Source organism: Ictalurus punctatus, chromosome 2, assembly GCF_001660625.3.
Source record: "Ictalurus punctatus breed USDA103 chromosome 2, Coco_2.0, whole genome shotgun sequence".
Taxonomy (NCBI): domain Eukaryota; kingdom Metazoa; phylum Chordata; class Actinopteri; order Siluriformes; family Ictaluridae; genus Ictalurus; species Ictalurus punctatus.
The window spans coordinates 7353771-7425859 of record NC_030417.2 but is presented as its reverse complement, the minus strand read 5'-3'; the positions used below and the strand labels follow the sequence as shown (position 1 = coordinate 7425859).

Here is a 72089-nt window from a genome sequence, read left to right as displayed (position 1 = left end):
CTGCACAGTGGTAAATAAAACTTCATTTACACCAATCAGCCATAACATGAAAACCACTGACAGGTGAAGTGAACAACATTGATATCTCATTACAGTGGCACCTGTCATGGGGTGGGATACATGAGGCAGCAAGTAAACAGTCAGTTATCAAAGTTGATGTGTTGGAAGCCAGAAAAATGGACAAGCGTAAAAATCTGAGTGACTTTGACAAGAGTCAAATTGTGATGGCTAGATGACCCAGTCAGAGCATCTCTGAAATGGCATGGCCCTGTCACCACTGAATCAGTGAAAGGGCCATGGACACCCAAAGCTCATTGATGTATGTAGGGAATGAAGGCTAGCTCATCTGGTCCAATCCCATAGAAGAGCTACTGTGAATAGCACAAATTGCTGAAAAAGTTCATGCTGGCTATGATAGAAGGTGTCAGAAGACACAGTGCATCACAGCTTGCACTGGTCAGAGTGCCCATGCTGACCCTTAAGCATGTAAGCATCAAAATTGGACCATATACCAATATTGGAAGAAGGTGGCCTGGTCTGATAAATCATGTTTTCTTTTACATCATGTAGGTGGCAGAGGCAATGTGATGCTCTGGACAATGTTCTGCTGGTAAATCTTGGGTCCTGGCATTCATGTGGTTGTTACTGTGAAACGCACCACCTACCTAAACATTGTTGCAGACCAAGTACACCCCTTCATGACCACAGCATTCCCTAATGTCAGTGGCCTCGTTCAGCAAGATAATGCTCCTTGCCACACTGCAAAAATTATTCAGGAATTGTTTGAGGAACATGACAGAGACTTCAAGGTGTTGACTCGGCCTCCAAATTCCCCAGATCTCAATCCGATCGAGCATCTGTGGGATGAACTGGGTAAGCAAGTCCGATCCATGGAGGCCCCACCTCTCAACTTCCAGGTCTTAAAGGATCTGCTGCTAATGTCTTGGTGCCAGATACAACAGCACACCTTCAGAGGTCTTGTGGAGTCCATGCATGAGTCAGAGCTCTCAATGAATCAGCCAAATCATAAGACTCAAGTGAAATTGGGTTAATATTGGTTATTTCCCCAACGTGTCCTAATCATTGTAACCAGCTGTTTCTGTTTCTCCTTTTTGATTAGTTTGTATATTTAAACCCCTGTGTGTCTTTGTTTGGCATAAAGTATTTAGTTTCTGTGTGTTGCCGCCAGTGGTGTACCGAGAATTTGTACATTGTTTCGTGGTCATTGATCTTGTTTTTGTCCTTTGTTTTTGGATTCTGCCTTTTCCTAGTTTCTCTCGTTAGCTGATAGTCTGACCCATGCCTGTTTTTGGACTTTGATATTGCCTTTTAATATTACTTTTATTAAAGGCTTTTAATAAAGCCTTTAACTGCAATTGCATCCGTTTGCATGACAATTATCTGAAAAACATCAACAGAGGGCTAAAGCATTGCTCTCCTATTAGCAGATGTCAATTTACTGCACAATACATAATGTCAACATGTCAATTCAAAATACACCATTACATTTCACTTCTCCAGATGGACTCATCATCTAATTATGATACCCAAGTATTCTTTTTCTTACAGCTATGTTTTTGCCAGAGACATAGACATTCGGTTCATACTGATTTCCGAGAAAGGTCAAGAGTCTATTTGCTCTCCTGTTTTTCTCTGTAATGAGCTCTCTTGAGTTTTTTAGCTGACCATCACTACCAGTATTGTGCATTGAATATTAGCAGCATTACATACATTTCCATCGAGGTGGTTCATCCAAAGCATTTTACCTTGCCTGTGTCTCTAAATAATTAAAGTGTATCTGCTTGATTTGTTCAGATACCAGACTCTTCCACGGTGTCCTTTCAGAGATGGGGATGAAATACAGGGGCTTTGGGTCGTGTCTATAAAAAGCCTGACAGGACACCCATGTAAACACTCTGCATTCCAAACATGTTTTCCCAGCCACATGCTGATGTCTTTGCTTAAACAATTATTTATTTATCAGGTTCTACATATTGTAATTTCCATGATATTTATACCAGTAAGAAAAAAGTTAATTGACAATTGCACCTTTAAAGTGTGATTGTATCTTCGCTTCAAGGGGAAAGAGGGTCTCGTTATAAGAATCTTACCATGGCAAGCAGGAAGCGCATCACCATGAAAATGTAGTAGTTTCCTGTAAATGCCACAGTGATGCCAAATACAAACTGACACACACTGGTGGCCATCAGAATGGGACGTCTGCCAACCCTGGAGAAAGACAAAGAAAACAGAGATTTATGTAATATTATGTTATTATATCCAGCACTTTATTGATTCTGCTAACAAGACATATTTTGAAGCAAATAAATATACTTTTGGTATAGACGATTAGTCATTCATTTTCAGCAACAGCTTTATTCTGGACAGCGTCAAAACTGTATACAGTAGTTGTTTAATAATAATTGCCTGAAACACCCCAGATAAATGTATGCATGGACATATTGGCCCCGGTGGCGCACACAGTGAAATTCTATGGGAAATGTACATGCATCATTGCACAGTTTATATCTAGTGCCAGACCCTTTATTTTGGACCCTTTTTCTTTTTTACCTAGGATGTCATGCATACCTATCAGCGATGTCTCCAAACAGCAGTGCCCCGATCAAGACTCCCAGCATAAAGCTAGGCTGTGCAAGCTTGGAAAGCCATTCCTTCTCACACACCAGGTTCCATTCTGTGACAATACTCTGCTCCACCTGGCTATGATCAAACTCATAGCCATTACATGACTCCACAGATTTATTGCCAGTAAACTCATACTGAAAGCCTTGGGTGTAGTGACGCAGCATTTTGCGACAGGGTCCAAGTTCCCACTGTTCTCCGTTAACTGTCCGTACCACCACTGGCCCATTTCCAGGAGTATAAAGCGGCCAGATCTCCTCCAGCGAGCTTGTTGAGTGGTTTCTGTACAGGACATCAGTGATGTTCAAAGGAGCATCGCAAAGAAACTTTGGGGTCTCCACCAAGAAAACAGAGGCCAGGTAGTGAATCCCACATGATGTGGCCTGGAAAACAGCACCGAAGTAGAGGTAGGCCTGAAACCTAGAGAATGAAGAAGTAATGTCAGTATGTTGTATCTCACTGTGATTAACCTTCAGCAAAAAATGCAGTTAACAGCTGGACATAAGAATGTACTACTTTATAATGTTCAAAGACAAGTCCTTCAGACTTGTCAGAGGAACTTGAAAATTGGTGTGAAAACTCTACTCCTTGATGCACTGGTGCATCAAGGTAAGAAGAAAAGGTTTTAAGGGATAATCTGTGCATTTCGATGACAGCTTCTTCTACAGCTGTATTCAAGACAGCATATAATGATTATCTCACATAACTAGTGCAATAATATAGAACATGTGTTTTATTTTTGCTTCAAGGTTAAATAAAATGTATTTTTTTTAGATAAACTCATTACATGTCAATGAAATTCCGTTATATTGTGAGTCAAGTTTAAGTAACTATAAAATGGTTATTTCAAACAGAAGACAGATAGTCACAGTTCCTCACACAATAAAGGTTCTGAAAATTATTGACTAATACGTGATTAGCGGGGGATGTCACCAGATTTGTTAACTCAAAAACTAGCATGGACAGTCAAATATAGACCATGCAGAGAAGGACAGAGTACTGCCAAGGTTAGATAAAGCTACAGGTGTGTCCTCTGAGATTCCTGATACATCAATAGCAATGACCCCAGAGCAAGGTTCTCCTGCCCTGCTGATTGTGCAACAGCATTTGAAAGACAGCGCTCATGGCTAGATTGGGCAGCTATAAAAAAAAAAACCTCTAAGTGGGCCAAATATTACTGTTTTCCTCATGTGGCACAGATTTGTTTCATTCAAGACAATCAAATATTCCAATTCAAATATTGAATTTGCCATTCTCTATGCTTCCATATGTGGTTCTGATATCACTCACTTACTCACTTTCAGTAAGCGCATTATCGCATTATCTGGCTCAGGGTCATGGTGGATCTTGGGCCTATCCCAGGAAAACTGGGCAGGAGGTTGGGTAAGGCACCATGCTCACACACCTAGGGGCAATTAATCTTATTCAGTCCATCCACTGTCATGGTTTTGGGAGGCTGGAGGAAACCAGAGAACTTGGAGGAAAGCCACATGGACATGGGGAGCTCAGGATTGAACCATGGTCCCTGGAACTCTGAAGCAGCAATGCCACTGGTACTTATACATATTGACATGACCTCAGTCTGAATAATGAAATTGTAATTCAGGTGACTTTTTCTTAAATCCTACACAATGATGTCATAACTGTGCATCATGTGTATGCCCACTTAACACTGCAGCATTGTACTCTTTCCATAGACAACATAGTAACAGATGCACAAATTGGATTTCTGCACACTAACATCATCAAGTACCTTTTGAATGGTCATTTTTATTCCTTTGTGTATATGGGTCAGTTTACAAGTATGAACTGTTTATACAATGTTATAAAGAAAATGTGTACAGAATAACAAAAAAATTTACTTCAGCAGTACATCAAAGTGGAACGATTTGCAGTGTGAATGTAACCTACACGCACCAGCGGCTTTGCTCATGAAATGAATTCATGATATGCCTTTTAGAAATTTTCAAATCCTTATGTGTTCTTTATTTGTCTGTCTGAAGGAACTATTAAGGGTTCTACAGTATTTAGAACCTTACAACAGAGTTTTCCTGTAAATATAATGTTCCACAACAGTATTTCCCTATCAAAAAACCTTAATTATCCAATGAACCAACCAAGACAGATTTTAAATGTCTGATAGGTTATAGGTATTAAGAAGATCATCATTATCAATAAGTTGGATGTTGTATACAAATTAAATTAATTCAAGGGTTCCTTCAGGGTTCATTGGATAATTAAAAGTTCTAAGCTTCCAAATGGGTTTTATTTTTCAGAACCCTGGCTGATAGGAAAACACTTAAAGAACCTTCAGGGTTTAAGATGGTATAGTTGGACATGGCAGCTCTAGGATGATAGCTCTAAGTCTACATGAAGTCTGAGGACACCTGACCATCACACTCATACTAGTTGAACATCTCATTCAAGATTTGTCTCCCCTTTGCTAGTAACAACCTTCACTCTTCTGGAAAGGTTTTCCAGTAGATTTTAGAGCGTGGCTATTGGGATTTGTGTTCATTCAGCTACAAGAGCATAAGTGAAGTCAGGATCTGATGTCGTACGAAGAGTCCTGGGGTGCAGTCAGCGTTCAAGTTCATTACAAAGGTGTTCAGTGGGGTTGTGGTCAGGGCTCTGTGTAGGCCATGTGACTTCTTTCATACTAACCTTGGCAAACCATGTCTTCATGGAGCTCACTTTGTGCACTGTCACGCTGGTAAAAATGGTGCCATGTCGTTTAACTCCAGTGAAAGGAAATCTTAGCCCTAAAACATATAAAGATATCCTATACAATTGTGTGCTTCTAACTTTGTTGCAACTATTTGGGGAAGAGCTATAGAAAATATTTATGAAGCGTAATCAATACGTGTAACCAACATTTGGATATGTTAATGAAGTGTATTCAAAATGTATAACCAGCATTTAGAATTATTATGTAAGCGTAATCGAATAAGAAATATTAGTGAAAAAGCATAATCTATATGTATAATCAATAGTTAGAAGCATAATCTAAATCCATAGAACAATGTTTGATCCACTATATTCTGAGTGTGGATTGAGTTGAATGACCTCTGTGTCTTACTGTATAACAGTTGTACCAGCCTGTATCTTCCTCCACAGAAGCAGTTAACTTTGAGGTCAGATACAAACTACCGAGCTAGGATAAGACTTAAAAAAGGCGAGTGTGGATCAAGGTCAGGACACACAAGCCAGTGTGAAACCTTTTTAAAATAAGAAGAAACCATGACCTGATAAAATCGTTTTGAGAAAAAAACAACTAACTGCGCATGCTCCACAAATTTAAGATAACACATAGACATGAATATTTAATTGTGGCAAAGAAGTTTGGTCTGTTTTAAATAGGAAAGGCAAAACCCCACCTACAATGACTACGCTGTGGAGAAAAGTATAAAAAGGGCTGTGTGTGTTTGCATAATTTGGACTTTCTGCAGACTGTCACACTTTACTGGGTTTCAATAAAGTTTATTAACCTTTTGACATATACTAATCTCTCTGTCTCTGAAGTTTTTGACTTAGGCTAAAAAGGTTGATTTATCCACGACAGAGGGTGTGAGGGTCAGGTGTCCATATACTTTGGGCCATATAGTGCACATCCTGAATATAAACATGTCCAAAATGTTGTCAAAAAAAAAAAAGTATCAGATGGCATTCCTAATAAAAAAAATATCTTCGTATTTGTTTATATGTTTTCAGTCTGATTACTTTTTGGATTTAGCCTATTTGAAGTGACCATCTATCACTCCTTACTTAAATGTATGCATTCCATCTGATATGATTAATCGAATGTGGCTGACAATTAGACACTGTAAAAATATACATAAAACAACAACAACCTACCATTCACTTTGAGCTGATATGTTGATATCTATGTAAAAACATTGCATTTGAAACATAAGAGCTGAATTTGCTAAAAATGCGAAAGGAATACCCCACCTTTTTTTTCATGATGAAAGAAGTACTCCTTTGAGTGTACTTGAAACTGCACGATAACACACACTCAGACTCTACCTGAGTATCTTCACAGACAGGAGTTACAACACAGCTAAAAATATCTATTTACTAGTTACCAAGGCATGATAACTGTGTTTACAGTTGCAGTTACAGTACAGTTTTGCTCAAATCTAATAGTTTATGCGCAAACTGCGTCTCTATCACATAACATAACATAACATAACATAACACAATACAACATAACATAACATAACATAATGAATAACACAACACAACATAACATAACATAATATTACATAACATAATGAATAACAACACAACATAACAAAACACAACATTACATAACATAACATAACACAACACAACATAACATAACATAACATAATATAACATAACAAATAACTACATTACAACTACTGTCACTGTCTGTGCATGTTTATAAGATGTTATTACACTTATCACTGTCTGGAAAAACAATCAAAACACCCAACCTACCTGCTGAAGTGGCCGAGTTGGTCGAACAGGTGCTCCACACCGCTTTTCATGTTGAGGTCCTGTGAGGTTCTTGGAGCTTGTTGCCCATGCAGTCACTAGTTGTAAATGTTGCCTCCGAGAGTCCAGCCCAGCTCAGAGGGGGAGGTTACTGAAGGGAAATTTCCACTCAGATCACCAAGTGAAATTAGAGAGGATAGCATTCAGAGAACACAGTGCCATACTCTGGTGTAATTATTACTATAATGACTCCTATAAAGTCTTTAATATAATCTAATCCAGAGTAATGCGATAAGGGAAGAGTAGGGAAAGTTGTCACTTTTTCTTGAGTGACTAGATGAAGGAAATGGGTGCTGAGTGTTTCAGAGTTCCTTCAGTATTGTGACCCCATCGGTGTTGCTTAATTTACAAAAGGGGTCACGAGAGACACTCCCTATTTCCTGTTTTGTTTCAGTAATTTATTTGACAAATGAATATTAGAAATATCAAAGGCAGCTTTTTTTTTTTCAAATATTTTGAAATGTGACTGGGACACTGGGACACCGTAAACAAAATACTGTACTGACCACATACATTTTTTTTTTGATGATGATTTCATGCTAATGTCATGTTTACATGTACAGCATCTATTATTATATTGTAATATCACATTGCACTTTATTCCACATTAGAACTGTGTACCAGTCAGCATTGGACTGTCCTTCACTGTGCCTATTGTCCTGAATTTAGTAACTGTTGTACTGTTGTTGTCTTGTCTGATTGCATATATTTTCACATGTGTAGGTCTGTGCCGTCTTATTTAGTTCTGTATAGTCTCAAGTAGTTCTGTGTTGTTTTATGTAGCACCATGGTCTTGGAGGAATTTTGTTCCATTATTAGATTTTGAGTTGACCAAACCAAACCAATCTGGCTTTATTGGTGCCATGATGCTGGTTATTAACTTCCTCTGACAACTCAGGCTTTGATCCTTAAGTTATGATTAGTCCACGAGTGTGTGTATGTACAACTGTGATGTTGGCACCGAACAACCAATTGTGTTCAACATGGGGAAAACAGCAGCATACTTCCGGTTTAAGAGCAAGAAATTATTATGCGGAAATAAGAGGAATTTAACCTACACTAAGCACAAAAAGCAACACCGTTGTGGTTGTGGCTGCCAAAATTTGGGAAAATTGCTGACTTTTATAGGCTCACAATGAGAATTAATGGATTGAGAACTTATAACCCCAACATATTTCATGTCATTTTATTTAATATGAAAAATAAATAAATAAATAAATAAATATCAAATTGTGAAAATATATTAGGACGGGAATAATGATGGCACATGCAAATATCTACCACTCACAAAGAACCACAAAGCAATGCATACAGTTTGCGGGACAGTAAGAGCGTGGCTTTGGCATGTCAGATTTTTAATGTGCAGCTCAAAAACTTGACAAAGATATGAGATTCCATCCGCAGAACATCGATATCTTTCATGCAAGTAAGTATCAGGGAAAGCCATAGGATTTTGTCTATCCATAAAAACTCCTTTTCTGCAAAGTTCTCTTCTTTCAGTTTGCACAGTGATGTCCACGGGATTATGAAGAAATGGTGAAGGAAATGCAACAGACACTAAGTTGCATTAGTTGCGCCACTTACATGTCAATTTCCTCACAGCTGATTGGACCAAGTTGGGTTTGAATTTTCTTACCCAGAACATAACCTGCCCTGGAGCAGGTTAACCGTGGAGCGTAATTTACGCTAGATAAATTGAGTATTTTGAGTATTTTAAATGTAATAATGAACGTTGCATCATGCATTTTAACTGCGATATTTAATAGTATGGAACATCCATGAGCCTCAAGTCTCCAGGAGGTTGCACTATCCAGTTTCAAGACAAATGACCAGCTGCATTTTTGTGTTTGTGGACTCCAGATGACTTCAGATGAACTTGAGACCTTGTTCATTATTATTAGGCTTACATCTAAATGCAAACCATCCACCGCACAAGTACACCCTATTTATGAGGTATTATAGGAGCAATAACGTATAAGAATGAGTGCATGAATATAAACCGATAATTAATGTTACTGTTGTACAGTAAATATTCAGATTCATGCTGTTATAGAAAATTAATCAACACCTTCTTATCTGAGAATTTTATGTTTAAAATTCCAGCACCTCCAGTGTAAAACATCTTCCCATGTCCCTGCTTGAGTGTGATCCAGTTTCATTGTTGATACATTACAATGGAATAAATGTCATATCAAATGAATGAATGAAATCTTAAGCACATAATTTGTATTTATTATATCTAAAATCAGTAGAAAGTTCTAGAAAGTTGTGTCAGTGTTCCCTATCACACTGGATTTTTCAACACATAGTATCACATTATTTGAAAATATATAATGATGACCGTTTAAATTTAAAAATCAAAACCAAATACAGCATAATCAAAGAACAAATAGGTTGTGTGTGTGTGTGTGTGTGTGTGTGTGTGTGTGTGTGTGTGTGTGTGTGTGTGTGTGTGTGTGTGTGTGAATCCAATAGTGAGTGTGTGTAATAAAACTGACAGACGAACCAATTAAAAAATCTGGAATAACTGATAATCCCACCTATCCCAAAATCTCAGTAATATTTCGTCAGTAATGTTTAGCCCAATGCTCTCGTGTTCACAGGTTTTTCCTGCTTGAAAGTTGCTAGTGTGGTGAAAGGTTGTGATAACTGTAGGGGCCCAAAAATTACATAGTTAGCTTATATACATAAACAAAAATAATTTAGCCAGGGATGACCAAACTTTTGTGTATGTCTATTGGAAAAAATGAGTAGCTGCTGGAAAGGTATAACATTCCTTTGTAATTTCTTGTCTTTTAGTAATACCAGAACATCGGCTGACAAAACTCATTTATAAATGTAATCAGCATGATTACACATACGCAATCACACCTAGCTTTCCCTGGATCAAATCATTGACTACTGTAGCTGTATTAGCAGTGGGATGTTTAAGGCTGTATTCATGAAATTCATTCGATATGTACAGTAACATTTGCTTTCCATCAAGCACAATGCTACAAGACAGAGAAATGAAAGCTCTATTTATAGACTGAGAAGTTTCATTTCATTAAAAAAAATCTCATGAGAATGAAGACTTACAGTGACTAACCATAAGACAAAATACACTGATTTATTTTCATGTTACTAGAACTGAGTTGTTAGAGCCGAGAGCAACTGGCACTCACTGAATGTGCTGAATTAAGTGTGTCTCTGTGTCAGCGTGAGAGGGTTTGCTGCCCCAAGGTCTCCTATATTTAACCCTTCATGATTGCGTTTGACTGATTACTTTTCTCTATTTTCTCTCTCAATAGTGAAGCTAAAGGGAAAAAATGAGAAAGAAAAATAAAATTTCTGAATGTAGCTTAAATGTACACGACAAATGACTTCCTATTCGTATTTCATGAATTTAACATCGACCTACAATTATTTAACTATTTACTTTTTATTGATCTTACATATTTCACATATTTCACATCTATTTTTTCATATTACACATTATTTTTTCATTGTTTTGTCTTAAAAGTGCAGAAGTGTGTGAGGGAGATTTGTACACATGGTATAGGGCAAGACAACATGGAACCCGTTTTGTGAGGACCTTTAAACAGAGACATTAAAGCCTTTTAACGATCTGTACTGTTAGCATACATGAATTAAAGTAAAAACGTGTGCATTGATATTAAAGCTTAATTAAACGTTAGATTTTGATAAAATGTTTATTGCTGAAATATTAACTATTCATATATTAATTACTGAACACAAAAAGGAGATGTACTTGCAGCAGTTTGGACAAAGAAAGTTGCAGGTTGGAATTAATTTAATTTAAATGTGGAAAAACTTATGAGCATGTGAAATTTTCAGTGGCCCCAAAAAGTATTTTTGGATGCAGTTATATACAACAGCATAACTGGCAGAGGAGGAGGTGTCACACTCATTTATAATGATAATCTAGGCGTCACACACAAATCTAGTCATAAATCCAATGCATTTGTAGTTCTTTATACTAACACATCATATGTAGCTACAAAATAATCAGTCTACCCAGTCCATTCTGCTAATCAATAAATTCATTTACAGACCCTCAGGGCCATATTCTGAATTCCTTTATGACCTTTCAGATTTCATCTCTAACCTGGTTGTTTCTTTAGACAAAACATGAAATGTTGGAGACTTAAATATTCATTTTGATAATCCAGAAGGTCCTCTGAGAACGGTTGTGTCCATTCTACAACAGATTCAGTAGGGGTTCATCACAATGTAATAGTACCCATTCATAATAATGGTCACACTCTTGATCTAATATTAACATTCTAATTAAATATAGAAAACAGTCACATTTCCACAGCCTGTAATGAACTTCCTGGTTACACGATGGCACTTTTTGACCATGTAGTACACAATTATAGAAGGGATTTATTTATTATTGCACTATGCGGTGTCACTCACCCAGATGAGGATGGGTTCTCTTTTGATTCTGGTTATTCTCAAGGTTTCTTCCTCAGGGAGTTTTTCCTCACCATCGTCACCTCTGGCTTTCTCATTAGGGATAAATTCATACATTTAAAATTTATATCCTGAATGTATATATTTCTGTAAAGCTGTTTTTAAAAATGTCCATTGTTAAAAGCACCATACAAATAAAATTTAATCAAATGGAGTTGAATATGTTGAACCAAGTGTCATTTATTTGGCCACTAGTATTCATTCAAAAGGCAGCTGGTTTGCGTTGGATCATTATCCTGCTGAAAATTTCACTTCACTCACTTGAACGGTTTGCATGGGGAAGTGGTGGCTTGGTGGTTAAGACTCTGGGTTACTGATGGGAAGGTCGGGGGTTCAAGCCCCAGCACTGCCAACTGTTGGGCCCTTGAGCACAGCCCTTAACCCTCTCTGCTCCAGGGACTCTGTATCATGACTGACCCTGTGCTCTGACCCCAGCTTCTTGACATACTTGGGTATGTGAAGAAAAGAATTTCACTTTGCTGTAGTGTGAATGTGATCAATAAAGACTCATTATTATTTCTTCGCTTGATTTCTGCAAGCTTGCATCCAAAATGTGTACACTTCTGAGTTCATGATACCATCAGTGCCCACAAGCTCACCAACCTAGCTGCAGGAAAAACAGCCCCAGCCTCCTCCATGCTTTATACTGTAGTGCAGTCTGCACACAAACTCTCTCCCATCAGATCCAAGCTAGTTCAATTTGGATTCATCTGAAAATAAGACACTTCTCTAGAAGCGGCTGTCTTCCTGTGCATGATTCTTATTCTTGAGGCTGATGAATGGTTTCCGCTGCATTACTCTCCTGCTGTACCCATGCTTATTGAAACTGTTTTGAATAGTTTACACAAGTTGTAGCTCGTAACACTGACTAAGTCAGAAACTATCCTTGATGCTGTTTTTCTTGATTTTACTCACAATTATGCCTGTATGTGTTCATTTCCTGTTTAATGATATATTTAACGGTGGAGGAAGGAACTTTTTTTTTTCCCTGAGCTTGCAATAGAGTGGCCATCATTGTGCAAATAGATCATGACCTTTTCTCAAAACTTACTTCCCTTTTCTTAGAATATTTTGCAATTACCTTTAATCAGCTGGTCCCAAGGTTATTTATAGTGGATGTAAGTAGTCAATTACCATCAATATTATGCAAGTTCCCCCTAGCAGAGTAATCACATGTTGTAGTTCATCACATTAACTATGGATTAACTCTGACATCTAAAATAGACTTAATGTGTCCACATAATTTTGGGGCCCACTTTGTGTGTTTTTTTTTCTCCATATGAGTGAGTGTTCATACAACAACATTAATTCAGTCAAAATATTTTCATTGTACTGTAATGTATATGTGACAAATACAGACTTCTTCTAATAATAATGTGGGAAAACCTATGATCACATGATCACGGACGTTAAACTCAGGCATCTACATGATATGATACGATGTGATTTTAACTCATAAGCCAACATTTTGATATTTGATTGTGGCACAGAAATCTGCTATAATACTAAACAATATGATATGATTTAGTAGCCTCTGACTGAACTCCACTGAGCTCTAGCAGGCCTATCTTTAATTGTTGATGACTGTTTTAAGTGTCAGAGTCAAATCAGCTTTTGGAATAAGGGAAATGAAGTCAAATGCAAGCCTGAGGTAAGAAATAGTGAGCTTCATGAAATAGAAGCTTAACCTGGGTCCCCCACCCAACTTAAATGACACTCCCATAAGGTTCCTCTCATATTAAATACTCATGTTCCAGGGCCCCTTTCCAAGTCCTAAATCATGGCATTCCTGCTGAGGCTAATGATTCTAAAAAGAAACTGTGCTGCAACTTGAACCTCTATAGAGGGAAACAAAGCTTTATTATCCAATTTCCCTATTTTCCCCCTTTTTTGCTACAAGCTACAATGTACTCATGCATATGTATCTTTCATCTCTGCTTCCAGCTGCCAAGTTCCCACTCATCAAGGTTTCCTGATAGGGCTGATCAGAGTACACCATGTCTATGTACAAACATGGGAACAGAAAAAAAAAAAAACTGTTGTGAGAAAGTCACAAGTACAGTGACTTTCTCACTGTTCACTACAGTGCAACCAAAACATTAGAACCACAATAATACAGCGTAAGAGACCGGACAGTGTGAACGTAACTTTAGAAACAATGCAAGACAATACACATTGCAGTACTATATGTAAAGCAGTTCACACAGTGTAAAAAGAAAGAAAGACATTACAGAAAGCTGCAATTATTTTAAACTGTAATTGTGCAATATATATCTCTATTATATCATTTATTATACATTTAATACAGTAAATTGTGATTGTGATTGCAAATGAATTTTCTAGTTACCATTAAGACCACCATCTTTACCTCTTGTGAAGCTGTAGTAAAGAGCATTCCTGATGAGGTTAATATGTAATGTGAGCTAAGGATATTTGTTTTCACAGACATCACAAGTATGAGCAAGAATGCAAGTCATGGTTCATACTGTTCACACATTGTTCACACAAATTTATTTCTGGCCAGTGTTTACATTCTGACTGATAATCATGTCTATGTCTGTTCTGGGATAAACTGTAGGGAAAAAGTATTTTATTTTGATTTTATTATAACTGTGCAGTCCAAAATCACATTTTTGTTACATTACAGTATAACGGTATTTATTAAAAAAAATTATGATGTATAATACAAGTGTTCAATAATTTAAATATTTACAATTTTTACCTGGTGAAAAGTTATATATACATTTTTATTATGGCATGCTGTAATGCAGAGACATGTTCGCAGGTCATGTGACATCTGAAAAGCAGCGAGTAATTCTCCTCACTTTCCAGACTGAGGAAAGCTCCATCTGCCCTCATACATGAGCTCACATGATTGGCTAGTGTATGTGTGATTGACTGGGGAGAGAGAGTATGCCATCCCTCCCACTCAGAGAGCACAGCCAATTTAGCTACCAGCCACAGATTCAAACTTGTGATCTACTGATGTTATGGTGAGCCCTTGTCTTTTGTGCCACCTGGGGGCCAGATTCATATAAGATATCCATATAAACAGTGATGCAATACTTGGGACTAAGAAGAGGGTTGAGGCTGCATTTGCAAAGGTTTGTCCACAATCCAAAATACACAATCCAAAAGTGTCAATACACAGTCCACAGAGAAAATCCAATAATTAACAGTAAAGCAGAAACATGGCTACGCAGACACAGGAATAAGGCACATGAGCTGAGGTAAAACTTTGTCTTATGTATGTGTATGTCATAATACTCTCTCTCTCCATCTCTCTCTCTCTGTCGAGCTACAAAAGCTACTCCTGTGATACCAGTGATCATAACCCGTTCTGCTCTGAGGACCTGCCTGGGTCAATCCTGCAGCCCTACTTCAGGTTGGAGTTTTCATCAATTAGAAGTCACTCGCTTCAGTTGTCCAACTATAGGCCAATGTCCAATCTCCCCTTTTTCTCCATGATCTTAGAAAATGTTATAGCTCTGCAGCTATGCTCGTACATACATAGGAATAACGTTCATGATCATCATCGTAACACAGAGACAGTGCTGGTTAAAAGAGTAAATGACCTACTACTAGCCTCTGATCAGGGTTGTGTCTCCTTGCTTGTGTTACTTGACTTTAGTGCAGCTTTTGATACTACTGATCATACTATTCTCCTTGACTGACTAGAAAACGTTGACATTAAGGGAACAGTCCTCTCCTGGCTCAGGTCTTATTTGACTGATCGTTATCAGTTCGTAGATGTAAATGGTGAATTCTCCATGCATAACGATGTTGAATTTAGTCTTCCACAAGGTTCTGTTTTAGGCCCACTGCTTTTTACTGTATACCTCTGCTACCTCTGGTTGAAATTATTTGTAAACATGGAATTCCACTGTTATGCTGATGATACATAGTTGTATGTTTCAGCAAAGCCAGGTGACAGACACAAGTTGAGGAATGTGTAAAGGACATTAGACACTGGGTGCTTATTAACTTACTCTTAAGACAGAAGCATGTCTACTAGGACCACGTGAAGCTAGAAATAAGCTTTCTGATTACTCAGTAACTCTGGATTGCCTTTCTGCTTCATCATGCGCAGCAGTAAAAGACCTTAGTGTGATTATTGACTCCAGTCTTTCATTTGATGCTCATGTAGATAATATTACTAGGATAGCCTTCTTACATCTCAGAAATATTGCTAAGATAAGAAATATATTGTCACTACATGATGCAGAAATATTAGTTCAAGCTTTCGTTACCTCTAGGTTGGATTATTGTAATGCCTTACTGTCTGGATGTTCCAGTAGGAGCATAAACAAACTCCAGTTAGTCCAGAATGCACCTGCGAGAGTACTAACTAGAACCAGAAGATACGACCATATCACCCCAATCTTATCAACACTGCATTGGCTCCCAGTGAAATCTTGCATTGATTATAAAATACTATTACTGACCTATAAAGCACTAAACAGTCTCACGCCACAGTATCTAAGCGAACTTTTGGTTTTCTATGATCCGCCACACCTACTTTGATCAAAAGGTGCAGGCTATGTTTGTTTACTCAAGCTTTTTGTGAATAGTTTTTTTTTCTTATGTAAAGGAGCAGATCTAGAGGGCTCACAGGCATAGAATGTTGTGGTGAATTGGGATGTTTGGCTGCTGTCACCTTCCCAGATTAACATGAACAGACTTTCTTATATGCAAAGTAGACAGTTTTATCCATCACGGGATAGTAAGCATACCTAATAATCTCGCCATCTTTTTACCTTCCTCGCCCTCTTTCCTTCTGTCGAGCCACACATTATTGTATGGAGATGCCAGTGATCCTGACCCTTTCTGCTCTCCGGACCTGCCTGATCCATCCTGATGCCCTACCTCTGGATGGAGCTCTCATCAACTGGAGGCTACAGCCTGGAGAATGCTTAGGATGGTACTGCTTGAAGTACCATGGAAAAGGGTTTGGACCTCAATTCCACATGGACATTCTCGCTGTGGTTGCTGTGACTACGGTTGCTACTATGGCCTTGGGACTGCAATTATCACATGCAGTTTTGCACTCAAGTCTCCTTTGGTGAACAGTGGGTTAGTTCAACAAAGACTTCATGTTAAAACAATAATGAACTTTCCTTTTCTTTCACATTATCCGGTGTTACCCAGATGAGGACGGGTTCCCTTCTGAGTCTGGTTCCTCTCAAGGTTTCTTCCTAATATCATCTTAGGACGTTTTTCCTCACCACTGTCTCCACCGGCTCGCTCAATAGGGAAAAATTCATACACTTAAAATCTGTATCTTGTGTTTATATTTTTCTGTAAAGCTGATTTGAGACAATGTCCATTGTTAAAAGCGCTATACAAAAAAAATTGAATTGAATTGAATTGATTAAACCATTCTGGGAGGTGCTGTTATTATAAAAGAATCACTTATGAGTGACCCCTGGTTCACATCAGGCCACATAGTTACGACCCATCGTTGATTGTTTCTCAGAAGTGTCTATGAGTGTTTTATTCTTCTCATACCGCAGCAATTTTCCAAAATTTACAGTGTTTAACTTATTAATGAATGGTACATAATTTTTATCCATTTATTGTTCAACTGTTCCCTCACCTGCCTTTTTTATATCTCTCTATTAAAATAAATAAGCCAAAAAAAAAAAAAACAAACACATTTTTTTTCCCTGTTACTGAGAAGCTGGAACGTAGTCCATGGTGGAAAACTAACTGACTGTTACAAAGACTCATTTCCATCAATTCTGTAAAATGATGTCAATAGAATAAGACTATTTCAAACTTTAAAACTGGTAAGCAAAAAATGTCTTGAAATATAAGTTTAATATTTGGCTTATCTAATCTTATTATAGGAAATACTAAATATGTTTGACTATATTTGAGATATTATTATTAGCTAAGATGTCATTTTTTGCAATGTGCAATTTTCGCTGGTCTAGTTGGTCTGAAACAAAATATAATAACCCTAGGAAGAGTTAATACAAAAAGTGGAGTATTTGCAGGTCGTAGCTCAGTATATTATGACAACTGAGTAAAAGGGTCGGAAGACTGAACAGTAATAGTGGACATGATGCAACTACTGGAGCCAAAGAGTCAAAGAGTCATTTTCATTGAGTCACTTTCAAAATAGCAGCATTCGGTGTCCGGCAGAGGGCAGTATTGTGCTATGTATGAAACTATTGTCACACAGTATTCCCAAAAGTATTCCCAACATGTTCAATCTGTGAAGCCTGAAACTGTAACTTTTCCCAGAAGGGATAGGAGATAGGCAGGACACAAGGCTTGGTATATCTATTACAGGGAATCCGTAACAAAAGCAAAATGCAGACAATATGACTGCAAAATCCTAGGTGAAGATACACTCCGGAGTAACTAATGACTGAAAAGCAACACATAGAACAATGTAGGAGGTACAGCACACTTACAGGGAAACCTGAGTATACATCAACAGACTAACAATGGGTAACAAGAAGCAGATGTAACTAATTAACTGCCATGGCAACAGGTTACTAGGCACAGGAAACAATAACAATATATGGAAGCTCTGAATCTAGCCTGAGGTGATAAGATTGATCTGGTATCATCTGGATAATTCCACAAATAGAGTGCCACTGTATCTCCTAACCTTTTTTAAAAATATATATATAATTGTTATTTTAATCATTTTTAAACCCTGAACCTAAGAAAATATGCTTGTTTTTGGGTTAGGTTGTAATTCTGAACTATTATCACATCACACAAATTTTTTTTACATATTTTTTTTTTACTTTCTTTAATTATTTTTCCATAAATTGTTTATTTTTATTTATTTATTTATTTTTTGGCAACAAAATCTTACTTTGGTATTGTACTGTAAGTAAAAAGACCCCAAAATTACCCAGATATGGAAAGATGCCTGATTCGGCTCTCAGTTTTAAATCTGCTTATAAATTCTTGATTTATCATTTTGGTTAAAATAAAAACATAAATAAGATAAAATAACTGCATAAGTATAAGCTTCCTTTGGGAACTAGCTGTGTATAAAGCTATTCTTCTTTAAAAAAAAAAAAAAAAGTCTTAGTTTATCTCATCTCTATTCATTTGTTGATTCAAAATCAGCAACTATAGACACTTATGCTTTGAAGTACCTCGAGTTCATTGCTTTCTCTAAACAACTTGGCTTTATTTATTACAGTGCGCCGTTGAAAACGTTCATCTATAAACACACTTCTGAGAATTGTATAATTAAAATAACATGTGAGCTTGTAGTGAGGTACCAGAGCTCAGAATAAACACAGAAACGCTCTAGATACGTCCTGATAAAATATGGAGCAAAGTCCAGAATCAAAAATACACAATCCAAAATGGTCAAAACACAGAGAAGTCAAAACACAGTCCACAAGACAAATCCAACAACTAAACAGTAAAGCAGGAACATGGCTACGCAGACATGGGAATAAGGCACATGAAATGTGGCTAATTCTTTGGGAAAACTGAAACAAACCTGAAATTACTTTAACTGTATTACTCCAGTGTTAGAGAGAGGGATAAGACTACATGAGATCAGCATTGGGAAGCCTTTCTTTCATGTCTGTCTCATTTAAAGACTCATTTATTGTTAGAATTTAATAGTTATAGTCTTGTGTTTGTGTTATATATTGAAGGAAATACTTGATTTTGATACTTGATTGAGTTTTGAGTATGTCCGCTACATACTGTATGTGCTGAGAGATTTTTGATTCATGTCTTATTTATATACATATATATATATTTTTGAATGAAAGCTTTTCCCCTATTTACTTGTTTTCAAAGTTATGTTTTTGTTTTGTTTTTTTTTTAGCACCATTTGGTTTTTGGAAACTGTCTTATTGGAGATGAAGGAAGATGAAGGACATTTCTGCTGCCATCTGGTCTAAAGTGTGATTGTGCCAACATCGCCGAGGAGACTGATACAAAACACAGAACGGATGACTGCTGACTGAGAGAGGGGGAGGTACCAAAAGTTGAGAGAGAGAGAGAAAGAGAGAAGGAGTTCCCAAAATTCTGAATGCAATCCACACACACACACACCCACACACACACACACACACACTCCCGCCCACCAGCATGGACGTAGATGTTTACACATGGTGCACTTTGTAACCAGAGAGCTTTGGTGCTGTGCTTCAGAACATGATGAAGAAGCAGAACAAAGATTAAATAGACAAAAAAAAGAGAAAAACTTCAGCACACTGCGTGTGAGAGTCCATACACCAGGAAATGGAGAAATATGGAGAAATGATATAATGATCAATGGCATGAGAGGGCACTGGAGAAGAAGTGAAAAACACCAAAGTAGAGGATGAACAGATGTGTGCTCACGCGTGTGTGTGTCCTGCTCTCTGTTCTGTGCCTTGCTGCTCATGTCTATGTGGAGTTTAAGGGATATTATGTGAAGCGCTGGAGAACACTTGCCCCACACAAGGGACTTCAAAATCACACCAAGACTCAGGAAAACAGAGGATTGAGTGACTTGGTGCGCACGTGCTCCCCGACAGACAGACAGTACAGAAAGGTGAGCGTGAGTTTTCATTCTGAAATACTTTACTTTTGAGTTAGAAAACTACACACTGAGTGTGCAGTGAACAACGGAGAAGCCCCACAGCTCCAGGTTCAGGTTCAATACTAAACTTGGATTACTGTCTGTGTGGAATTTTGAATGTTCCAGTGTTTGTGTGGGTCTCCTCTGGGTTCTCCAGTTTCCTCCCACCTACCAAAACATGCTGGCTATGCTAAATTGTCCCAAGGTGTGGGTGTGTGTGTGTGTGTGTGTGTGTGTGTGTGTGTGTGTGTGTGTGTGTGTGTGTGTGCATAGTTCCCTATGATGGACACCTTGCACCCAGTTTTCCTGTGGATTTCATATAAATGAAGAGTTAACCACACCTTTTGCCTAAACGTTTTATGTTTTAATGTTGTTGTTTTTTTTAATGAGCTTTCTTGTCACTTCCTCTGGGCTTGTGGAAATTAAAATAGATTTTAATGGTGCTTTTATGAAACATCACTGGAGTGCACCTCACAGAAGTGGCACTTTCCATTTTATTGTACAGTGACACAAAGACTGCGGCCTCGTTCAAAACGCATATGGAATTTTGTGTGGCATATAAAACCCTGCTAATTGCATTGCTGTCACAAAATGGAGGCCAGACATAATATCCAGTGCAGGGGAATACAATGCGGTATTACAGTATAACCGTGTCCTCAGAGAAAGTGTCTGCTATGGATATAAATGACTTCAATTAGTGGGTATAGCATTGGGTAGAACAAAAATGCATCACATATCACGGAATCAGATAATATTAGATTTCATGTCCTATTATTAATGAAAGGGATATGGGGCTTGAATTGAGAATGCTGTCTCAGTGTGTGTATGCATTTCTAAACTTAATCGCTTTTGCGAACAGCCCACAGAGATGAAACATACACAACCAAGTAAAGTTTTCTGCTCTCTTTCTTCTCATGTGTTTTTATTTGCTGGTTAAGTGGACACGTGTGTGTGTGCTGTTGACTGTGAAGAAACCAATAAAGAAGCTTTAACATACTTTTCTGTTCACAGTGTTTGAGTCGCGTATAATGTGACACGTCAAAGCAGGCACTCAGACTCTCCTATCATCCTCTGCTCACACACACACACACACACACACACACACACACACACACACACACACACACACACACACACACACACAAACATCATGTCCCTCAGTTCCTCTCTCCTATCTTTCACATACTCTCTCTTAAACACACACAACTGAATGACACAGATACATACTCTCATTCCCTCGCTCTTCACAGAGCACAATGGCTAGTTTGTCTTATCACTGAATATTCTATTGTCGCTATTTTCTTTTTCCAGCTAGATTTTCACCAGACATGCAGCAGTGTCCTGAACTGAACAAAAGTCCTTATTTTGTTCCAACCTTTCATGTAAGCAACAACAAAAGGCCCATATAGAACATTATACATTCCATACGTCTATTCTCCCTACTTTACATCATACATTTTCACTGAACTCCAGACAGGCTTGAAGGCACAATAGTTGATTTTAAAATGTTTCTTTCTTTTAAAATTAACCTGAAAACATATAATGAACATGATATATAATAACTGTTTAAGCCATGGCCTCTGCACAAGTGTATTATTTAACAGAGAATCAGAGTGCAGAGTGATTGATTTGTGTTTACATGGCCCTCCTTTCAGTCATTTTATAGACACTACCCAATACCCAAAAAGAAAAAGGACAGCGTAGGCATTCTCATAATTCAGTACGGATTTTTAAATGTGTTATAACTCGGCTTTCAAGCAGTTGAACCACCTGGACCACACACATTGAGAGGGACCACACAATAAAACAGAGTGTAATGAGCGTCTCCTACACACAGTTGACATCCAGCATAATATATGCATACTGTAAACATAAAAAAGATAAACAAAACTTGCATAATGCACCATGAGAAAGATAAAAATGTTACATATGGGTTAGGCAAGTACTTAGTGTTCCTCTATTCTACAGGTTGAGTGACTCTGTGTGTGTGTGTGTGTGTGTGTGTGTGTGTTGGGGGGGTGTAGTATGTGTAGTAGTAGTATGTGAACCTTGGAGACCCACGGCATCATTGTTGATATGATCTTTTTCACTTCCTCCTCAAAGTCCTTTATGTAAAAAAAAGATCATATAAACAAAGATGCTGTGCGTCTCCAAGGTTTCAGATTCACAAACTCCCGTTCTATGAGAACTACAGAGCATAGAAGGCCAAAAGTACTGTATGTGGATGCATGACCATCACATGCATAAGTTCCTTCCCCAAACTTTTTCCACAAACTTGGAAGCAAACAATTGTATAGAATGTCTTAATATGTTGTAACATTAAGATTTCCCCTTTACTGGAACTCAGAGACTCAAACCTGTTCCATCATGACAATGTTCCTGTGCACAAAGTGAGATCCATTGAAAATGGTTTGCCAGTGTTTCAGTGAAAGAACTTGAGTGTCCTGCACAGAGCCCTGACCTCAACTTCACTGAACACCTTTGGGATAAACTTTGGGATAACTATCATGTTATGATGTTATTCTTATGAATTCATGCATGAATAATAACCAGATTAAGTACATGCTAATGTATTAATTATCACATAGGGGTAAACTCAATCAAACATGCACTATAAGAAAGAATATAAATAAATGTGCGTAATTTCAAAGCAGTCAAACTAAACACAGAGACATCTAAGACTAAAACACTGGAAACTAATCTTACAGAACTCTGGTTTTAAATGTTAATAAATAGTAGTGTCTGCTAAATGAATAAATTATACTGTATTAAATTCACCCTTGTGGGCAAAGGAGCAGTACCCCAGGCCCAGAGCATGTACTAGTACTACAGTGGGATTTAAAGAGAATTGGATAGAGAAAAATTCCCTCACAGCATTTAAACACTCTGTACAGCTGAACTTCTCTGTTTTGAGTATGTGACGGTGTAGAAGCGTCAAAACCAGATTTGTCATTTTTGGCTGTTGTCCAGAATTCCACCTTAATGACATCCACTTGGTGTTTCCAATCTGCTACACATATATATTTTTGCATATAAAACAGGCATATTCTAATAACAACATCAAGCCTATCGAGACTAGTGTCATGGCACTCAAGACTAGTCCTGAGACAAAACATACATAGTCTCAGCCTTGTCATAAACTTGAGACAAATTTAACGTCATCATGTCTCAGTCTCAGCCTAGAAAGACTCAAAATATTATTTCAGCACCACCCGAGACCATAACATAATTTCCACAAACAAGAACTTGCTCCCATTGTAATGGGATGTACATGCTGAGTTCTATAAATAAAATATAAATAAAATAATATAGCACATGTAATGTACAGCTGTATTTAGATGTAAAAAGTTGTATGAGCCTATGTATGTCCTGTGTACTTACAGTATGTGCAAAATGGAAAGATACTACAACCAGCACACTAACACATCTAAGTGTCTGGTCTCGGTCTTGACATGGACTTGGCTTTATGTGGTGTTGCTCCTGTCTTGGTCCTCACCCCATTGGCTATGGTCTTGGTCTTGACTCAGTCTTGGCTAAGGGAGTCTTGAACACAACACTAATCCAGACCATGTGTGTTCTATATAGATTAATCATGTACTTATGCTGGAAGACCTTATAAGCTCAATTATTTTGGACCTCCATAGAGACTGTAGATCTTTCACAGTTCAGACCTGAATTAAAACCACTTGTGCAAACACACAGCTCATAATACGCACACAGACATAGCAAACCTCATACAGAAGAACTACCAGCGCACTCATGATCTCAACTTCGTTTTGTATGTTAAAGCTGATTAAACAGTCAAGCAATGTGGCTGTTATATCAATATACAGTAAATTTGAACTCCAAATGTTCATGTGAGAATGACTCATGAATCACTTATTACATAAAGTACTCCTTAACCTATGCCAGATTAACTTCTTTATTAAAACATCATCCTAATCCCTTATATTAATTCTGCTACTATACATTCCCTCTGAGCTGAGAGCGAGACACTGAGCGGATTTCACGCTTAGAAATTTAAGAAATAAATCTCTTAATATGAAATAAAGTGTGAGTCACTCTCACAGATAATCATACTCCACGAGAAATGAAACGGGTTGCTTTTAATAAGCTTACTGTTTAGTTTTGACAAAAACAATTCTATTTCCATTTTCTTTATATTTCAAGGTATTAACCATGATGTTTTTTTCATGCAACACATGGTTTTATATTTATTCTTTCCTTCATATAACTCAATATGCAGTATAAGTAACTAAACAAAGCAGTATTTAAGTGGGTAATGCATCTCAGTTCACATTGTTCCATTGGTCTTAAGCAGTGCAAGATTTTCTTTATTTTCTCCCTGGCACACAGCATAGTGATGACAGATATGACACGAATGCAACAGAGATCATTCTGTTCTGAAGCTTAATGCTGTAATCGTGCCTTTAAAAAGAGGTGAGAAAGGCAGCACAGGCAAGCACGGGCAAGATGAACAGGAGAAAAGGACTGATTTTCATGTGTAGAACAATGAGAAATGAAAATCAGCACACACACACACACACACACACACACACACACACATACACATTAACATACACACTCACACATACACACGCGCACACACACACACACACACACACATGCACACACACACACACACACACATACACACACACACACACACGCACACACACACACACACACATACACATGCACACGCACGCACGCACACACACACACACACACACACACATATGCATGAACATACGCACGCACACACACATACACACACACACATGCACACACACACACACACACACTCACACACACACAGAGGAAATTGCACAGACTAGCCTAAGATTTTGTATATCTGATGCATGCACAGGCTGATGGGGAAAAACTTGCTGCTTTGCAATTTGGACAGTAAGTATCTCAAAGCTCAGTGTAAAGTGTTCAGTGTAAAATGTCCAAGTGTAAAGTGTCCAGTGTAGGGCGTCCAAGTGTCAAGCATAAAATGTCCAAGTGCCAGAGGGGTAACGGGGGAAAAGCAAGTTATATATTTTTTTAAACAATTGTACCAAGTAATAAAATAAAAATTAGGACCCCATGTCTATGTTTCATGGAACCCACTCTATTGACCATAGGTCTATAAAATAAAATGATTAAGGTACATATTTTTTTCTTACAGTATTCACAACCATACATCATGTTTTGAATGACTGCAGGACTGCTTTAATCACTGCTGAGTTGTTGCTGATCTGTTGACACACAGTGGTTCTTCCATAATCAGTACAGTTTCCATATTATCTTATTACTAAAATGTAAAAAAAAAAAAAAAAAAAAAAAATGAGGCATAAAAATCTGAAACAGGTGCTCATTGGAATGTTCTCAGTAATGGGAGTGATGAAACAGAAAGGCATAACAGTGGCATGATAGCAAACTCAAAAAAGTGTCAGATACAGATGTGGACACTTTCGAGAGGGTTGTCATTGACTGTGAACACTGTTTCCTGAGTAGTTCTCTATACAGTTTAGGCAAGATTGGCAAAAAAATAATGTCGTTATTTCTTATTTTCATTCAACAGCATTTAGCTAATGTTAGTGTCTGTGCAGAGTTTCTGAGCATTCTACTTTTCCATACATCACACACATTCACCTCCGTTCCATGCCACTACATCTGACATACTCTACAATAACGCAATGTTGGGGATCCTAAAAGCAGACTTGGACAACATGATGCCACACCCAGATTGTGTAGTAAAAGGAAATGACAGCTGTACCAGTCAGAAATCTAGACTGAACACTAGACTGTTGACAGAGTGTTTGGATCAACAATGATGGATGGAGAAGTCACTTCTTCACTGGAGTACGTAACAGTTGCTGTGCTGATAGGGTTCATATAAAAGACTGAGAAAGAAGGTGAGCAGAAATGTCTTTAATCAGGCTCAGAGATGAGGCTGCAGCATAAAGAAAGACTTAAGAACATTATAATGCAGTTATGGCAGAAACATTTGCAAACAAATGTAAACAAAAGTTTCAGTGGCTTACTGGTGCTTGATTGACTACTACTGTCCCATCATGTTCACATCTGTCTTGTTGAAATGCCTGGAAAATGTACTCGTGCAATTCATACACAGCAATATGACAGTGTATTTTAATTCCCATTTCAGTTTTTCGATTGACACAATGGCTCAGTAGATGTTGCCTTCTCACTCACTCTAACACATCTGGGCAAGAAGAACAGATCCATCCGCAACTGTGTACTGGACTTTCTTTTTAACAGGAAGGACTTTCAACAAAACAGCATCTACACTGATAGTACGCATGGGAATGCCCCAGAGCTAGGACATGACCCATTACATTGGCAACAATATAATTAACAGACAACACCACAGTGATCGGACGCATAATCCACCAACGAGTCTGCTTGGGCGACAACCATGCTATGAAGGTTAGTAAAGCTAAAGAGCTAATTGTGGACTTCAGGAAAAACAAAGCGGATCATACTTTCATCACCAATAATTGTTCTCCATGCAATCTGTGTGCACATGACAGAAAACTCCATCAATGTGAACTGAATAAAAAAATATTGGCACTTGCATCTACTTATCCAGTTGCAGGATGAAAGCCCAGTTGATAATCATGGGATCCTCTCACCCAGCTCATTCCCTGGTCCCCTTCTTCCATCCAGCAAATACTTCCAAGGCATCACTGCGCACACCTCCTGGCTCAAGCATACTGTAGCTTTTCCCCTCAGGCCAAAGGATCCCTTTGTTAACTCATGCTGGCCCTCCATACCTCACTAAGCCAAACCTCTGAATGCAGCAGCATTTTATTTCTATACTTGTATACTTTGCATTGTTGTACTATTCTACTTACTACTTAATCAGTTAATTAGGAGTAGTAGATATCTTAAAGCAGGTAAATCATCAAACCCATCTCTGGCCCTGCAGGACTGATGTTGAGGGCCCCTGTACTACTTATTTAACATATTATTTATTCATCTGGTACTTCAAAATAATAAGCTTCTCTATAGTAGAATGGGGATAAAGAGTTAAACAGTAATTACATGACACGGAATTAACAATGTGTGAGGAGATATATACCAAAATATTAATTAAATATAATCCAGATGAGGATAAAGTTAAAGAATTAAAAGGGATAAAATAATTATTGAGGATCACAACTTTAGAGCTCAGTGTCTTTAAATGACTGAATTTTCAAATAAAACGACGTAATACAAAGTCTCAATCTCGCGACATTTATGTATAACTGTGTCAGTGTTTAGCATCAAAATCTGTGTTAAATTGTTAGCTATGATTTGGATGAAATATGTTAAAATTCCTTTGATTATAAGTACCTCTTTGAGCTATTTGCACATTAGAAATGACATTGATATACTGTAAAAACCTGTTTGACATTTTTGGCCCCTGAACAGGAAATAACTTCAGTTTATCTGAGGCTCTCTGTTCTTTTCCTTTCTGTATTTATCATTAAATTCCTTCACTGCGATTGTCCGGCTTTTGTTTATCCAAATGAGTGTATGTTAATTCAATTCAGTGGCCTTAATTGGCATGACCACTACAGCAGTTACAGTATAGCCAAAGCACTGAAATGACACTTATTCTTCTCTATCTAAAAAACATTTTACTCTGTGCTTAGATTTGCCTACTCCAGTACTTCATGTAGGTTGTTTTGGGGTCAAAATTTGGTTTACGTTGATTGTTCTGAGGTTAGGCTGGTTCTGATGCATTGTAGTGTTGGTGTGTATTAGTGTGCTGAGCTTCAGGACCAGATCAATGAGCTGTGCTCAACTCTTGGCAGTGCAGGACTCTGCATTGGTGGATGTGCAGGTCACTGTTCTTTAAAATGTATTCAGTCGCGGAAGAATGCTTTTAGGCACTTGCATGAGCAGCAATCCAGTCTCACTCCATGTTCCTAATGAATCATATGCTTTTTAAAAGCCTGTGAAACAAATGTCTTTGTTCTGGTTAAAATTCCAATCAGTTAAGGGGTGTAGGATGTAAATGTGATGTAGGATGTGAATCCAGTCTGACTTTTACACTGTATTTCATAGGTTTTTGAAATAGCTGTGCTGCACAAAACCTTCCCCAGGTTACATAGATGCCGCTCTCTCTGTCAGAGATGTCTCTATATGTACACTCAACAAAAAAAGAAATGTCCCTTTTTCAGGAGACTGTATTTTAAAGATATCTGAAAGAGTTTAAACAATGTTTTTCATGCTTGTTCAAAGAATCATAAACGATTATAGCACATGCACCTGTGGAACAGTCCTTAAGACATGAACAGTTTACAGGCGGTAGACAATTAAGATCACAGTTACAATAACTCAGGACACTATAGAGACCTTTCTACTGACTCTGAAAAACACCAGAAGAAAGATGTCTAGGTCTCCTGCTCACCTGCGTGAACATGCCATAGTCCAGAGCAATAAACTGCAATGTCTGTAATGTAAGACGCCTAAGACAGTGCTACAGCGAGACAGGAAGGACAGCTGATCGTCCTTGCAGTGGAAAATTACACGTGTGTCCCCCCATACGTGATCGAAAACTTGCAAATGCCTTGGTGAAAGAGTGGAGTAACAGAGTGGATGAGATGCACTGTAGTACCTGTAGCAGCCGGAGGCCACCAGATACTGACTGATACTTTTAATATTGACCCCCCCCCCCCCCCCCCCTTTGTTCAGGGACTCATTATTCCATTTTTGTTCATCAAATGTCTGTGAAACTTGTTCAGTTTATGTCTCAGTTGCTGAATGTTTTTATGTTAATGCAAATATTTACACATGTTAAGAAATTTGCTGGAATAAAAAGCAGTTGAAAGTGAGAGGACGTTTCTTTATTGCTGAGTATATGTACATACACTTGCCTAAACCACATTCAGCGCGCAAAAATGTTATCATCACAGGACCCATTTTTATCACAGATTATTACTGCTGTCATTTCAAACTGAGAGAAAGATAGAGCGAGAGAAAGTGTGTGTCAGGAGTGCTGTTAGATAATTGATTATGTCAGGAGGGGGTCACAGTTGGTGTGTGCGTTCAATCAGAAACTTATGATACAAATTGCAAACACACTTACTAGAATTACCTCATTTCCAAGTTCCCAGGAATATAAATGGGATGTAAATGAAATGCCAGACAGATGAATATTAAGTGAAATTCTTCAGTCAGCTATGTCTGGTTTGGATCACAAAAGCATTTCATTTTTTAGATTTTTTTTTAGATCTATTCTATCTATTTCTGTCAAACAATCCTGAGAAATGAGCATTAAACATTTTATTTCACTTGCTCTCTTCTAATCTTGCCAGACTTCATATGTTCTTAGCCTTTCAGTGCTGATTTTTTTTGTGAGAGACCTTTTAAGTGCTCTCTCTCTCTCTCTCTCTCTCTCTCTCTCTCTCTCTCTCTCTCTCTCTCTCTCTCTCTCTCTCTCTCTCTCTCTCTCTCTCTCTCTCTCTCTCTCTCTCTCTCTCTCTCTCTGTAGTCTCTCAGGTGGAAGATAAAGCTGAAGCCATGGGCCAGTGAGAGCCACAGCCTGGAAGATGAGGCATTCAGATTTATCAAGTACATCACGACACCACAGGTAAACCCACACACTTGCTTTAATTACATGGTATATATGAATAAAGGACACAAATCCTGGCATAAACACATGCTATTTTGAACTGGGTTTCTTTCCTATCTTTTGAGCAGTGGAATAGTTGTCTTTGTACAGTGGCAACTCAAGGATTTAATTGAGGTGGCAAAGGTGTCATTGACGAGAGAAATGGAAGTGATGCAGAAGGCTCTCAACGGGCCTTGACTGAAAACTTTGCTTTGAACAGAAACTGCATTTGAACAGAGCTCAAACATGTGCAGAATACAAGCTATTCATGCAGCCTATACAATAAGGATATAACTGAATGCCAATACAGTATTCAGATTGAACGTATAATATCCATAACAAATGCAAATACAGGTCCTTACTTAAAATCCCTCCCCAATTACTACTCAAAAACACATAAAAACACTTGCTTGGAAATAGAAAAAGGTAGATGCATCTTTCTTCTTTTTCTCAATGTTTTCACTGTAGACAAGTTAGCAGTGGTGCACATTTATGATTTGCAGTATCTATCTGCAATACATGGACATTTGACACAGAACCTGGCAACCCTGCTCACTGAATAAATAGCAAGTTTGTTAATGTTATACAAAATGGAGATGCGCTATTAGTTTTTCACCAGCATACTGAGGTCCAAAATAAAGCCATATTCAATTCAATTCAATTCAATTCAATTTTATTTGTATAGCGCTTTTTACAATAGACATTGTCTCAAAGCAGCTTTACAGAAATATCAACACCGTATATAGATATTAAAGGTGCGAGTTTATCCCAACTGAGCAAGCCACTGAGTGGCGACGGTGGCAAGGAAAAACTCCCTAAGATGTTAAGAGGAAGAAACCTTGAGAGGAACCAGACTCAGAAGGGAACCCATCCTCACCTGGGTAACAACAGTTAGTGTGAAAAAGTTCATTATTGACTTATATGAATTCTGTATGGCCTTAGAAGCAGCCGTAGTCCCAGCAATCTGGAATTGGAGTAGATTAGAGCTCCATCCAGAGGCAAGACATCCGAAACAGATCAGGCAGTTCCGGAGATCAGAAAGGATCTGGATCTCTAGTATCTCCATAAAATCATGTGTGGCTCGGCAGAAGGAGAGAGGGAGAGAAAAGATTATTAGGACTGGGAATGAGCATAACAGAAAGTCTAGTCAGGGTAGGCTTGAGTAAACAAATACGTTTTAAGCCTAGACTTAAACACTGAGACTGTGTCTGAGTCCCGAACACTAATTGGAAGACTGTTCCATAACTGTGGGGCTCTACAAGCAAAAACTCTTTCCCCTGCTGTAGCCTTCACTATTCTAGGTACCGTCAAATAGCCTGCACCTTTTGATCAAAGTAGGCGTGTTGGATCATAGAAAACCAAAAGGACGCTTATATACTGTGACGCGAGACCGTTTAATGCTTTATAAGTTAATAAAAGTATTTTATAATCAACGCGAGATTTCACTGGGAGACAATGCAGTGTGGATAAGATTGGGGTGATATGGTCGTATCTTCTGGTTCTAGTTAGGACCCTAGAATGCAGCTGCATTCTGGACTAACTGGAGTTTGTTTATGTTCCTACTGGAACATCCAGACAGTAAGGCGTTACAGTAATCTAATCTAGAGGTGACGAATGCATGAACTAGTATTTCTGCATCATGTAGTGACAATATATTTCTTATCTCAGAAATATTTCTGAGATGAAAGAAGGCTATCCTAGTAATATTATCTACATGAGCATCAAATGATAGGCTGGAGTCAATAATCACTCCAAGGTCTTTTACTGCTGTACATGATGAAACAGAAAGACCATCCAGAGTAACCATGTGATCAGAAAGATTACTTCTAGCTACACGTGGGCCTAATAAAAGTATTTCTGTTTTATCAGAATTAAGTAAAAGGAAGTTAGTTAACATCCAACGTCTAATGTCCTTTACACAATCCTCAACTTTACTAAGCTTCTGTCTGTCCTCTGGCTTCGCTGAAACATACAACTGTGTAACATCAGCTTAACAGTGGAAGCTAATTCCATGTTTACAAATAATTTGACTCAGAGGTAGCATATATAAAGTAAAAAGCAGTGGGCCTAAAACAGAACCCTGCGGAACTAAAAAGGTAACCTCGGTATGCGTGGAGAAGTCTCCATTTACATCTACGAATTGATAACGATCGGTCAGATAAGACCTGAGCCAGGAGAGGACCGATATGCCAACAACATTTTCTAATCTATCAAGGAGAATAGTGTGATATATAGTATCAAAAGCTGCACTAAGGTCGAGTAATACAAGCAGCGAGACACAACCCTGATCAGAGACCAGTAGTAGGTCATTTACTACTTTAACTAACGCCGTCTCTGTGCTATGACGAGGTCTGAATCCTGACTGATACATTTCATGAATGTTATTCCTATGTAAGTACGAGCATAACTGCTTTGCTACAACCTTTTCTAAGATCTTGGAGATGAAGGGGAGATTTGATATAGGTCTATAGCTGGACAGTTGAGAGGGGTCAAGGTCGAGTTTTTTAATCAGGGATTTAATAACTGCTAAGTGATTTAGGTACATAGCCAGTGCTAAGGGAAGAATTGATTATATTTAAAAGTGGTTCAATTACTCCTGGACCAATCTCTTAAAGAAACATGTAGGCACAGGATCTAGTAAGCAAGTTGACGAATTGGCTGAAGAGCTCAATGAAGATAGTTCGGTCTCTCTACGCGGAGTAAAACACTCTAAACATTGATCTGATATTGCTACATTGTCATGTAATGGGTTTGTTACAGTACTGTCTGGTTTTAATTTAATAGCCTGAATTTCACATCTAATATTTTCAACCTCACCAATGAAAAATTCCATGAAATCTTCACTGCTATGTAATAGCATTGAGTAGATTGAGTGTTTCTCTCTGTAGTGGTTTTATTCCTAGTTAATTTTGCTACTGTGTTGAAAAGGAATCTAGAATTGTTTTTGTTGTCTCCTATTAAGGTGGAGAAATAGATTTTTCTAGCATTGCCAAGAGATTTCCTATATTTCAGTAGGCTCTCCTTCCATGCTGTTTGGAATAACACCAGTTTGGTTTGACGCCATTTATGTTCTAATTGTCGAGTGGTCTGTTTTAAGGTACACGTTTGATTGTTATACCAGGGTGCTAATTTTTTCTCTATAATTATTTTTCTTTTGAGTGGAGCCACTCTATCTAGCGTGTAGCAAAGTGTTGACTCTAAGCTTTCAGTCGTCTGATTGAGTTCTATCGGATCTGACGCTGATCCAAATCGAACTGATGTTTCTGCGAGGTTATTTAGGAAGCTCGGTGCAGTAGCTGATGTGAAAGTACATTTTACGCAGTAGCGAGGTGAGGTGGAAATATTATGCTCAATATATATTATGAACGAGATAAGATAATGGTCTGAGACAACTTCAGACTGTGGAAAAATTTTAATATTTTCTGCCATATTTCTGTACAAACAATAGAAATGCTTTTATTTATAGAGCCACTGCTCTTTTTTTTTTTGCGGTAATGTATACAAGTGAAATATAGAAGGCATGACAGAGTGAAACAGAAAATAGTCCAGTCAAGCTAACAGCTAGGGAAACAACAAGACACAGCTACAGTTAAGGAACAACAATAATGCTGTGTTCAGCAAAAAGTCTGACTTCTGTCTAGGAGAAACCAAAGACAATGCCATGGTCGGAAATTCAGGGAGGAATCCTTAACCCGGTCATGTTAACATGGATGCTCATACAAACTAAAATATCACTTCAGTACTTTAAATAAGCTTATAGTAACATTTAACATTTAGATCAGCCACCATAGGCACATTATTTATAGGTTAGACCTAACCAGTTTGCTGTTTTCAGAAAGAAAATACATCATAAACCCACGATCACTAACGTAATCTATGTATGTAGTGTATGTAATGTAATCAGCTAGCTTGATGCTAAAAAAACAAAACATGGAGGCATTCATGTTTTGCCCCATTTTGTAGCTTGAACGCACCACCATCACAAAAATGATGCTCAGACTAAGTTCAGACTTTTTAAATGAAGTCTAATATTAGTTTGAGCTAAAGGCTAGGTAACATGAGACACCAACAGTTAAGCAAGCTACCTAGACTAATGAAGACAGAGAACAAGTGATTGTGCAACACAATGGCAATAGTAATAAACACCAGAGACACTGGGAGGTGGGTAAACCAACAGTCCTGAAAATGAGCTTTGAAACAAGCAGCAGGTTTTAATAATCACAAGAGGCAGTGCATTGGGGACTGAAGGAGATGTGACAATTCTTAATACTGTCATTGAAACTAAATGAACAAAAGGGAGAGATTATTGCAAGAGTAATACACCTCTCTGATATGTGATCTGAGCTCAGAATAAGGTGGAAAAGCATAGGGCCTATTGTAAGGATGTCGTCCTTACAATAGGCCATCCTGGCCATGACCCTGCCTTTGAAACTCTAGTTTATACATTTCTAAAGTCCTAGAACTTTAATCCAATATAATTTTACGCAATGGGATTGAACAGTGAATATACAGACAATTATAATGTCTTCTGGGAAACATGTAAATATCTTATGTAGCTTCTGAAGGACAGTACTAAATAAAATAAAAAGATCTTTAAACAAAATTATAACCATTTACAGAGATCATCCTGTTCAAAAGTTTACACCTGCTGAAGCATCCTTGGGCAAGACACTGTACCCCAATTGCTCCTGATGGCAGGCTAGCAGCTTGCATGCACAAATCTGTGAGTGGTAATGGGTGAATGAGAAACAGCGTAAAGCGTGGAACCACTAAGGTTAAAAGGCATTATATAAGTGCAGACCATTTACCATAATGTAACCAAAAAGAAATCTTTTGGCTTTGTTTTCCCCATGTCGACTAGGAAAATGTCCCCACAAAGTCAGATATTCCTAGATTTGGTCCACACTAAGCTATAGGCAATTCAATGGAAACCTTTTGAATCTTTTAGAGTTTTTTTTGTACTGCAGGTTTGTGGAGATCATTTCAAATCACCCCATAAGGTGAAAACTGTCAGCTATCCACATCCTTGGGGGCAAATTGGTACTTACCATGATATAAAAACATGTCGACATGCCCACACGCTCACACACACAAACACACACGTGATAAGGAATTGAAATGAATACCTACCACAATGTCATGACAGGCCTATAAAGAGTCATGACAGGCCTATAAATTGCCAACTATCTCCTCCCTCTCCCCCTCTCTCCCCCTCTCTCTCTCTCTAACGGCACGCGCTCACTGAACAAACTTGGCAGTGAAAGTTGTGCACTGCAGCTGCAGGTGATGAATGAACACTCTTATCTGTTTCTTGGCCTTAGAATCCAGTATCAGCTCAAACCCTCTCATTCCTCCACAGCAGCATCATATATCTGCAGTCATATGAAAAAATCATCTGATGACTCAAAAAAAAAAAAAAAAGCAAAACAAATGGATCATGGAAATAATTTGATTAACATGTTTATGTGCACTTAAACAATCTGATAATGGGGAAAATTCACAGTCTACGTGATGGACTCAATAATAGGTTTTCTCACAAAATACATGACTGTACATCCTGTACATCTACTACCTGCAAAATAAACAAGAAGGAAGAAGCCATGATACACAGCAGTGAAATATCCCAGTGCACTTATAGCAAATACAGGCACTCTTGGAACGCTGCTCAACCAATCAAATTACTGAACTGAAACTAACTGTTGGCTGTAGACATATGGAAAAGAAATTTGCTGACAGAACTAGCTTTATGCTGAATACACAGATGGGTGACACATTCAAGGAAAAACAAGTGTCCCACTTGTCCCCTTCAAAGGAAGAATCACCGAAAATAGAATGAACCAGACAAAGTTATTCAGACTGATCAGCTTTAGTCTATGATGAATCATTCCTATCCAAATGGGAGTGGTCTTTTTCTGAATGACTCCGCCCCCGTCCACAAGGCATGAGGACTCACTGAATGGTTTGATGAGGATGAAAATTATGTAACTCGTATGCGGTGGCTCACTGGTTAGCATGTTTGCCTAGCACCTACAGCATTGGGGGTTTGAATCCTGCCCCCACCCTGTGTGGGGGTTTCCTTCAGGTACTCTGGTTTCCTCCCACAGTCCAAAGACATGTGTTGACATGTGATGGGTTGACACCCTTTCGAGGGTGTCCCCCACCTTATGCCCAAGTCCCCTGGGATAGGTTCTAGGCTCCCCCACAATCTGTTGCACAATCTTGATAAGCAGTACAGAAAATGGTTGGATGGAAATGCTATGGTCTTCACTGTCACTACATAAACGCAAGAGAGACTATGGAGCAACATGTTAGACAGCGCTTTCCAATACTCTGAATATCATTTGGAAGAATGGTGTTATCATCACCTGAGGTGAATTTCTGAATGTGTGATATGAAGGTGAGATAAGGAAGCTGTTAAAGATGTGGGTTAGGCAGAGAAGCAGGAGGAAGACAAGATGAGATTACATTTTAAGCACTATGAGTAAACCTTCCAGTGGAGGATGTCTATGATGGAGTCGAATTGTACAGCTGTTTTAGGATCTCACCGTGCCACCCAATGATTGTTTCTATCAACCTTATTTTTGGAGAACTTTTAGAGATTTTGTCTTTGTTTACTCTCAGTCTGTTACACTTGTATGGTCAGTGATTCCTGTTTACTAGTCTCATATATTTATGAGTTACCCCGTAATCCGTATATTTATACGTCCTCAGATGCCCTGCTACATTTCTGCACTGTACTTTCCTAGCCTCAAACTTTTCTCAAATGCCAACTGAACACCCTTCATTGGCCTCATTCTCCTGCACCCGTATTGCACAGTGATGAAGCTGCAAACTGCATATTGTTCAAATATCATCATTTTCCTTGAATGGCATGTAGACAGCGCTTGGATTACTGTCTCAGTGGAGTTTTACATGTTTTCTCCAACCACCTACAAACATACCAATAGGAAAATTGAATACAAAAAAAATGGCACCAGTTGAAACAGTATAACTGTGTGCATTCTGTGTATGTGTGTGTGTGTGTGTGTGTGTGTGTTTGTGTTTATATGTGTGTGTGTGTGTGTGTGTGTTGTGATGTCCAGGTGTCCTGTAGAAATCCTGCAAACAGCCTGCCAGTTCAGGGATCATGGGCACTATGTTTGGATAACAGATTTGACTTGGCCCGAAGCATCGACACTAAACACTGTCGAGTCTATTCACTTGGGTGAGTTTCATTCTCTTTCTCATTCTCTTTCACAGACATTCAAACACATCATTGAGGTGATAATTGCAGGCACATGTGGTCATTAGTCATAAATAAATGCAAATCGTAAATCAGCAATATTGTATTAAAACATCACACTTTGTTAAGCAAGAAATTATCTTGATAAGCTTGTCTTCTTACTTCGTGCAGGTCATTAATGCTATTCCTACAAGGCAAAAGCTGTCAGATATTCCTATATTTAGCCCCCAGTAAGTTATAAAAACAAGAGCACGAACACTCCCCCCCCCACACACACACACACACTTTTGTCACAAGGTTGTCTCTGTGGTGAAGGTTGTGCATGGATCGCTGCCAGCTATGAGGCTACTGTGTCATCTGGGCTCAATCTAATCCCCTATCTACTGAGTCAGCACCTTTTATATAGCACAAGTATCAGCCCTCTTCTGTGTGTGTGTGTGTGTGTGTGTGTGTGTGTGTGTCTGTGTGTGTGTAAAGACTGTCTTGAATTTGCTCTCTCTGTGGCTAAATATGTGCACAGCTGTATGCTAATAACCCAAATATTTGGCTCTTGCTATAATCAAGGCAAACTATGCAGTTTTACTGTAACATCTGTGTTCGGATGAGTCTCCATTTGTACCATGGTATAAATATACTATATAATAAATATGATCTTCAAAGCTTTTTAACATTCAGAGGAAGGTTATTAGAAATTATAGTATGAGCGTATTAATGAAGTAGGTTATAAAACTGAATATGAATTGAAATCACATGTTTAAACATAACCAACATTCAAGGTCATACCTATGTTTACATTTATCTACATATATCTAAATCATCTAAAAGGACTGATATACAAAATGGCAACAAATTAAAACGTTTCTAAATGTAACTGATAATAAAACATGCAGCAAGGTGTAGTTTACACACTTTCAGTAACTTGCTCAGTGTCTGGAGGTTATTCTGGACAATTTATCTCAGTCAATCCACCTACTGGCATGTTTTTGTGAAGTGCGAGGAAACTGGAGAACCTGGAGAAAATCTATACGGACACAGTGAGGAACATGCGCAGGAACTCCAGAAACCTGAGCTCAGAACTGAATTTAGGGACCCTGGAGCTGTGAGCCACTCATGTTATAATTATGTGTTGGAAAACGTTCATCCTGTTTATTGGTGGGGGGAAAAAAAAACTCCAACAACCACCAACAACTGCCTAATTTTAAAAGTAGTGTAAATGTGCTTACACACATCTGCATTTAAATAGCCATTACTTTTCAAATAGCCTCAATTTACAAATATTGTACTGGTTACTCAACCATCAGTGTGACTGCTATCTTAATGGGGAAAATTGTGCTGCTTTTTGAAGCATCAGCCAAGGAATGTCAGGGTCCAAAGTGGAGCAGTTTAGTTTTATATCAAGTTCCACATGGATCTGGTCAATCTTCTTTCTTTGTACAAGTTATAAGCATATTTTTACATGTGCAGGAGGCAAACTTTGGAACATCCCATTCCAAAGCCATGGGTGTTATTATAGAGTTAGTCCCCCTCTTCTGATATGTATAATATCCTTCGCTCTTCTGAGAAGGATTTCCACTAGATTTTGGAGCATGGCTTTTGGGATTTGTGCTCAATCATCTTAAAGACCATTAGTGAGTGATGTCTGGTAAGGAGGCCTGACATGCAATCTACATCCCAGTTCATCCCAAAGGTTTTCAGTGGGGTTGAGGTCAGGGCTCTGTGCAGGACACTCAGGTTCTTTACCACTAACCTTGGCAGACTTCATGGAGCTTGCATTGTGCACAGGGGCATTGTAATGCTGGAACAGGTTCAAGCTCTTTGGTTCCAGTAAAGGGAAATTGTAACGCTACAGCATACAAAGGCATTCGATACAATTGTGCTTCCTACTTTGTGACAACAATTTAGGGAAGAAGCACATATGGGAGTGATGGACAAGTGTCCAAAAACTTTTGGCCATATAGTGTATTTGAACTTGCTAGACACTATGCAAATGTGCTACAGAGATCCCCAGGGGTGTGTTTTGATCACATCCTCTTCCCTCCCCCTCTTCAGTACAAGAAATGACCTAAATATCTGTGGGTGTTTTGAATGCAAATGATCATTTCAGACATTAACCAGAGAAGCAAGAAAGAGACAACCTGGAGCATTAGAAAGACACGGCACACACACAAACAGCACATTAAATCTGCCTCTATGAACCACGGAACCCAAAATTATCTCACATTATGTCTTAATGTTTTTCAAGATGATCCTTTTTTTGGGGGGTTCAAAAGATGCTCGTTCTGCAGTACATGCTTTTATTCACGGATATTAAAAGGGATTAAAAGGAAGTATCTGATCTGTTTTTGCTCATTTCTCTTGCACTAATTTGTAAAGGTGTTTAATCTTTTTTAAACGTTGTGCTTGAATCCGCTCCCAGCTGATTGAGCTGATTTGCGGAAACCAAGTGATCAATGCTTCCACATGAGGTAAACATTAGAAGAAGTGGTGGGGATAGCAATTATACATTTTTTATGACTTTATTTGCAAGAAATCCAACAAATTTGGCACTCGCTACATTTCGCATCCATTTTGCATGACGTTGGGTTGGAAAGATGGAAGACAAGACATTCCATGTAAGCCACATTGAGACAGCTCATAAAACAGCAAAAAGAAAATGAATGTATTTTTAATTAATTTTTATCACCGAGGCTAATGTTTAATTCATACTGAAAGCATCTCAGGGCAAGTACACATCCAGATAACATCTGCGCAGGCAAACACAGTTACCCTACAGCTCTGTTCTGCTTTCAAACGACTCCCAAGCTCCTTGACCTGAAGGTAGAGCAGATTGGATGGAGTTAAATCCTGTTTTTGCCAAAGCACAGCTGTGTGTCCCGACTTTCAGACTGAAGTTTGCTTCACTGTTGCCTAATTGTGCAGTTATCTTACGGTGGCTTATCTTAAAGGCTGGATCAAATCTGTCTTCTTTCTTAGTCTAAAGTGCAGCTGAGAAAGGTTTTAGGGGAACTGTCAAAACAACGTTTTTTTTAATTAGTTGCTGCTGCCTGTAAACTCCACAGAAATCATAATAATCACTCTTTTTATACACTGTAAACTTGAACCCTTTCTCAAAGTTAACTGGCGTTCAATCAACTTATCAGACATTTTTGATCAGTATAAAGAAATGAATTATTTTTTCGCTGCAAGTCTGTTATAAGATTAGTCAGGTCAGCGTTGGGTTTCTGTGTGTTGAGTATCGTGACTGTGTGCTTAGCTGCTGGTGAGCAGGGTGACAGGAAAATGGAGGGGTGTGAGCCCCCTGCTGGACAAACAATTCACACCTCTCCATTGACAGACTTCACAACTAAAGCGTTTCCATTTCCATTTTCAGTACCACTTATCCTAAACAGGGTCGCGAAGAGCCTATGCCAGGGGACTCGGGGCAAAAGGCGGGATACACCCTGGACAGGGTGCCAACCCATTGCAGGGCGCAATCACACGCTATGGACAATTTAGAAATGCCAGTCAGCCTACAATGTATGTCTTTGGACTGGGGAGGAAACCAGAGTACCCAGAGGAAACCCCGGAAGCATGGGAGGATCATGCAAGCTCCGCACACACAGGGCAGAGGAGGGAATCAAACCCGCATCCCTGGAAGTGTGAGGCAAACGTTGCATTTGGAGCTAAATTCCTGTGAGGAAAAAACGCAAACAGAAGCTTGACCTGACAACCGGAACCATATCCACTGCATTACAATATTGCACGTGACAGTTTTCATAAGCAAATTCTATGACTATCACAGGTCTATAATCTCCTGTAAACATTACAAATGACTACTTTTTTTGAGTCGCTCATGTTGCGGCACAGTGTGGCGTAACACACTCAGAGGAAAGCGTTATCTACACTCTTCTGCATGCATGAGATCACAGATGCTCACATGATTGGATAGTGTCGCTGTGACCGAGAGGTGAGAGAGTACGCCATCACTCCCACCCATAGAGAGATTTGGCGCTCTTGGGTCCCGTCCACGGATGACCGTGGCATTGTCAACCATTTGAAAGTTTGAATCCTGACAATGCAAACGCTTTTCTGCAGCACCACTCACCAGAGTGCAAATTACAACTTTAAACATTTTGGAAATTAATAGTCATGTGCTTCCATTTACATCGGCTATGTAAAAACATTTTTGATATTTCCATTAACAAAACATTAACAGACATCATTATTCTCTTCCTCTCTCTTTGCAGGTTGGGAGGAGAGGATAAGCAGTTGGAGAAAGCATTAGCTAAGGCAGGGTGCGAGGTTCACTGTTTTAACCCCAGCATCAGAGAGGCTCACCTGCAGGACTCACACATGTGGCTTCACCGGCTCTCCATCGATTGGAGAGACCCGAACCCTGCTATCATGACACAGAGGCAACAGAGCAGCACCATGAAGCTTTCTGCTGTCCTCAAACACTATGGACATAAACAGGTAATGCAGAATACATTGCAGAGTACATGCACAGAACACACCGGAGACAATATAGTGCATGGGTATGGCATGATAAATTCATTTAAAAATAAGTATCCAGTCAGTGGCGGCTCATCCATTCATTACAGACCTCATTCATCACTGTATATAAATTGCTGTAGTATAAAAGGAACAAAAACATTTCAGGATGCGCTGTTAAAGGAAAATAATCATCCTCAAAGTGGTAATATTAACTCCACCATCCTGTCGTTGTTTTTTTCATTGATTATTATAATATAGAGATAGGTGAATCAAAGTTGATTGATAACAGTTAATTACAACAATTAATACTGCTCATTTTTATGTACTGTAATGTATTTTCTTGAATAGCACATACCAAACGAGTCATTTGTAAAATAAATATGAAATATTGATGAAATGTAAGCTCTTCCTGTAACCACGTTTGAACCAGAGAAAAGCATATGACAGCTAAAACGATAGACTTCAGTATTTGAGGATGTGAGCGCCATCTTTACTTTGTGTTATCAAATGTCTGAGACCTCAGGCCTGAAATATAACAGTTATCAGTCCACATCTTTCACAAACTGTTTCTGACAGAAAGAAAGATTTCATGCCCTGTTTTATCAAAATGATAACTGCTACAGTGATTTATACACCGTATCATAAGATGACAGATTTTTTGGACACTTTCATTTATCACTCAGCCTCCTCCCTCTGCTCCTGTTTCTCGCTGCATGAGCAGAGAGTGTAATCCCGGCAAATTAAATTCAGTGCCTTGAACAGAAGAGCCTACAGCATCGGTGTGTAGTATTACCAAGTCAATGCCTTGTAAACTGGGATGATTGATTTGGCTTTCTTAGGCAGGTGGAAGAAATATAAAAAATACATGCAGATTAATGCTGCTCATTCAAAAAGCTTCCAAAAAATATCATCGGTATTACAGAATGTCTGGGGACGAGTAATTACGAAACTACTGCTATCATGTCTGCTTTTTTATCACTACTACTGTGATGACAGCAACCAGTATCCAGCTAGTTTTTACCTTCTACAATGTGATCCCAATCAAGTCCTTGATTGTCTACAGAGTAACCATTGGAACTTTGTCCAGCTGCATGATGTTACTCCTTAGAATCTTCTTAGCGTTCCCTAGTGTTTGTGAATCAGACTTGTTTTTAACTGGTAGTCCTGTGATGATGGAATAAACTGCTCTCTGTGTATATTCCCTCACAACACTGACGAATATGTTTCTCTGTCTGTTAGATGTCTTCTCTTCAGTTATGCTATTCTGCCATCTTTTGAAGTGTCTTATCGTTTTTCACTCCATAAGACACTAACGTTTTACACCAACATTGTCTGATTGACTGCTTCGTGACTTTACGACTTACACCGGGGTTGTAAGTATATATATATATATATATATATATATATATATATATATATATATATATATATACACACACATATATATATATATACACACACATATATATATATATATATATATATATATATATATATATATATATATATATATATATATATATTAGTGATGCAGAAATGTTTTTTTTTTACCCACTATCGGCTGATAGTTTAAAACATCCGATGATCAGGGCCGATTTGTTTTTAGAATTCAGTCGATGTTAATATGAATTAATAACATTCAATAAGTTAAGAAATCTTACTTTAATCTTCAGAATTTAGTTCATGTGTTAATGTTAATTAGAGTAATGTGTTTTCTGTTGATGAGACACCAGTTACTGTGAAGCAACTTGTTGAAATGGAGAGAATAAAGTTTTTATTTGTATTTCTTTCAGAATTGTGGAATTAATTATTATTAATTTAAAAGAAGGCAGAAAAGGCAGAACCATCGGTATCGGTTATCGGTATTGGCTGAGAAATTTACTATCGGTGCATCTCTAATATATATATATATATACAGTATCTTACAAAAGTTTGTACACCCCTCACATTTTTGTAAATATTTGATTATAACTTTTCATGTGACAACACTGAAGAAATGACACTTTGCTACAATGTAAAGTAGTGAGTGTACAGCTTGTGTAACAGTGTAAATTTGCTGTCCCCTCAAAACAACTCAACACACAGCCATTAATGTCTAAACCGCTGGCACCAAAAGTAAGTACACCCCTAAGTGAAAATGTCTAAATTGGGCCCAAAGTGTCAATATTTTGTGTGGCCACCATTATTTTCCAGCACTGTCTTAATCCTCTTGGGCATGGAGTTCACCAGAGCTTCACAGGTTGCCACTGGAGTCCTCTTCCACTCCTCCATGACGACATCACGGAGCTGGTGGATGTTAGAGACCTTGTGCTCCTCCACCTTCCGTTTGAGGATGCCCCACAGCTGCTCAATAGGGTTTAGGTCTGGAGACATGCTTGGCCAGTCCTTCACCTTCACCCTCAGCTTCTTTAGCAAGGCAGTGGTCGTCTTGGAGGTGTGTTTGGGGTTGTTATCATGCTGGAATACTGTCCTGTGGCCCAGTCTACGAAGGGAGGGGATGATGCTCTGCTTCGGTATGTCACAGTACATGTTGGCATTCATGGTTCCCTCAATGAACTATAGCTCCCCAGTGCCGGCAGCACTCATGCAACCCCAGACCATGACACTCCCACCACCATGCTTGACTATAGGCAAGACACACTTGTCTTTGTACTCCTCACCTGGTTGCCACCACACATGCTTGACACCATCTGAACCAAATAAGTTTATCTTGGTCTCATCAGACCACAGGATATGGTTCCAGTAATCCATGTCCTTAGTCTGCTTGTCTTCAGCAAACTGTTTAAGTGCTTTCTTGTGCATCATCTTTAGAAGAGGCTTCCTTCTGGGACGACAGCCATGCAGACCAATTTGATGCAGTGTGCGGCGTATGGTCTGAGCACTGACAGGCTGACCTCCCTTCAACCTCTGCAGCGATGCTGGCAGCACTCATACATCTATTTCCCAAAGACAACCTCTGGATATGACGCTGAGCACGTGCACTCTCCTTCTTTGGTCGACCATGGCGAGGCCTGTTCTGAGTGGAACCTGTCCTGTTAAACCGCTGTATGGTCTTGGCCACTGTGCTGCAGCTCAGTGTCATGGTCTTGGCAATCTTCTTATAGCCTAGCCTCTTTATGTAGAGCAACAATTCTTTTTTCAGATCCTCAGAGAGTTCTTTGCCATGAGGTGACATGTTGAACTTCCAGTGACCAGTATGAGGGAGTGTGAGAGTGATGACACCAAATTTAACACACCTGCTCCGCATTCACACCTGAGACCTTGTAACACTAACAGGTCACATGACACCGGAGAGCGAAAATGGCTAATTGGGCCCAATTTGGACATTTTCACTTAGGGGTGTATTCACTTTTTTCACCAGCGGTTTAGACATTAATGGCTGTGTGTTGAGTTATTTTGAGGGGACAGCAAATTTACACTGTTACACAAGCTGTACACTCACTACTTTACATTGTAGCAAAGTGTCATTTCTTCAGTGTTGTCACATGAAAAGATATAATCAAATATTTACACAAATGTGAGGGGTGTACTCACTTTTGTGAGATACTGTATATATATATATATATATATATATATATATATTATATATACATACATATATATATATATATATATATATATATATATATATATATATATATATATATATATATATATATATGTGTGTGTGTGTGTGTGTGTGTGTGTGTGTGTGTATTTTTAAGTTGAAATAAATAATGAATGTTAGACTCCAGTGCAGAACTCTATCATTTAGAATGGCCTTATTAGCCTCTCAGTTTATTATGTTCTGATAAGTTGATATCTACTATGCCAGTTTGCCATAGTTCTTCTAGGATTTAAAATTCATGACCTGAAGATGTTTAATATATATCATTTTAATCAACTACTTCATAAGGGAAGTAGATGAGGAGGATTTTTGAGCATGCTTACATTTTTGTTGCCCAGTTGAAATGAAAGAAAGTAAATAAACACTGTTATTTTATAGTTTCAAGAACAATATCAAGCAACAGTTTTCCAACTGCTAGTAAAGTTTTGCACAACATCTAGTCTAGAGACAGTGTTGAGATTAACAACAAAGACTAACAACAAAATGTATTAAATAGCTAAGGAAAAATTCCCAAATTAGATAAAAGTCTTGTGTGTTGGACCAGAGAGAGAGTCTAATTTTCTCCAAATAGACAAAACAGACTACATCAGCTAGCCAGTAATGATAAGGTGGAGGAGTAGCATGTTTCACCTTAAGGAAAATTAGGGATCTGGCTAAGAGGGTGCAGAAAGCTATGACATTTGATTGTGAAGCAGAGAAAGCTGCAGAGCGCTATACCATTTGATCATAGAAAAATAAAATAAGTCAACAAAAAGATACTTTTTTGGAAAGGATTTTGTTAAAATACACTTAAATATTGATTGCCAAAAAGAAAAACAAACAAACAAACAAAAAAAACCTTGATAGTAGGGCAGTCCTACATGTGACAAAGGTTAGTACTTAAGGCATTGATGTGAAAATAAATGTAGCAGGATTTGAAGGCCAGTCAATGCCAAAAATACATGAAATATACAGTACAGTACTCAACAATATCTAAGCAGCATTGGCTATTTTTTTGAGCAGTGATATTCATTGTGTGAAATGCACATGGCAGGTTCATTAGCACTTCCTCCACAGAGTTTGTTACCACACAACTTCAGAACCATGGACAATGTGTATTTCATCATCAGTGATATACAAACGTGTGCTGGCATTGACTCAAGTGGTTGGTTGATGGCACAGTCAGATTGCACACATGCACAGTCGCATAACTCCTATCAGTTTCATCTAATGCTCTCAAAATGGGCCAAGGTTCTGTTTTAAAATGCTTAAGGGTAGTTTTTAGTCCCATTGGCCATAACAATAAATATATAAACAATGAGTCTAATACTTGAAACGTCCGTTTAATCAGCAGTTCAAATGTAACCCAATTCTATGGCAAAAGCAGAGACCTGGCAACTCTGTACAGAGCATAAAATCACAGGTATGGAGATTTAGCTCAATAGGTCAGGTTAGAGCTCTGGTATTTATAGATATGTATAGATATATGTATAGAGCTCTGGTACAAAATTGAAAGAAAACTGCCCAAAATGATCTCTCTTTGTTGTCCACCTCTCTCAGATTATATCTATCCTGTGTTTAATCGTCACGTCTTTGAGTTTATGTCTTCCCTTTTATAATTTCCTCCTCAAGCCTCAGTGTTTAGATGTTCTAAACTTTCTTTTCTTTCCCTCCAATTCAGGCCACCTACACTCTACATTCTACCTTTTCTTTATTCTCCTTCAGCAGCTGACCTACTTTGCGTTCTTGCTCCTTATTACCTTTTATTCCTGTCCAGCATATTTCATATTTCATTCAGCTCTAAGGACAGCAACCTTGCTGAACCAGTTTTCTGACATTTTTTTTTTTCAGGAAAACTAGATTGAAACACAAGGAGGTGAATATGCACTTTGCCAAAGTTTAATAATGCAATATGTGACTGCTGAAATCTGAAATCTTCCAGAGAGTCATTGTAAAATGGTTCGCAGTGGACATAGAAGACACATAAGAAATGTCTGTCACTCAACTGTCACTAAAGATTTATTCAGAGAAAATCACAAGGATGATTGAAGTTTTAGGAGAAACTTTAATGTTTCTGATTTTACAATTATATTATATTATATTATATTATATTATATTATATTATATTATACAATCACAGTCCGAAGGCCAAACCTGTACCCCTGCCCATTCATGAAATTATCCAATAAGCCAATCATGTGTCAGCAGTGCAACACATAAAATCATACCGATATATGTCAAGAGTTTCAGCAAATGTTTACATCAAACAGCAGAATGGGGGGAAATGTGATCTCAGTGCTTGGTTCTCGGAGCCAGAAAGGTTGGTTTGAACACTTCAGAAACTCCTGAACTGTCCAGGCGGGCTACCCTAAATCAAATAATCACTCTTTACCACCGTGATAAGCAGAAAAGCATCTCATAATGCATAATACTTGACGCTTACCAAAACTAGGCAGTTGAAGATGATAAAAATGCCACTTAGTCTTTATTCATTCTTCACCTGCCCAGTTTTGGTGAGCCTCCAGTCATCCACTGTTGCCTGAAATTCCTGTTCTTGGCTGAGAGTGAAACCTGATGTGATGTTCTACTGTTGTAGCTCATCCACCTCAAATTTCAATGTGTTGTGTGTTCTGAAATGCTTTTCTGCTCACCACAGTAGTAAAGAGTGGCTATTTGAGTTACCCTTACCTTCCTTTCCACCTGCAGAACTGCTGCTCACTGGGTGTTTTTTGTTTTTTGCACAATTTTGTCTAAACTTTAGCGCTGCATGTGAAAATCCCAGAATATCAACAGTTTTTAAAATACTCAAACCAGCCCACCTGGCACCCACAACCACGCCCAGGTTGAAGTTACTGAGAACACATTTTTCCCACATGTTTGATGTGAATGTTAATTGACACTCTTGATCTGTTTGTTCATGATTTTATGCATTGTGCTGCACCCACAAGTTGGCTGATTGGATAACTGCATAAATGAGCAGGTATACAGGTGTTCCTTCCCTTGTCTGTAGCTGTGATTATCTCTGTTTGTGAAGGACACACTGCATGTTTTTTACACACCATGTGTCTGCCAGATGAATAAATGCAAATGTAACTACATGACATATAATTACTACCCAGATGGCAATTCTGCTTTTTTGCAACAACCCCCCCACTCTCACACACAGGTTGACGTGCTGAAAGTGGACATGGAAAGTGCCGAATGGAAAATCTTAGAGAATCTGATTCTGGAAGATGTTTTACACTCTGTGGGCCTCTTGCTTCTCGAGATTCATCTGCACTGGGCCGGATTCGAAGTGAGCGGCGACGAGCCCTCTGTAGTGCGCTACTGGTTCAGTCTGTTGAAGGAGCTGGAGAAAACAGACTTCCGCCTGTACCACAGTTACAGAGACCTAGTAAAGCCACAGCTCTTCCTTCAGAAGAACCTACACAATGCAAGCAGCACTTACATATTGGGGTGGGTCAACACGTGCTACTCGGCACGATGAGAGTTCGGTTTAAAATGTGAGAAATGGAGTACAGCAAAAGCTGCTGATAGAGACTTCATTTTTGAGGTATAAAGACGTCAAGGTATTTCCCATTCAAATACTGCAATCTGCAGTGAAAAATATTCCAGGTAGATTCTGTTTATTGCAAGCAGTGAGATGTGTTTTAATCCTGCAAATATCTCAATTTCAAGCTTGTGTACAGTCAGAAGAACATACACGAGTAGTAAGTAGGAAATAAATCGGAAAGGAGTGGACCAACACAAATTACTTGGTGCGATAATGTCAATAAATGGAGTTCAGTAAAAAATATAAAAATAAAAATTTACTTGAGAGACAGGCCAGAGGAATCTTCAAAGAACAACAAAGTGGATTTCATTTGATTTGAATTACTGCTATGTTTAAATGAAGGCATGTTCAGCATTTTTACAAGAATATTCCCACTCTAATGTTTTCTAACAGAGTCTCTATAATTTACCAACAGATCTGAGGGAATTTGATTCTTCTCATGGTTTTGACTAACTGCCACTTCCAACTTTTATAGAAGCTCGTTAGCTAAATCTTTACCCACAAACATTAAGTAGTACAGTACGTGCTCAGAATGCTCATGTCTGTTATGACTTGAACAGCAAGTGCATGTATGCCTTTCTATTTTAAGAGTGGAAATTCACTCTTTCATTCAGAGGTTACGCAATGTGCTGTGCAAATTAGCATGCTGTACTTTTCCACAGTATATTGAAACATGTAGTATTACAACCTGGAACTGAAATGGATCTTTTTTTAAATGTGATTTTTACCATTTGATTTATATATTAAAATTAAAATTAAGACTTTCTATTCTTAAGATAGGTCTTAGCTTTCAGACCACAGTTATAACTAGTAAATAGATAGCGTGCACGCAAGAGACAGAGACAGCTATGAAATGAACCCTTGTGGACCCTTATGGACATTTTTTAAATTTATCGTTTTGTCCGTATTAATGCAAACAGCATAAATTTTGCAAAATGCATGTATTTTTATTGGAATTTTAATATTTTACCCTCATTTGGTTTCATAAATCTATTTGAAACTAGGTACACAATATAGTTACACCCAGGACCTTAAGGACTAATAAATAAATAAATAAATAAATAAATAAATATATATATATATATATATATATATATATATATATATATATATATATATATATAAAATTAAGCAAAAATCATGCAATCTGTGTTAATATGCTTTTGTTTTGTTGATAAGGTTTCAAAACATTAATTTAAAAAAAAAATAATAATTTCTGAAATGTGCATTATTTTCTCAGGTTTTGCCTATGGGAAAATACAGGTGCATTTAAAAGAAAATTGATTATCGTGGAAAGGTTTTTATTTCGTTAATTTAATTTTTATATGTTTTATATATATTTTTATATAAAATATACAGTTTTGGGACATGTGCATTTTTGTCCTCTATGGACCTATGTGTAACATTTTTTAATTGATGCATAAGGGTTAATTCACCAATGCTCAGAACTGAGGAAAAGAGACAAACTAGCAACTTAGTGGGATGTAACTTGAAATCGTTGAAACACATTGAGCATCTGGTTTGGGCAAATTGAAACAATGGCACAGAAGAATCACCAGCGACACAAAACTGGAAACAGAAGTGTTCAGACACACTTTGAGGATGATTTTTTTTTATTATGCAAACGTAAATAGTAAAGTTAATGCCCATGTATGAATTAATTTCTCTATTTTTAATAACTAGTGCTTAAAAATGTAAGAAAGGCATCCTGCGTGAATCTCAGTCATGAAGCTGTTTGAGATGATGAGTAAGTAAAGATGGTAAGAGTGTGCAAAGCTGTGCAAAAAAAGAGAGAAATATTAAAGAGATTTGCTTAACCTTTTTTTGGTCACCGCATTATTTTATAGTGTTAATGTCTGAGGAACTTGAGTCTGATGTCCTGTTGAGTGTTATGGGTTGAGTGTTTTCAAGGCTTGTTCACAAAGTTTCTTTCAGGGCTGGTGGGAGTTATTATTATTATCTGGATGTGCCAGATCATCAATCTTTATGGAGACTGGTATAAATGTTTCTCTTTGTTTAATAAAATGCTCATGAGTATACCTGGGTCACAACACTGATGTCAGACTGGCACTGGCAGCTCATCGAAGCAGAAAATGCTGCTTGACCTGAGGCAATTGGAAGAGAGAGCTGCTTGCCATGGTGCAGGACAATGGGAGCAAGTGAGGTGGGCTACAGCTGGAATTTTTAATTAAAAAAACAGTATCCTGCATCACACCAAGACAGGTAAGATTATGGTAATCAACCTTGATACTGACAAATACTCATCCCCAGGACATGCAGGTCTTATTTAAAGCCAGTCAGCCACTTCTTTTAAGTCATTAGAAGCTCATCAGATTGATATAAATGTTCATTGATGCTACTTAACAGAAGCTGCAGGAATCGTTGGCTGCTGGGGTACTAGAGACATACCCGTAGTCCTCTCCATGAACAAAAACAGCAGGCAGCTGTTGGTTCAATGCTGACTTCTGGCACCTTAATAGCAGGACCAATAGCACATTCTCTCACAGAGCTCTGCTGTTTTAGGTCCTTGGATTTGTGGGGTGGAAAATGGCAAGTGGAGCTGAAACCAGAGGCCAAACCCAAGATTGTATTTACCCTGGAGTAAGGGCTCTGGCAGATATAAGTAATGAATGTTGCTCTCTGCAATACTTCATCCAACTTCAAAAGACATGGAGCAGGTGTTTGGCATACCCCAAAGCAAGAGTAAATAATCTACCTTCATGCATGCTCCTTCCTATGATAAGGTACTCCACTCTAGAACCATTGGGAGGTGATGATGGCCATGCAGAAGGCTAGCCTACAGTTGCACTGCAAGAAATACCACATGATGAGTCAGGTTAGTTGCATGGATTAGAAGGAGTGGATGTCAATTCAGCCAAAGTGGAGGCTGTTTGACGATGTCCCATAGGCTAGAGAAACTGGGCCTGGACTCATACTACAGATGATTTATTAACCACTCCTTCAGCCTCGCTTGCCCTCGCCACTGCTCACAAAGGGGCAGTGGTTTATTTGAAACCCAAGCTGCAATGTTTACTAAATTATTGGAAACTCTTGCAATTACCCCAATCCTGGCTAGGGTCCCTGGTTTTATCTTGACCTTGGGTTACTGGCTGTGTAGAGTTCTGCATGTTCTCCACACGTTTGTATAGGTTATCTCTAGGTTCTCCTGTTTCCTCCCACTGGCCAAAAACATGTTGGTACAATGACTGGCTACTCTAAATTTCTTGTAGTTGTCAAAGATTGTGTGAATGTGTGCACGATCTCCTGTGATGGACTGGTACCCCACCTTGGGTGAATTTTTTCACCCTGTGCTTAGTGTTCTCAGGATCGGCTCTGGATCCACCGCAGTCCTGACTAGGATGAAGCGGTTACTCTAAACGAATGAATGAAGTACCATAAATGTAAATGAATGAGTGGCTCTCTACAGGCCATTTACTAATCATGTGAGAGGAAAAGGGAGGCACTCTACCTCAATGTGCCCTCACCAGTAATGAAGTCACCTTGTGTGGATATTAGACTACCTCAGAGACCCTTTAAAAGCTGATGGAGGACTCCAGACTGGCAGTAGGACAACTGTATGTAGTGCACAATGGGGTGGTTGAGAGAGGAGAGTAGCAGCACTACAGTAGTGGCAGAGGGGTGGTATTTGCCCTCATTTTTATTATGTGCTATAGTAAAAACTTAGATACTTAAGACACTTCAAATGTATGAATGTCACACCAAGCAGCTGTGGCTCGGGTAGTAAGTGGGTTGTCCCCTATTCATAGGGTTGGAGGTTAGATTCCTGGCCACACGACATCACATGCTGAAGTGTCCTTGGGCAAGATACTGAACCCTAAGTTGCTCCAGATGTCAAGCTTTCACTACAACTGTTGGGAAACTGGTTGATTCCGTGCCCAGATGTTGTGAAGAAATTCCATGAACAAAAGGATGGCAAACTAAATGCTAAAACACTGTGAATGTGATCTTTAATGAAGCCACTATTGAATGTCCAAAAACTTTTTGTCTTATTTTGAACAGAATATTGAATATTTTTATTATTATTTTCTACATCTATTGTTGGGAAGTGAGAAGCTTGAAAGGTGTGCTTGTGGTATTTTTCTTTAATATGAATGCTACTTGGTTTGCCATGGTTTTGTTTTCTAATGCTGTGAAATTCATGAGGCTTAATACTTTTACTCCATGACCTAGTTAGCAGTGGAGCACCTTTAATAGAAGTCTCATTCAGCTCTGCTGTAGAAAGAAGTTTTACAAGAGTTTTTCACAGTTCATCTTTGGATAAGCCCATTGGACGATAGTTGAACTACCACCATCCATTATTCATATCTATATGCATATGCACTGAAAATGTCAATTTTCACACTATTTACAATGTTGGCACTGCACTGCCACTTTAATTGTATTAGAGCATACTCTCGCTCTTCACTGTAGCATAATAAACATCTCATGTTTATTAACATCATGAATATATGTATATGTATGTGTGTGTGTATATATATATATGTATGTATATATATATATATATGTATGTATATATTCTAGTTTAATACAGAATATTTTAATGACAGCTAGCTGTTTGTTTTTCAAATAAATGATATATTTATTTGTATATATTGATTTCTCATATACGGTGGTGCTTGAAAGTTTGTGAACCCTTTAGAATTTTCTATATACAGTGGGAGAAATAAGTATTGAAGGCGTCAACAGTTTTTTCAGTAAATAAATTTCCAATGAGGCCATTCACATTAAATTTTCACCAGACTTTAGTATTAACTCAAGGTACCATCGTCACAGAGAAAACAATAGGCGATGGACTCCACTGCTCACGCTCACCCAAAAGACTCCATTACTAAAGAAATGTAAAAGTTTACTACAACTCATTTGGACAAGCCTATGAAATACTGGGAGAGTGTAGTCTGGTCAGACGAGAGCAAAACTGAACTTTTTGGCTGTCATACTATACACCATGTTTGGAGAAGAAATGGCACTGCACATCACCCTAAAAACACTACACCAACAGTGAAGTTTGGAGGTGAAGCATCATGGTGTGGGGCTGCTTTTCATCACATGGTACTGGCAGACTTCATATAATTGAAGGAATGAGGAATGGAGCCCTTTACGGGGAGATTCTTGAGAAGAATCTGCTGCCATCCACCAGAATGATGTAAAAAATCTAAGCATTATAATGGCCCAGTCAATCACCTGACTAGAATTCAATTGAACAAGATTTAAAGACAATATCTTTAGAAGAATGGGCCAAAATGGTTAATGTTCGATACTTATTTCCCCCACTGTATCTGCATAAGAAGTCCTAAAAGTAGATTAAGAGAACCCAAGTAAACCAATGAGACAAGACAAAAATATTATACTGTATGTATTTCTTTTGTAATAGATTTCTTACATGTTTCATATTTGATGTGTTTAAATTCTGTTAGTAATCTGAAATTGTTTTTCAGGATCATTTGTGATGACAAAATGGCAAATGTCAGCCTATATATATCAGGCATGGTTAGCTAATTAGACAACCAAATATGGTCTTCATAGAACAGATGTTCTCAACTTTTTGTAATAAAATTTTTTGTAATTCCCCCCAGGAATTCCCTAACATGTCCTCCCCCCAGCCTTCCCTATCATGTGACACTCCCCCCCCCCCCACGCCCTTTATTGGAGGAGACCAGGTATAATGATGATCTATTCTATCAATCTATCTATATATAACTTAATCTATAATCTGTTTTGGTAGATAGATAGATAGATAGATAGATAGATAGATAGATAGATAGATAGATAGATAGATAAATTTTTTGCTTTGTGTTTTTGTACTTTTTTATATTACTTTTCATAACTTTTAATTATGATTTTTTTCATAACTTTTATGACTTTTATAAAACTATGTAACAGACAGGTATGGAACACGAATGATCAAAAATATTTCTGAACACTATAATTCAATTCAATTCAATTTTATTTGTATAGCGCTTTTTACAATAGACATTGTCTCAAAGCAGCTTTACAGAAATATCAACATGGTATACAGATATTAAAGGTGTGAATTTATCCCAACTGAGCAAGCCACTGAGTGGCGACGGTGGCAGGGAAAAACTCCCTAAGATGTTTTAAGAGGAAGAAACCTTGAGAGGAACCCGACTCAGAAGGGAACCCGTCCTCATCTGGGTAACAACAGATATTGTGAAAAAGTTCATTATGGATTTATATGAAGTCTGTATGGCGTTAAGAGCAGCCGTAGTCCCAGCAGTCTGGAATTAAAGAAGATGTGAGCTCCATCCAGAGGCAGAAAGGATCTGGATCTCTAGTATCTCCATAAATTCGTGTGGGGCTCGGCGAAAGGAGAGAGGGAGAAAGTAGAACAGAATCTAGTCAGGGTAGGCTTGAGTAAACGTTTTAAGCTTAGACTTAAACACTGAGACTGTGTCTGAGTCCCGAACACTAATAGGAAGACTGTTCCATAACTGTGGGGCTCTATAAGAGAAAGCTCTTCCCCCTGCTGTAGCCTTCACTATTCGAGGTAGCGTCAGATAGCCTGCATCTTTTGATCTAAGTAGGCGTGGCGGATCATATAAAACCAAAAGGTAGCTTAGATATTGTGGCGCGAGACCATTTAGTGCTTTATAGGTTAATAAGAGTATTTTATAATTAATGCGAGATTTAACTGGGAGCCAATGCAGTATTGATAATATCGGTGTGATATGGTCGTATCTTCTAGTTCTAGTTAGGACTCTAGCAGCTGCATTCTGGACTAATTGGAGCTTATTTATATTCCTACTGGAACATCCAGACAGTGAGGCATTACAATAATCTAATCTAGTGGTGACGAATGCATGAACTAGTATTTCCGCATCATGTAGTGACAATATGTTTCTTATTTTAGAAATATTTCTAAGATGAAAGAAGGTTCATCTTCCTCATATAACTACTTTGAACAAGAGAACTAGTCTGTAATAACAGGGACTATTTTAAAAACATGTTGCATTACATTCATCTTGTGCTCTAAAAACATTCACATAAGAATGATGTAAATGTGGATGAAGTGCGCGTCTTGTTATCCACTTCATTGTTAAATCTCCGGCTCTCGGCCCCTCACTGAACAGAACAGACGCATAGAGAGGAATGATGAGGAAAACACCCATTCCTATTGAGAGGCCAACATTGAGGTCCGATATGGGCATGTTTACTGGGAGAGACCACAGGAGAACTACTCTGTCGTGATAACTCACTCCCACAATGGGTGTAAATGGGTATTTAAAGTGAAACTAAATCTGTATTCCTCACTGTATTCCTTCCTTCAATCTCGCCTGCGTCCATCTGGTCTCTCATTTTCATTACCCAACACCACAGGTCTGATTTTTTCAGGTATTTATCTTTTATCAATCTATAACAGTAAAAAAAAACAAAACAAACAAACAAAAAAAACATGATTAGTTGCTGATTATTTATTTGTTAAAAGATGAGTAATTCTTTTGTAATATATTTATTATATGTTACATATTTGATGTGATTAAATTCTGTGATAACTGATAATTAATGTAAATTGAGAAAGTTTGAACACATCTACTGTAGGTTACATAAGATAACACTTAATAACAGTTTAACACTGTTTTAACTCTCTCTCTCTCTCTCTCTCTCTCTCTCTCTCTCTCTCTCTCTCTCTCTCTCTCTCTCTCTCTCTCTCTCTCTCTCTCTCTCTCTCTCTCTCTCTCTCTCTCTCTCTCTCTCTCTCTCTCTCTCTCTCTCTCTGAACACTATAGGAACACTAATTCCACAAAATCTCCCACTTACTCACTTTTACTGTTTTTATACATTAAAAAAAAAATTAAATCTGCCTTCCTAGGCTTTATTCAGACACAGCAATGCGTTGGTCATGTCTGAAGTATAGAATGTTGCATTCTGAGGTTCCTTCATCTGGCTGATTTTTAAGTGCGTCAGTCAGACTGTAAAACATGGCTGAGGAAACCACAAGGGAGGGGGAGGATGCAGCAGTGAATGATAAGCTATTTTGGCTTAAGATTTTATTATTTATTATTTCTAACTAGAGTCATTTCCTCACTTCTTGTTTTCTCCAACAATAATTTAGGTGAGTCCCAAGCTCACTGCCTAATGCTGTTATATAAGGCTTCTGGCATGTTTCTCCTAACTCTTCATCCTGTTTTATAAAGCAGATAAGTTTGGATATCTAGGTCTGTACAGATATGGCCAAAAGTTTGTGATCACTAAACTATATATTATATATGTATAGTGATCACAAACTTTTGGCCATGACTGTAGGTGATTCATGTACAATTTAATAGTTTAACGTACAACACCAACACCAAGACCCATCTCTTCCATGAACACCTAAGCAACCCATAAAAAAAGTAAATAAAATAAAACTTACTTTGGCACTTACACCTCTACTCTGCACACTTTGCTTCTTCTGGAAGTCAATTAACGGATCTTGTATGGTAGCACTACTTGTATTGTTCTCTGCTTGATATATCACTTTACTTGCATTTCCTCATTTGTAAGACACCTTGGATAAAAGCGTCTGCTAAATGAATAAATGTAAATGAATAAATGTAATGTAAATGTAACCAAAGCACATAGTCCCAACTGACAGTGGGCTGAATGGCTAAATAATTGCAAAAACACTCTGTTGTTTACTGTATATGTGACCAGTAAAGACTCATTAATTGTGGTTAGAACCATCTCATATTTTCTGTTTGAGATAAGCTAATTAACCAAAAATTTTAAACCTAAGAAAAAAGAGTCAGGCTATATTACAAACTACTTATAAACAATGTTTATAGTTGAAAAATATCTAAAGGATTATGGAAGATAACACTCAAATGTATTTTTCATTTGAGATTTTACCTTTCCCAGAACCTAAATGATTCCTGTATTTTCTAATTTCAGTCACTGCCCTTTTGCTGTTCTACCATGGATACGGCTTATGAACTGTGTAATGAGCTATTCAATTGGGTTGATAAGCAGGAGCAATGTGCAGAACATCTCAGGAATCTAGCAGATGAACTGGGGGAGATTATTAAGGCAAAGAGCAAACGGCAGTTGCTGAAAAACACAGTAAATGTGATTACTTCCTTCGGCATGCTTGCTACAGGCATTGCATTGCTGCCACTTCTGCCTACAAATTTTGTTGGTGTTGGTGTTGGTGTTTGCTTCATGCTAACTGGATTTGGTTCAAGTGGATTGAGTACTCTGACTCCTCTTACACACAAAATTGTGAAGAAATGGAAGTCCAGTAAAGCAATTGAAAATGCAGAGAAGACAGCTGATGAAATTAAAAAGATTCTGAACAATATTGAGAGGCTCCAGAAGAAGCTGACAGAGGAGTGTGAGATTCAAGGCCTTAAGGCCTCATCCTCCGATGAAGTACAGTGTGAAATCACAGCAAGGATGCTGAAAGCCATTGCCAAACGGATGAAGAAAGATCTGCCTCTCAATTGCCTTAAGCACCTCTTGAGGAATGAAGACATAGCTTCAGAGATTCATTTAGACAAAACCTTCTACCGAAATGTCAGTGTTTTGCTAACAGTTATTGGATATTCTTTCTTCTCTCTGAAAACAATAACACAAACAGACCAGGTATGTTTACAATTGTATCATAACTATACATATTCACACATTCTGTACATAGAGACGGGTTGCAAATTAAGCACCAACAACAACAACAAAAAATCATCTTGGGATAAAGGTGATTCAGTCAGAACATCTTTGAAGTGAGTCTTTCCTGTAAGGGGACAAATGCACCCAAACAATGCCAAACAATGCCTCTTACAACATAGCAGAGTCACCATTTTACCTTTATTTGTCATGTGTGAATGCTACAAAAATCATTTTAAAAAAGCTTAATAGTAGGAGGAATGAAAATTAACTGAAAAATAAATCAAAAAGTAATTCAGGTCGGTAAATGCCCTCACTGTCAGCCTGTAACAACACCGCTCCTGCACCCACATTACTAGCATCCACACACAACCTAAAGGCATGGTCAAGGAACATTTGCACTGGTTACTTAACAATTATGTACATCACAGTACTGTTGAACACTAATTTCTGATTGGACAGAGGTTATTGATAAATTTCTATAACAGTAGATCTTTGTCTGCAAGGTTTACTTTACTCATTCTAATTCTACAATACTACTTGTTTCTACAGTGATAACTTAGACAAGGGCTTGTATAGCACAGACTCCAGATAAATAAATGTGCCTAAATACTGATTAATGCAGTTTTCTGTGAGAATCCTTGGGATTGGGCAGCACCAACAGGTTAGAACAGTCATATGTAATGCTGTTCCTTTCAGACACAGGATGAAAGGCTTTGCGTTTCCTGTGTAACATGACAAGCTTCACTTATTACGAGAGAAAAAAAGGAGCCTGGTGATGGACCAGGTTGGTGAGGACAAGTTTTCCAGCCCATAGTTTTATATAGCATAAAACTATATAAAAAAAATAAATAAATAAAAAATTTAAAGGGATGCATATTGTTCTTTAATTAAAATAAATCATTGGCAAATTGCTGTGGCATAAGAGCAACAAAACACCCTGTCATGTTTTATTCATTACTAGTATGATCATGTGAGCTATGTGACTGTGCAATCTGTAATGTGTTGAGATGAAATGATAGATTTATTCTTCCCAGCATAGCCTCATCACATAGCGGTGAGCCAAGAAATGCTGAGATAATGATATTTGGATAAAATAGTGCTATACAAATATTTTATGATATGAAACAAATTACTATTATTGTTCAGATCATTTTCACTCGTTTTCCTCCAGGTCACAGAAGGAGTCCTTAGGCTGGTGTTGACACTTCCGGATTTGCTTAATAACTGTGAAAAACTGATTAAAAACAAACATCAACCGGAAGCTATCAACTTACTGAAGACAAAAGCTGAAGAAATTTGTGACGCTGTGATGAATTTAAGGAAACCACTGAATGAGATACAGTAAGTACTCAGATGTATATCATTTAAATAGTTTGTTGACTGACAACATATGTACACAGTAAAACCCTAGTGTTGAATTATCACCCAGCGTGTTTATATGAGACGAATGGACTTATATAAACACTGTAGGGTGTGAATTCAACACTGTGGGTGTTAAATCAACACTGTTGATTTTGCTGTCTAGGAATGCTTACGATACAATAATAAGCTAATAATGTAATGTATCTTGTACATGTGTCTCCCTGTAAGATTTCATCACCTCTGAATTTATGTTTCAGAGAGATATTACTTCAAATGGAATGTGACATCAAGATAGTTGGTTCTCAAATCTACAAAGGCACCATTCACATAAAATACAAGGTCAAATACCAGATAGAGGAATTTATTGTCATATGTTCAGAAGACATAGGACAGAAGGACATAGGAGCAACCTGTTTCACAGGCAAACGCAAATTAAATTGGAAAAAAGAGTCACAGGAGCCCACTATATCAGAAGACAGTACTTCTGATGTAGAAGATAAGAGGAAGAAACTTACATCTGAGCTGGAACCATCAGTTCTCCAGTCTACTATAGAAATAAAGGAATTGAAGTACAGACTGCCACAGATAACCTTATCCAACGTGCGCTCACTTCCAAACAAAATGGACGAGCTCAAAGAATTGTTGATGATAACTCAAGATAATTTTTTTTTTAATACGAGTGATCTGATTTTCTTCACAGAGACATGGTTAAAGGAAAACTCATGTGATGTCACCTTGACAGACTTTGAGTATGATCATCGCAGGTTAGACCGTAATAAGGAGAAAACTAAGAAAAGTAAAGGAGGGGGACTGATAACATATATAAAAATGAACTGGGCAGACTACTTTGAAATGGAAGCCATTAATACACCAAACTATGAGTTACTGAGTTTATTCATTAAACCAATGGACCACCCTGAGGATAGTCCAGCATTGATCTTCATCTTTGTGTATATCCCTGGGCGTAAAGATATAAAAGATACCAGAAAAACGATACATGAACATTACGAAACTGCTGAGATTAATAATCATGGTCCTGTTTTCTTATTGGGTGATTTCAACAAGTGCAATGTCACTCTTAAACTGGAGCAATATGTCAAATGTCCAACCAGAGGTACGAAAACACTTGATTTGTGCTATGGGAATGTGCCAGGGGCTTATAGATGTGTATGCAGTAGACCACTTGGCAAGTCAGACCATAACGTAATTCATTTGCTTCCCAAAGACAATCCCAAGTCAGATTGCAAAGATGATGTAGAATGTACACATAAGGATGTTAAAGACAGCGAGGAAGAAAGAGCAAGAATAGCGCAAGAATAGCGCAAGAAAGAGCAGAAAGAGAAACCCAGAGAGCAACAGAAGTCCGCCTTAGGATGAGACGTTAAACCAGTGTCCTGACACCCTGTGGTCAATAAAAGTCCCAGGACACTTCTCATAAACTACTAGGGCTATAACCCCAGTGAACAACCCTTATACACATTTTCCTATTGACAAACTTCAGATATAAGCTGTGTACAAACCATGTAATGATAAACAGTTTTGCCTCATAAATATAATATAGTACCCTATTAACGTCCTTATTTTTTAAAATCATATATAGACTTTATTTACATTTAAGTACACATTGAGAAAGAACTAGCCTTGTGTACCTTAGCACCAGACACCACTGTGTCATTGACTTGAGAAAAGACTCTTCTCCTTCGCATCAAAGTAAAAAAAAACAGCTAGAATCACAAGTAAATAATTACCAGTAGAGTAATTATTATTAAAGTATTTAAATAAGAACTAACTCGTTACAGTGTGAAGTCAGAAATATGTAACTTTCGACATCCATGTGTTTGAGTGAAGTGTATACTCATTGTTATAAATTTAACAAGCTAATATATATGTACACTGATCCAAAGCACATCCAAAGCAAATATAGTAGAACTCATTTAAAACGAAAGTGCTGCTTTAAGGTTGATGCTGTGAGCTGCCATGGTGATTTGATGTCACGTGCTGCACTTGGCATTGAGGAGAGCTTCACGTGTTTCCGAGGAGGAATTCCATGTTTGGGGGGGGTTCTTGTTTTTTTGTTAAAAAGGTGTAAAGCTACCGTGTTGCCAGTCTATAATTTATTCAAACTAACTGCTTTGCTACTTATTATGATGCTAATTAAAGACATTTTATTGAGGTTTACCATTATTCCCCAGAAGGATCTGTAAAAGTACCGCAGGACCTAGGCAACACGAACCAACCAACAAAAACTGCATAATGTAGACTGGGTGTGGATGGTACCAATAAGTATTGTGTAATTATCTTATTAACTTAGTTGAACAACTTTTATATATTACATACCAGAGAAAGGGTAATAAGTGTGTATTTAGTCCGTAACTTTACATTTTTTAGTCATATTTTACACTATATTATACTGTATTTTACTAGATTACACATATTTTACAACTTATACTATATTAAACATTTTACACTATATTATCCTGTATTTTACTATACTGCACATTTTACACTATTGTACTGTATTAAACATTTTACACTCTATTAAACATTTCACACCTTATTATTCTGAATTAAACAGATTTTACACTATTATACGGAATTAATCATTTTTTACTCTTTATTGTACTGTATTAAACATATTTTACAATTTATACTATATTAAACATTTTACACTATTATATACTGTATTTTACTAGATTACACATTTTACACCATTGTACTGTATTAAACATCTTATACCTTATATACTGTATTAAACATATTCTACACTTTATTGTAGTGTATTAAACATATTTCATACTATTATACTGTTTTACTATATTACACATTTTGCACTGTATTAAAATGCTTCTTTTTTTAAAGAATAAATTCCATATGAGTAGTCCGCTCTAGCGCTTTTTAACAGTGTCAGTAATTTATTAAACATATTATGTATTAAACATATTTTACACTGTATTATATTGTATTAAACATATTTTACACTATTATATACTGTATTAAACATATTTTACATTATAATATACTGTATTAAACATATTTTACACTGTATTCTATTGTATTAAACATTTTATACTATTATACTGTTTTACTATATTACACATGGTACACTGTATTAAAATCTTTATTTATTTTAAAGAAGAAATTCCATATGAGTAGTCCGCTCTAGCGCTTTTTAACAGTGTCAGTAATTTACCAAAACATCTGAGGGAATCTGGTACTGCGTATGGTTTTGCGACTGCAAGTGCAATGTCTTTTCACCTTTCTCTGTAGAAAACAGTACTGAACTTATACAAGGCACTGAAATGAAGTTAACTGGGCTTTAACCCTTTGATTTACACAGTATGTCTAACATTTGAAAGTGATAAATATTTTACTGTGACACAAAGGTTAATTAAATGAGAATGCATAATATGCATAAAATGCAAAGACTATATATTTTACATTTGAGAAATATTGTATCATTACTGATGATTTTAGAAGCATGCCTTTGAGCAGGACGCAGAGTATAAAGGAACCGTGGCCCTCTGGTTTGGCCAAATTGGATCAATGGCACAGAAGAATCACCAGCAAACATGTGACTGGAATCAGAAGTGTGAACACACACAAGAGGTATGAAGAAGTGTGAATAGGATGATCTAATTAAAGCAAATAAATATATATATATATATATATATGCATGATATTTTTCATTTATCATCATTATCATAAGACATTTTGATAAAGGCCTATGGCTGAAATTTGTTTCAAATGTACAGTAAACAGTAAAGTTAATGCCCGTGTGTAAATTAACTTCGGTATTTTTAATAAGTAATACTTAAAAGGTTCCAGACTGGTTGAATCTCAGTCTTGAATATGTTTGAAAAGATGGCAAGTGTGTGCAAATCTGATTTATTTAACCGTTTTCTTGGTCAGGGTCAGGGTAGGTTCATAGTGTTAATGTCTGAGGAACTTGAAGCTGATGTCCTGTTGAGTGTTATAGGGGTGAAGACTTTGTGTTCGGTGTTCGCTTTAAGGCTTGCAGTTATTGTTAAGTGTTTCACAAATTTTCCTTAGTTGACCCAGTTCATGCTTTTCAGTTAGTTGTATGGGCTCTGTGTGTGTGTGTGTGTGTGTGTGTGTGTGTGTGTTTTATTGGGACGTGTCAGCGCATCAAACGTTATGAAGACTGGCATAAATGTTTCTCTTTGTTTAATGAAAAGCTCAGTAGGAGCAGACACCTGGGTCTGCTCACAACACTGGTGTCAGAAATGGATTTCTGCAAAGCAGCTTTGTGACACTTTCTCAGCCATTTTCAAAATACCAGCCAAATGTTATGTTCAAGCTGTTTCATAAAATTGACCTCACATGAAGCATACCGAGAAAGTATCAAATGAATTCTGAGCTGTAATAACAATTTCGCCCCTCAACAATCACCTACAGAATAGCAATCAGCTACCCAATAGTGTACCATTTATGAGGATTACCAAATTCATTTGCTTAGAAACTGAGCAACTGCAGTTCTGGGAATATAACTGGTAAAGCAAACACCTCAGCTCTAAAGTCTAGCAAAAAGTATTACACAATTACGCTCTTGTCAGCATTGGTCGAATGACTGACGGAAAAAAGTACAAAATGTTTTATTATGTTCAGAAATAGAGGCTGGGTAGCTGAACTGAAATGCTGGCATTATGTAAAAATGTTACTAAGCATGGCTTTAGCAGTACATGACAGTAACGCTAAAATGAATACATAAAAATCTCCTCAGTGCCCAGAGTTTCTTTAACGGGAGAGAAAGATAATAAACAAACAAACAAACTTGAAATCAGGGCTGGATACCAGTCCATAAAATTTACACGAAACTCAGAGCAAATCCAATAACCAATAATCACAAACCTGGAATTATCATAAAATTGATGGATACAATAAAGATCACATCAGATGGGCAAAAAAAACTGACAAAAAAATTTAGATTTAGTTTCCCGGCTACTTCCTCCACCGTCTCGCTCGCTGTCTTCTTCATCTTAGTCCCATAGTTTGATCTGTCCATCCCAGCCACAGGTGATGACCTTGGAGGTCTCGTGTGGATGCCAGATAGCACTGATACACACTTTGTCATGTGCTTTAATTCGGTGGTAAAGCTTGGTGGTCTTCCAGTCCCAGACGTTCAGCTTCCCATCCGCATCGCCAGACACCACATAACTAAAGAGAGAAAATAAGAGTATTATTACAGATCATCACACACCATCTGCTATATACAGATTTGTTTTGTTTAAAGCATATCAAATAACTGGAACAACAAAGAGTGTTCTGGGCTTTAAAATAGAGACATGCAGTTTGTCCCCCTTTACTATATATATATATATATATATATTTTTTTTTTTTTTTTTTTTTTTAAAAAGTCAGGTTCAGGCTTACTGTTTCTCCAAATATTCAAATTAAACTGACGTGATTTTTTTTTTTTTTTGGTGTAAAACGTCTTTTTAAAGGATATGCAGAACAATGAAATCTATACTACACTTTAATTATCTACGTTTCAGACAAAATACGGTACACATTTTGATATGTAGTATTCGATACAATACAAAACTGATACAAAACAAGCAACGCTTCAAAACATTTCAAATCATCACTGATCCAATATAATTCAGTTCAATGCTGATGTGATTTAATTCAGTCCAGATATAATATTATTCAAATATACTACAAATGGAAAGTTTTTCACCACAGAGAAGATCTTCAGGACAGAGTACTTTGCACTTTCTGTTTTCTCAGTAACATGACATATGTGTGTGTGTGTGTGTGTGTGTGTGTGTGTGTGTGTGTGTGTGTGTGTGTGTGTGTGTGTGTGTGTGTTGTCATTAACTTCAAGAGGGAGGTGGGGGGTATGAGGAACTAACTTGTTTCACTTGTATATGTTACAGCAGTGTTTCTAAGATTTTCATATAGCAGTGCTCTGGTCAAGATTTAATGCTGAGCTTTTGTTAAATCCGACATAACTTGAGTTCAGAAAGTATTCAGACCCCTTCCTTTTTTTTTTTGCATGCTTTATTGTGTTCTAGATTTCATTTCAAATGGATTCAGTTGCCAGTAATTCAAATTCAATGACAGCAAATCGTTTTTCACAAATGTATTTTTTTTTTTAAAATCAAAAATTTAATCTCATGTTTAGGTAAATAATCAGACCCTTGGCTACAGCACTCTAAATTGATCTCGGGTCCATCCTGTTTGCTTTGATTATTCTGAGATGCCCCCCCCAAAAAAAAAAAAAAAAAAAAAAAAAAAAAAAAAAAAAAACAAGCAAATTGTATGTTCAAGCTATTAAACCTAATTCATTTGACTGACCTCATATGTAGCATACTAGGAAAGTATCAAATACATTCTGTGCTTTAGCAACAATTTTCCCCCCAACAATCACCTACAGAATTAGAATCAGCTACCCAATAGCTTAACATTCATGAGTATGTTTTGGAGTGGAGGAGAATTTCAAATCAGTATAATTTTACATGGTAGCACTTTCACCTCTTTTAACTGATTGATCTGGGTACACACTGAGCAGATTTTGTTATGTTCAGAAAGAGACGCTGAACTGAAATCTGACATTACGTAAAAGTGTTACTAAGCATGGCTAAGTACATGGCAGTAACACTAAAATGAATAACAACCACATAAGAATCTCCTCAGCCATCGCAAGTGCCCAAAGTCTCTGAAACAGGAGGGAAAGATATATATATATATATATATATATATATATATATATATATATATATATATATATATATATATATATATATATATATATATATATATATATATATAACAAACTAGAAGTCAGGGCTGGATACCAGTCTAATATCTGCCTGGAGTCGACCCGTGGCAAATTCTATTGATTGGGCATGATTTAAAAAGGCACACACCTGTGTGCACACGGCAGAAGTATTCAAACTGCGAGGTGAAGAAAAGATGGAAAAAATAACTAAACATAAATATTTAAATGACCGTTTCATGATCTGCCAACATTAACACAGTGCACAGGAGCTCTGTACTTTAACGACAGCATGCAAAACACGCCACGATATTGTCATGTATCAATAAACTCTGGACTCCACTTCCCATCAGCCACTGCACTGCTCTAGCACCATCAGCACCATCAGCTGAGGTCGTCGCTCAGCCTCCCTGTTCAGCCGAGGACGTCGCTCCGCTTTCATGCTCCGCCGAGGACGTCGCTCAGCCTGCCTGCCCAGCAGTGGTCGTCGCTCTGCCTTCATGCTCCGCCGAGGACTTTGCTCAGCCTGTCTGCCCGGCTGAGGTCGTCGCTCAGCCTCCCTGTTCAGCGGTGGACGCCGCTCAGCCTCCCTGTTCAGCCGAGGACGTCGCTCGGCTTTCATGCTCCGCTGAGGACTTCGCTCAGCCTGCCTGCCCAGCAGTGGTCGTCACTCTGCCTTCATGCTCCGCCGAGGACGTCGCTCCGCTTTCATGCTCCGCCGAGGACGTCGCTCAGCCTGCCTGCCCAGCAGTGGTTGTCGCTCTGCCTTCATGCTCCACCGAGGACTTCGCTCAGCCTGTCTGCCCGGCTGAGGTCGTCGCTCAGCCTCCCTGTTCAGCGGTGAACGCCGCTCAGACTTCCTGTTCGGCTGAGGTCACCGCTCAGCCTGTCTGCTCGGCTGAGGTCGTCACTCTACCTCTCTGCTCCGCAGAGGACGTCGCTCCGCTGTCCCGCTCCACTGAGGACGTCGCCCCACTTTCATGTTCAGCTGAGGAAGTATCTCAGCCTCCCTGTGCCGTTGTGGAAGCCGCTCGGCCTCCTGGTTCTGCTGGGGACATTTTGCCCAGGGGCCAGGACCACCAGATGGAGGACGTATTGGGGGAGGGTTCTGTCATGTATCAAGAAACTATGGACTCCACTTCCCATCAGTCACAGAGATAAAAAAAAATAAATAAATAAAAATAATAAAAAAAAGAGAGAGAGAGAGAGAACAATTTACACATGGGCACAGACTCGCCCAATCTGGACAGCTGAAGTCTGGAAAAAGACCAGGTGATTTGTTTTCTAATGTCTTGTTATATCCTTAAGCCCTGGACCTGTCATCAGTTTCTGATTGAAATGTGCCGAGGCTAAAAACCCTAGAACTGCACTGATGCACTTTTTAAAAATCAACTGATGATCCACTCTACAAGAGTTTCTTGCACTTCTTAAAAACAGTTGTGTGTGGGGTTTTTTTTTTTGGCAAATCTTCAGGCAATGTATCATCCTGATCAGTCTTTGTTGTGAGCACCGATATGAGTAATTATGTGGATATGATTGACAGTAAGTGTGATTCACATAATCAGTTTACCTTGATTACACTTTTCTACCACTAAGTGTTTGTGCGTACACAAGGTCTGGAGTAGTTCTAAATATACCTACATCGTTACACACAAGAAAAACATGCACTAGAGGTCGACCGATCGGTTTTGCCAATTAATCGGCACTGATCACGGACTGCTGGAACATCAGTCATCGACAAAAATCCACGCCAATAGTTTTTCCCAGTTGCGTCATTGCGGGAGCGGCTGATAAGTGTCCGCTGCCCGTTTATAGAGTACGAGAACGGCTTCTAGAGGCAAAATAAAAACTATTGATGTTGGCAAATTTTGTTATTTGAAGTGTTTTTGATTCATTTTGGACAGCTCTATTTTTATTTGTTATTTGCAGTGTTGCTTTTTGGTTCAATTTGGATGTATATCTTCTATTTACTTTAATATTTATTAATGGTTAATATATATTAATATTTACACATTTAATTTTAAAAAAAGTCTAGTGCATTTTCATGGTACAGTAAGACTGTTTATTTCTGTAATAAAGTTCAGCAACATTTTATTTTGAGTGTTATGTTTTCATTCCGTTTTAATTTTAAAAACTATTGGGAACTACAATTAATGACATTTTAGAGGCATCTATTTCTAATTCATGCATTTAAAATTAATTACAAGTCTTACATGCATCATGATGTACAACAATGTATTTGTTAAATATATGTATAAGGGCAAAATGTACATATATTGACATTTCTTAGTAAATTTCTAACATTCTATGTTTCAAAGTATCATGATATCATTAATAATAATAATAATAATAATAATAATAATAATAATAATAATATTAACACAATGCCCTTTAATGGCTTTTAACTATATACAGCAGACTGCTGCATGCTCAGTGTAAGAAAGAGCGCTACCGCAGGTCCTTCATCCCTACAGCAGTCAGGCTCTTTAATACAAAAAACAACATAATGTAGCACTGCTAGCTGTTTTGCATCATCAACCTACACATTCACAATAATTTCTGCAATATGACATTCATTTATTATTATTTGTTGCTCACCCCTCTATTGTTAACTGTGCAATAATCCATTGTTGTGGATAAAAATGACATGAAATAAACATGAGGGAGACCTAGTATGAGTAGTATGTAATTTTATTGATAATTCACAGGACTGGTGGGTGCGTAATCTTGAGGAGAGCGGTAGGGGGAAGAAAATGGGGTGTGTCCTGGGGACATGGGATAGTCAGCAAAGGTGAAATAAGAAGAGCACTGAGAGTGGGGCGGACTGACAGGTGAGAAAAGGGAAGAATGGTCAGAGCCCAGATCAGAGCAGGTGACACCATCCTCAGACTGAAAGCTGGAGGGAGATTCTGTCTGTGTAGAGGTGTCAATACACACATTCACGGGGTGGATTCTGTATCTGGGGGGGGACCCGGCATTTCCATTTCCAGAGGGGGTGCTGCGAAGAACGTTCAGTAGCACCATGATGTCAGCAGTGAGATGCGCGAGCTGATAGAGAGTGTCCAGATCCAGATCAGAACAGAAGCGGTATTAGGCGGATATTGACGAATTGGATTCATACTTTAAGATCTTTTAAGAGTAACACACTATGGTTTATTAGTCAAAAAGAAGTATAAGAGCTGAGGAGTGCAAACACACACACACACACACACACACACACACACACTCTCGTACAGTCAAGGGCAGGCATGTAGACATAACACACACACACACACACACTCTCTGTCTCTCTCTCACACACACACATAACATTATAACTTTATAAGGATAATAAAAAGGAGTATTAAGATATAAGGGTAATATCTTATAATAAAATATATACTCTTTATAAAATACTCTTTATAAAAATAAAGAGTAGTAGGATAGTAGAAGGGTAATATAATGATATTATGAAGTAGGAAGTACAGTAAACCAAGCAGTATAACTATATATAAAATAGAGATATAGAGCAAATATGAAAATAAAATATAAACCAGAAATACAGAAAAATGTAACTTACTCATAATTCAGATGGTGAAGATTCTTGTCTCGCGAGGAAGGCCTTAATTTTAAGAGAAAACCATGAGGAGCCATTTATAAGGGTAGCTGAGTGATTCAAGCTGACCCCGCGAGAAAAGAGTGAGACCAGGGTCTCTCTAAATTGTTTTGTCTCTCTCCACTTTCGAACCTAATGGTAAATTAGGAAAGGCCTTTTCAAAACATAATGATAAATTGGAAAGGCCTTTTTCAAAACATAATGGTGATGTAGATGAGCTCTTTTTTTAACCCTATTGGTATTGATATCATAGTCTTTCTGAAACATATTGGTTATCTACTGTGTAAATACAGTATAAATATTGGAGGTTGAGCTCTGAGTGTCAGATCACTTCTGAGAATTCTCATCAGTGTGGATCTCGTGTGGTGGAATGGAACCAATAAATCTGGACCCTTGCTTCTTCTCATGCACGGCTGGTGTCTTTTTTCTATCTCCAACTGGGTTCGGAGATAGATGTGAGTATTTGCTTCTATGTTCAATTTTAAGTGTTTTGGGGTAATAGGATAAATTTGAGCCAGCACCATTTATCCATTTATGTATATAAACGAGGTGTTACTCCTCTGGATATATTCAAATTGCTATTAATCTGTACATACATTGAGGTGTTCATAGTGTACATATTACCATTATTATTATTTTTTACTACTTTTATTCTTATTTTTCTATTCCTATTGTATACATTTTTAGACATTTTTTTCAATTCTATTCCTATTTAATGTGTATTCTTTCCTCTCTGTTTTTTGTGTAATTGAGCTGCTGTAACGAGGGAATTTACCCAGTGTGGGATCAATAAAGTCTATCTTATCTTATCTTAAAATGTATAAATGAGACTAATGCTGGGTGCCAACATTTAATTCAACTAACTATAACCATTTGTAGTACTCCTGTAGGAATGTAATTACTAATGTGGATTTGTTTAGTTAGGGGTGAAATAAGCATGCAGCTAAGTTTAGTTTGAAATCAATTAATAGGTGTGTTAGCGTCTTGTTAATCTGTTAAGTACTGTAGTGTTCGTTAAACGAACCTTAATGCAAAATATTACACAATGAATAATTATTATATGAAAATAAATGTCATAAGCAGTGGTTATAATGTAACAAAAGAGCATATAACATACCAGTTATTTGTAAATACATTTTGTATAATAATTAAAATTGTATAATAAAAAGTGAGAGGAAGAAAGAATTATTTAATATATTTTGTAAAATCTTTAAACTTTGTAATGCTTTTAATTATTATTTTGGCTATTTGTCACCATTCTAACAATAACGTACAGTTCTTGTTACATAATAAAAGTTAATTTCTTGTGATTTTCTGATATTTCTGTCCAGGTGAAGGTTCCATCAGCCGTCACTGGCAAAATGATGAAAGCAGCCATGAAGCACATAGAGGCCAAAGCACAGCAGAAAGGTCAGTCACGTGACTTAGTGTAAATATAAATATAATATGATAACATGTTTGTGTTTTCTAATAACGATGTTAGTGATGAGTTGGGTTTTTGTGTGTGTGTGTGTGTGTGTGTGTGTGTGTGTGTGTGTGTGTGTGTGTGTGTGGGCAGTGGGTAAAAACCGGCCCCTGCAGCAGGTGGCGCTAGAGGAGTACGGCGCAGATCTGGACGTGGCTCTGCGCAGTCGACGAGACGAGCTGCTCTACTTACGGAAGCTCACAGAGATGCTCTTTCCATATGTCATGCCTCCTAAAGCTACAGAACACATACACACACACACACACACACACACGGCACTCGAACGATGTTTCTTCCCCCCAAATATTTCACACATTGTACATAAACTCCTGAAAGTTAGCACAATGTGAAATGTTGTTTCCTTTAAATAGTGTTTTGTGAACATTCTGAAGAGGCAATGATGAGCTGCAAAGAGCTCCAGAGACACATCATTCATGCTACTAATATGCTTCTATCACTCTTTTTGCATCCTCTCCATCACCAAGCCAAGAATTTTTCTACCTCAGCCATGACAATTCTGACAAAGTGTGTGTTTTTCTTTTGTGCTATACAACAGGTTCACTTAAAAACAGGTGGATCGAATCCCCACCGCACACACACACACACACACACACACACACACACACACACACCTGACATCTGTTGTCTAAACCTAATTCATAT

At 37.9% G+C, this 72089-nt stretch overlaps 3 protein-coding genes across 5 annotated transcripts in view; 2 read left to right on the top strand and 1 right to left on the bottom strand.

The window, feature by feature from the left end:
* Window positions 1-7252, bottom strand: part of slc22a16 (solute carrier family 22 member 16) — a 27961-nt gene extending 20709 nt beyond the window's left edge. For both annotated transcript variants that reach the window (XR_008398210.1, XM_017461762.3), the window contains exons 1-3: window positions 7108-7252; window positions 2590-3063; window positions 2112-2229 (exon numbers count right to left, since the gene is read on the bottom strand). Coding sequence is in view for 1 of the 2 variants with exons in the window: in XM_017461762.3 (XP_017317251.1) it covers window positions 2112-2229; window positions 2590-3063; window positions 7108-7157 (642 nt within the window). In the remaining variant the exon portion in view is untranslated. The remainder of the gene's footprint in view (window positions 1-2111; window positions 2230-2589; window positions 3064-7107) is intronic.
* Window positions 7253-19701: 12449 nt separating this feature from the next.
* On the top strand, window positions 19702-50466 carry mettl24 (methyltransferase like 24). Its single transcript, XM_017494038.3, has 5 exons — window positions 19702-20173; window positions 29691-29789; window positions 36893-37014; window positions 41259-41484; window positions 48258-50466. Exons 1-5 carry the CDS (start codon window positions 19961-19963, stop codon window positions 48576-48578), a joined length of 981 nt encoding a protein of 326 aa, XP_017349527.1. The 5' UTR covers window positions 19702-19960; the 3' UTR covers window positions 48579-50466.
* A 4823-nt stretch (window positions 50467-55289) lies between these two features.
* On the top strand, window positions 55290-61138 carry LOC108279687 (uncharacterized). Of its 2 annotated transcripts, none has more exons than XM_017494060.3 (4): window positions 55290-56000; window positions 57555-58244; window positions 59437-59606; window positions 59885-61138. In XM_017494060.3, exons 2-4 carry the CDS (start codon window positions 57579-57581, stop codon window positions 60945-60947), a joined length of 1899 nt encoding a protein of 632 aa, XP_017349549.1. In that variant the 5' UTR covers window positions 55290-56000; window positions 57555-57578; the 3' UTR covers window positions 60948-61138. The 2 variants fall into 2 exon arrangements, with proteins under 2 accessions (XP_017349549.1, XP_017349540.1); XM_017494051.3 differs by having other exon boundaries at window positions 55291-56015.
* Window positions 61139-72089: the final 10951 nt, after the last annotated feature.

Bases quoted from the DNA above. Each gene is read 5' to 3' on its own strand.
- LOC108279687 (XM_017494060.3), top strand. From the start codon at position 57,579: ATGGATACGGCTTATGAACTGTGTAATGAGCTATTCAATTGGGTTGAT. The intron at 58,245-59,436 runs GTATGTTTACAA...GTTTTCCTCCAG, and splicing joins CAATAACACAAACAGACCAG to GTCACAGAAGGAGTCCTTAG. The intron at 59,607-59,884 runs GTAAGTACTCAG...TTTATGTTTCAG, and splicing joins AAACCACTGAATGAGATACA to AGAGATATTACTTCAAATGG.
- mettl24 (XM_017494038.3), top strand. From the start codon at position 19,961: ATGAACAGATGTGTGCTCACGCGTGTGTGTGTCCTGCTCTCTGTTCTG. The intron at 29,790-36,892 runs GTAAACCCACAC...TGTGATGTCCAG, and splicing joins AGTACATCACGACACCACAG to GTGTCCTGTAGAAATCCTGC. The intron at 37,015-41,258 runs GTGAGTTTCATT...CTCTCTTTGCAG, and splicing joins TGTCGAGTCTATTCACTTGG to GTTGGGAGGAGAGGATAAGC.